The following is a 72,089-nucleotide window of genomic DNA, read 5'->3' as shown; positions in this document are numbered from 1 at the left end:
TATTCTTACAAGGTCAGTCGGCAATTTGTATCTTCTAATTGTGTTTACCAGCTCACCACATTGCGAACGTGAACTACTTCTGTCAACTGCTGCGAAGCTAGAAGATGAAGTAAACGCGAATAAGAATTTAACAATTGTAACAGAAGCTATTCCGTTTCATTTTGAATATATATGGTCCGATGAATTATTTAGAAATCTGAGAAGAAACTGTAAAACTGTCTACACATTCAAAAGATGTGCATTTTTTAATCCATCAAAGTTCATGAACTGCCCAAAGATAAATCTCACAGTAGAGGAATATCACTCAGTCGTAAATAAAAGTCATCTTGCGAATTTACAAGCTGTAAGAAGTAACCAGTATTTTGAAGTCTGTCTCGGTGACTATAACACTTTCAGCCATGCAAAACAATCTAATGGTAAACCCACGAGAGTCTCCGGCTGTTTCATTTTTCCATGTGTAATATTTATATTGTTGTTTGTATCAATGCTGACGTAAAATGTAAATTCAGTTTCTAAGAAAACAAATCTGTAAAATGATCCCTTGGAAGCAAGTATTGTAACCAAGCAGAAAGATAGCAGACTCGGTTTGACTGAGTCTGTTTATGAGAGGTAATGAAAAAAATATGGCCAGTTGAGGGCTTAGTTCTATCTTTATGGCAATATCAAAAGCTTCAAATACGCTAAAGAAACCGGTGGACCGATTTCTAAATATTGTTACAGCAATGTTCCCTCCTTGTCTTTCCAGCCAGTTCTTTAAAGTTATTTTGAATTATTCATGAACATGGCCACTATGGGGTGGAGATAGTTCTCTGTATGATTATTTTGAAAAAAAGTTCACTTTCAGAAATCTTAACATTAATTTAAGATAATTTCTTTCAAATATTTCTTGGATGACCTTCCACCAAATTCTTTGAGATTATTCAATTTTGTCAAAAAGATGACCAGAGGGAACAGGACATGTTTTCTCATAAGCGACTGAAGTGTTAACTTCATTCCTTCATTCAATCTTCTCTTCATTAACGTATTGTTTAATTACAAATTCTTACGTATGTATTTTATGCAATCCATGAAAGATATTTCTTTTGGCATGTAACACTAAGAGGGACATTTTATAACTGTTCCGATATTTTCTTTTATGGCAAAGTCCGACCTAGGCCGATACTCATACTGAAAATTAAAGAGGCCAGATATCGGCCTAATATATAATACTTGCACGATAAGCTCTTTTTAAGCGCGGACGAAGTGGGCCACGGTAACGTTGTCTGACAACGAAACCAGGCTTCTCGAGTCTGAGCGCCAGAGCATCCAAGTAATCTGATGACATTGGGATAAGATTCAGGTGAATGGGTCTTTCTCACGGATTGCAATGATATACACACCTCTCAGTAGCCTGGGAAGCCGTTGATAATATTTGTGCTTTGTCAGAAGAAATCATACCTAATATTTATGCATTAAACATATCATTTAATTTGCGCTAATTAGTGTTAATTGGCATTCATCGAGTTTCTGATATTATCAATTTGCAGGTAGAAAAAAAAGTTAGAAATTGTCAGACTGGATTCCCAGGCTAACCTCTCAATTCAGCTATATACACATTTTCTTGGTGAGATTGTTGACCTTTGTAGCATTGTCCCAACTTGTCGCAACATAACTGAGCCAGTTCTGAAAAAACTAAGATGACTTTTATACAAAACTATGGTGTGTCAAACGTTGCTAAATTATATATGTATGTTATTATTATTGTATGTTTTTATTGTTATTCAATGTCTTGTCATTCATATTCTAAAAGTCATTATTGTTATTCTATATTTCGTTATTCTTATTGTATCTTTGATATTGTTATTCAATGTCGTGTCATTCAAAGTATTACTATTGTTATTGTATATGTCGTTATTCTTATTGTATGTATATATTATATATATATTGGTATGTATGGTTGCATAACGTTTGTATGTTTTTTTTCGGCGAATGCCGTATTAAGAACGTGATTTCAGTTTGCAAATCAGACTACTCGATAACGCATTATAGATAATTTATCAAAATGAACAATTTATGCAACACTCAGCCTGACTGGACAAGAATGTCTATTTGTTTCACTCTGCTGATTATGCTACGCTGGGTGAAATGTAGACAAAGCATTTATGCTAAATGACGCTGTTCACAGTTTTAAAGCTAAGTTTCGCTCATTATAATTAGCAAGAATATTGATATATCTAAAAAATGATAAGTAAGTTTCATAAATATGATAAAAACCTGTTCAAATACCAACATATATCAATTTACAGAAAGAGCTGAATACGGTATGCGTATCACATGAATAAGGGTGTGATTAGAGTCTTCTATGTAGAGAAGTGCCTTCCAGACCGCTGCTGTAATTATTTGCCGTAGAATAAACGAAACAAAATTGCACATCTAGGAAACCTTTGTGACCATTTTAAGAGAACCATTTAAACTGTTGTTAAGTGTGGTGTTTGGTTTTGCTATTTGCAAAATGTTAGATAGATGATAGAATGACACGATTTGTAAACCTCATATACTTCTTGTCTTACTACAATTAGCCGACAATCTTTTTTAAAGATTGTTCTTGTTTGTTGTTTTATCATATATTTTGTATTGTCATATTTGTATATTTGTTTAATTATTCAAGAAAACATGAAATAAATTTGTCAATCTCGCAATATCGTGTCGTTAGATAAAATACATTTAATATCTTTTTAAATTGGTTCAGTAAAGTAATTTTAACAGTAGAAGTTTTCCACACAGGGCATTTTAACAAGTTTAATTCTTTACTTTATCATAAGTAAATATTTATCATAAGTAAATATCAGATTTAGAAAATATACGTGACAAAATATTTTCAATGAGGGTTTTCACTTTTTCTATTTTTAATCAGATTTCGGCGTGACAGAGATAAAGATAAGATTTGCTAGAAATTATTCAAAGTTAGTAAGATAGCACACGACAACAACAATACAAGTTTATACTATTCATAGTGTCGTTGTATAATTTTGTCAGATGTTATGCTATGTAGTCTTGTTACTTTCAATTGGTCACATTATATAGAGCTGCCTTGTCTAAATACTAGTACTACCAACTGCCAATTTAAATAAATTATCACCGTCAGAATTTCGTTTGTTTTCATTTGGTTGGGTTTAACGTCACCCATATTAAGTTGTCAGTATTGTCATGGTAGCAGTGGAAGGTGCCCCTCGGGGGAATTATTTTATCACGGGCGGGCACCTGGACAGAACCACGGACATTCCGTTAGCTATCTGGATAGCTCCCATACATTGAACAAAATTTTCGAAAAAGGTTATTTTCCAGTAAGCTGGTCTGAAGGTTTTGTAAATCCATTACATAAAAAGGGCAGCATTAATGACGTAAATAACTATAGAGGCATAACATTACTAAGTGTATTGGGTAAACTTTTCACCCGCATTCTAAATAATAGATTGTCTCATTGGGCTGAAATATATGGTGTATATGTAGAAGCGCAAGCAGGGTTTAGACCGAATATGGGAACTACTGATAATATTTTTGTATTGCATGGCCTTATTACTCACATGCTTAACCAAGGCCGACAATTTTTCTGTGCATTCATTGATTTTACTAAAGCTTTTGACTACATTGTGCGTGATAATTTATGGTTTAAGATGATAAAATTAGGTGTACGTGGCAAAATTTTGAATATAATACGATCTATGTACTCAACAGTGAAAGCAAAAGTAAAATATTGTAACAAATTAAGTGATGAATATGAATGTATACTTGGTGTAAAACAAGGTGAATGCTTATCTCCCTTTCTCTTTTCAATGTTTCTAAATGACTTAGAAGATCAATATGTTAAAAGTGAAATTGAAGGCATTGATGTTAATATGTTTAAAATGTTTTTAATTATGTATGCCGATGATATTGTTATTTTTGCATATAGCAGAGATGAATTGCAAATTGGTTTAAATGTTCTATCAGATTATTGTGATAGATGGAAGCTTACCGTGAATACGTCTAAAACTAAAATCATGATATTTAGAAAAGGGGGAAGATTACCTAGAGATATGAATTTTTATTATAAAGAGCAGATTATTGATATTGTTACTAAATTTACATATTTGGGTATCGTTTTTACTACAGGCGGATCATTTGCAGAAGCACAAAATACAATTGCAGGCCAGGCAATGAAAGCCATATTTATAATGAACAAATATCTTTATAGATTTGTAAATATTTCTACATCTCATAGGTTGGATCTTTTTGATAAGCTAATAAGTCCTATTCTTAACTACAGCAGTGAAGTTTGGGGTTTTGTACATGGCAATGCAATTGAAAGAGTTCACATGCAATTTTGCAAACGCATATTATGTGTTAAGAAAACTACTCAAACGGATTTCATATATGGTGAACTCGGTAGATTATCTTTCCAGACAATGCGTTATTATAACATCATAAAATACTGGGTAAAAATATTGCATACAAATGAGAACAAATTGTTAACAAAGTGTATAATTTATTGAAAAATGATTGTGAAAATTACCCAAATAAAACAAACTGGTGTTCACTAGTAAAAATCTTTTATGTACGTTAGGTTTTTATGATGCATGGTTTATGCAAAGTGTTGGTAACACTAACCTGTTCTTATGTCACGTAAAACAAAGATTAAAAGATCAATTTGTACAAAATTGGTCAAGTAGGTTAGACAATTCAAGCAGAGCTATATTCTACAGACATATTGCTATTTTTAAGTTTCAACCATATCTCAATTGTATAAACATCAAACGTTTTTTGTAAAGATTTTACTAAGTTAAGAGTTTCTTCTCACAGATTGCATATTGAAACTGGCAGATGGACTAAGCCAAACAGTACACCTCTTAATGAAAGGAAATGTTTTTCTTGTGATGTTTTAGAAGATGAATACCATTTTGTATTGGAATGTAAAGTATATAATAATCTAAGAAAACGTTTTATTCCCATGTATTACTGGAAAAGACCAAATATGCCAAAATTTATTGAACTGTTAAATTCTGAAAATGTTTGCATAATACGAAAGTTAGGGAATTTTGTGAACAAAGCTTTTGCTTTAAGAAAAGAAAGGTTATACCCAGTTGCTGTCAACGAAAATAATGTTAATGTTTCTTAATATTAGATACTCTCTTTTATTACAGACGTATGTATTTCGTTACTGTAGTATGTATAGATAAATACATGATTTAATTAATTTAGTAAATGAACATAAATGCTATATGTACGCCTAGACACGGTATACTGTACGCTTTAAACTAATATTCTAACCTCTCATTTATAGTCATTTTAACTGGTATTTTCTTAAGGCAAACTGCCATAAGAATCCTAGTTTAATTCTTTCTTTTTTTGCAGTGTATTTTGTTTAACGTAATAGTACCATGATAAAACTATAATTTACATTTAATTTGATATGTTGAGCTTGTGTTTCGTTTCGACAAGGTCAACTTTCATATTGTGTATATATAGTATACATATGATGTGTATATGATTGAAAATGTGTATATATGTGTTTGTATAAGCATACAGGATATAACATATCTATTGATCGAATGCTACCGGTACTACATTTACCCACATAGTATAAAACAATAATATAACATATGTATTAGTCAAAGCTATTACATGTATCCACTATTTACAAAACAAATATATATGTAAAATGACGAGATTCTGTAACATGTGTAATATTCAAAATGTGACACTAGTAAGTTCTGTTAAGCACTAATTCATATTACTTTAATGAAATCATTATTTTTGTATCATCATGTGTTCTTAAATGATTGATATGTTTGCAGTTGATATGCAATTTATTGTATACCTTCTCCGATGAACCATATCATTGTATACATTTGTTAAACACTGTCCTGCCATGTATTATGTTTTGTTCTTCCTCATGGGCATTTTTGCCTTATGGAACTTTGAAAAATAAAACTATCTAGACATTGAAAGAATTCTAGGCCCCAAGTAAAGTTTCAAATCTACAGTGGTGAGGAGTAAGTGATTTGAAGCCAGCTACCTTAAACACTCGGTCATGGAGCCTCTGCCTACAGCCCAACGACAGGATTAAATGACTGATATATTGACAACTTCTTGAATAATTCTACAACCTGAACATACAGTCCAAATATCCACTGCCTTCCAAAGAGCTTATATATATTTCGTTGCAAAATCAACAGAATTAACGGTGTGGATCAAAGCATCTAACTTCCTAATCTTGAAAGAATTAAGTGGATCAGTTTTAGGTACACGTTATAGTATACAAAAAAAAAAAATGTTAAAATATAAAATTCTCTCAGTAACAGTGAGTAAGTGACTGCGGTAATCTGATTTTATATCTGATTTTAAAATCTAAATAGAAGTCATGGCTTCATCCGTTTCTTATACATGTATTCTTAAAATAAGAGATCATTTTTATACGGATAAGGCGGGCGTAAATTTGTTTAAAACGCATTCAAATATTGGAGCTCATGGTCAAACATGACTTTTACAGAAAATATGATTGTATAGTAAGATATTCCAACGCGCAAATATAGCCTTCTCACAAATATACATTTGCTCTTGTTTGTATAATCTGGATTTAAATGCACAAATCTGGACGGTATTCAAATTCTGTAGAGTTTAATGTACATAAAGACTTGTGAAAACATTGTAACCAATTTTAAAATGCCTCGATTTCTGTCAGCTATGCAAAGAAGGAGGCTAAGCGTTGTATATACTGTGATAAACAACAGTTGACACGTGATCGGTGAGAGAACATTATATCGTCTATCATGACGTCAGATAACTACATCACGTTCAGCTGTTAGTTTGTTATCTTCAATGCATTGTAAATAAGGTACCAGCAACTCACTTTCCGGTTTAGCTCGACCTTTCGAAGAGAAAAAATAGCTATTGCACTTGCCCTGGCATCACTGTTGCCGTCGGTTAAAGTCTATGGTAAAGTCAAATGTCCTGGTTACTATAGAGGCTGTTGACTTGAAACTTAAAGTGGCTGTTCATTGTCAAAGTCTAAGCCAGATGGACAATCCCCATAACTCTGATTTGTACTTTGGCAGAGTTAAGTTTCCTTTAAACTTTTAAACTTAGAATTTGTTTTGTTTTTGATAAAGTCAACTTATTTTTATCGCTGTTACCAAAGCTTCTGAAAATTAAGTAATTAAGTTGTTGTTTACTATCCCATAATTATTATTTTTTTTTTTTTTTTTAAAGGCAGGTTTCTAGGTTACTATCAAATATAGATTTTGAATTGAAACTTAGATAGTTATTTACTATCTAAGTCTTCATTTCCATAATTCTGTATGAATTTTGATAGAGGTATGCACCTTTTAACTTGGATTGTATTGGTTAATGTTCTTAATAGAATCTATTATATATGTTATTATCAATTACTTTGGAGGTGAGACTATAATAATTATTTAATGTCAAAGGTCAAAGTCTACACCAGGATAGACATTATCCCTTTCAATGGCAATGGTTCAGTTCAGAGTCAAGCACGGAGAGAAGTCGAGTGTGCTGTCTTATCGGAAGTTGTAGTGTGCTTCATTGCAATTTTAGGTCATATTTTTATTACTTTTTTTTTTTTTTTTTTTTTTTTTTTTAGAAGTGATTAGCAACAACATCTTGGTTTTATCGTTATCGTAATTATATGTACAGTACATGTAAATGTTAGACATAGTGTTATATAACAAAGTCTCTTATAATTCTAATGTTTTGAATGACTGTGTACTGTTGTTTTTAATGTTCTGATTATTTTATGTGCATGTTTTGTTTGTACACAGATGAGACTATAATAAAGAATATATATATATATATATATATATACGATTCATTACTACAAAGATAGATAAAGTTTCAGCATAGTTTTTTCCTCAGTTAAACACAAAATGAATTCAATCAGAGAGACAGCGATTGAGAATATTATGACCGCAATTATGACGTCAAATTGCCACGTGACGTCATGTAAAATACTATTCAGATAAATAAAATTTAGCATTATTTTTAGGAGCATGTCAGAATGAAACATTTCAATGCCTTCCTATGGTTTATAACTTGATTTACCGCGATTTATTTTATGTTTTCCAGTGAATTATAGAGTTTTCTCAGTGAAATAAAAGTGATAATCCACAGTTTTGAAACAGTAGATTATCATTTTTATTTTTCACTGTTTTTGCCGAACTAGTTCCGGTCCTCCGTCGCGATTGAAGTCAAATTGTATACCGAGCGTTATGAATACCGGGGACCATAATGACGATGACGTCGTTAAAATGACGTCATTTGTGTTGGTCAGAGACCACCAATTCAAAAAAGTACAGGGAACTTACTGGGAATGAGGTAAGTGTATACCTGGGAATAAGGTAACATCTGTGCGTTCTGATTGGTCAGTCATGTAAGCAAACCCAGGAAGTGATTATTTTTTCAAAATTGATATTTTTTCACTGCATTTACTCTATTTTATTATACATTTTGACAAAATTTGCTACATTTTATGTGTATTGAAAAAAAGTTTTAACAAACGATTTTCTCCCGCCATGTCAATGATGTAAACAGGGGGTCATCTCATTCACACGAAAATTACTTAAATAAAGTATCACTATTCATATGTTTTTCGTCCGATATTTTGGTAGAACTAAGATAGTTCTTGAAAAACTTGTAATTAGATATAAATGTTTCGATGTATGGAAGGCCGTACACGCCATAATGTTACAATGTAAGTCTATGGGAAAATAATTGGTGGTTTCTAACCTATAATAGAGCTAAAACATGACTTTCGTCGGAAGTCATCACAGGTAATGTAAATGGCCACAAATCTGTTGTAAATGATGTAGAAAGACGTTTTCGTGCAAAAAATAAGCATGAAATTTGATTTTTTTTTTAATTTGGCCTCTTTTTTTTAACAGGTTTGCCCATTTTTATCTGAGCTTTTTGGACAAAAAGGATCATTTTTATCTCTGTAATGTTAGTGAATGATCAAAATTATTAGACCTTATTTCTATTTTTTACGGAATGAGTCGTATTTCAGCTTCCAAGTCAAATCAGAAGCAGACAACTGAAATTTTCACGAAAAATTGCAATCTGACGACGACAGGGACTGAGTCTGGGCATATAAATCAACAGGGGGTGGCCTCAGTAAACTGTCCATATCTTTCTTAAAACTGAACATTTCTTGATGAAACTTTGTAAGACATTTGGTATTGGATCATGTTTCACAATATCACTGTAAAATTGGAAAATGTGACACGAAACATTCATCTATAGGTCAGAGACCACCAATTCAAAAAAGTACAGGGAACTTACTGGGAATGAGGTAAGTGTATACCTGGGAATAAGGTAACATCTGTGCGTTCTGATGTAAGTCATGTAAACAAACCCAGGAAGTGATCATTTTTTCAAAATTGATATTTTTTCACTGCATTTACTGTATTTTATTATACATTTTGACAAAATTTGCTACATTTTATGTGTATTGAAAAAAAGTTTTATCAAACGATTTTTTCTCCCGCCATGTCAATGATGTAAACAGGGGGTCATCTTATTCACACGAAAATTACTTAAATAAAGTATCACTATTCGTATGTTTTTCGTCCGATATTTTGGTAGAACTAAGATAGTTCTTGAAAAACTTGTAATTAGATATACATGTTTCGATGTATGGAAGGCCGTACACGCCATAATGTTACAATGTAAGTCTATGGGAAAACAATTGGTGGTCTCTAACCTGTTATGCTTTCTGTTGATCTTTCCCGCGATTTTCGACATTTTATAAATTACGCAACAAAAGTAGAGTTTTACACATGAAATAAAAAGAAAATTTGTTTGTGTCAGTGAAATATCAATTTTATTTCACAAGTTAGCATCAAAAACTGATATTTTCACGAGTGGCTACTACGCCACTCGTGAAAATATCAGTTTTTGATGCTAACTTGTGAAATTAGATATACATGTTTCGATGTATGGAAGGCCGTACACGCCATAATGTTACAATGTAAGTCTATGGGAAAAGAATTGGTGGTCTCTAACCTGTTATGCTTTCTGTTGATCTTTCCCGCGATTTTCGACATTTTATAAATTACGCAACAAAAGTAGAGTTTTACACATGAAATAAAAAGAAAATTTGTTTGTGTCAGTGAAATATCAATTTTATTTCACAAGTTAGCATCAAAAACTGATTTCACGAGTGGCTACTACGCCACTCGTGAAAATATCAGTTTTTGATGCTAACTTGTGAAATCATGAAAATTGATATTTCACTGAAACAAACAAATATCCTCTATTTATCGTTTAGATGCTTAAATAATGAATATTCAATTCCTACGCCCTGAACCTAGGACTGTGGTGTATCCGACAATAAACTGCATGAGGGCCTTGTTTACTTTGATAATATATATAACATTTTCTCATCATTTGATTACAGTATCTCTTCTTTCGAAAATATAAAGTTAATGGAAAAAAATACTTTCACACTTTAAAGAAAGAACGCCCACGCCACATTTATCCTATATATCACACAGACAGACGAACGGGTGTCGTTTATTCAATTGCGTTATGATTACATTCTATCGAAAGAAGTTCTTTTTTATGATCATTGATGCCGAATAAACATCTAATAAGGAGGCTTTACTTATTCATTTCCTATATTTTGAAAGCTTACTTGAAAAATGTACTGTGAGTACCTTTTCCCCGGCGGAACGGCCGTCAAATAAGAAAAGGTATCATATTCATTTGAACAATCGATCAAACTAAAAGAAAACAGCTTATATCTGATTCTTCAAGCTTTCTATATATAATCAACAGATAATAATGAAATGGGGTAAAACGGTCGCTATAACAAAATAGAAAAAAAAATGGAAACTCCACAGGTTGCCTAACACGACAAAAATGAAAGATTGCAGGCTCAGTTTAACTGAGCATGTTCATGTGATGTAGTAGAAAAAAAAATGCGCCCTCTAGCATTTCATAATTTGTTACTCATGTGCTACACTGTAATTTCTCAGTGTTTGCTTGTATGAGTGAATTTGTATTCATTTGAAACTGAAGTCAATATCGTTCCTAATTCAAGGAAGATATAGAGTGAAGCCAATTGAAACAAGAACTGTTTGTAAAAGACGCATGCTTTACGATCCCTCTAATATGATTAATCCCTCCAATCTATAACTTTTTTCCACCAAGCAAGAAAAGTGTAAAAGACATACCATTTTGGTATTACGCAATTATACAGTCTCAGTATGCGACTGACATTATCTAACATAATCATATATGAGAAACAACAAAACTTGAAATTCTTGCATTACAAATATAATCAGCAATGATACAGGCCTAACTAAACTAAAGGAACCAGCTGGGAGCCACCTGGTCTAGTCGCGTAATGGCTTCCAGGTATTTGAACACTAATCTTTCACTTGGCATGGCATCAGAGGTCTAAATTAAAGCTAGTTTCTATTTGAATTTCATTCTGGATGCATTTTTGACATTTTGGTAGGACAAATGGAAGAGCAGGTTGTATCTGGTGAAGTGAAGCTCAATTTTAGTATGAGTAGTACGTCTAGGTCACAGCAGTGTGAATTTGATGTCAGTTTACAGTAAGCAAATGTGACCAGAGAAATCTCTCTTAGAAGATAAATGACCCCTACTTTTCTCTTCATTTTATATCAGTTTTATCATAACTCTTTAAAATGAGGTAAGGATTTGTTCTCCGAAATGGGTCTAGCTATGTTTGGTAGCTCTTTAAAAAGATGTCATTTTTATATAGAATATATAGGGAAATCCATTTACCTGTTTGTGACCTACAATTGTCAAAAAGCACTGCGCATGCGCTGGCGGATATCCCCTTCCATATTTTAGATAATATTATATCTAACCAGTGGGTGGACATATTTTGCATTTTGCTGCTTTCAGGTTATTGAAGGTACAGTGCCAGTTTATAGTGACGGAAAATTCGTAGCCGTGCATGAAAATGTAATTCCTGTTCAAAACGAACTCTTAACGGGATGTTTATTGATTTGGACATATACATAAATTTATACTGTAATTTAAGATTTTTATATGCCACTTCTAAAACCTCCCATTGCAAAAATATTTTTGGTTTAAGCAACATTTTGTTGTTTGATGTTGAATACACGACATTTTTGTTGATTGATTGTTCTATCCAATATAAAGATTGGCAATTAGAAATATATGAAATGATATTTATATATATAATACTAAATGTAATGTGGTTCTCACTGATACTAGTGAAAGCAACAAAAATATTATGCATTTCTCTAGACTAAAAGTCTTTTCCTACATTTTTAATTCCTGATATTGAAGATCAGTTAATTACTGTCGCCTGGGGTAGCAGACATATAAAACGTTTTGATGACACCAGTCTGCAGCCGTTGTATGGCATGTTTCCAGATACCATAAAAAAAAAGACAATTACGTATTCCTTATTTCCATTAAAAATGTTTGATTTCGACGAGGAACATTTAATTTATCTATGCCCCTTTTTAACTTCGAAATTTTTGGTTATATTTTTTTTTTTTATTTAAAGTGAAATATCTTTGTTACTGTCATTTTTTTACTTAAAACGTAACTTGAATAGTTATTCATTATCAAAGTCTATACAAGGAGAAAAAATCTTCATAACTTTGATTTGAAAGTTCACACAGTTACGCCCGTTTTTAACTTCGATTTTTTGTTAAAGTTTTTGATAAAGTCAAATACCTCTCATACTGTGAAAGTTTATTACTTGAAACTTAAAATAGTAATTTACTACTACAACAGGAGAAACAATTCCCATTACTCTGATTTAATTTTGATATAGTTATGCCCCTTTTAAATTTAGATTTTTTTGTTAATGTGTTTTTACATTTTTACTGGCAAATATCTAATTCAGAGTCAAGCACTGAGAAAAGTCGAGCGTACTGTCTTATGGACAGCTCAACAACATGACAAAACTCTGTCCTCCTTATTTGTTTAATCATCTTCCTTTATTTGATATCTGTCCATATTCGTGTCGATTCGAACTCATGAATGAAATTTAAAACCAAACTGACGCTTATGATAAGTTTCACGTAATACTGGTTCAAGTGAAAATGTGCGACGCACACGAACCTTTACCCTACTTTTTGAGTTATCACCTTTTAGTAAGTTTTACTGTCCAGGGCATTTCACTACAACTGATGTAGGGAATTTACGCAGATAGTATACAATGACAGAGGACACTGAGATGAAGTGCAGCGTACAAGGACATAACTTTTACCACACTTATTTTTAAAGTTATCCCCTATATTAATTTCTTTTGTATAGTGCATAAGTATCTAAATATACAGACTATATATAAGTTATATATACCTTAAAATGATTTGATTATTTTTATACGCCTGTTTTGAAAAAAAAAAAAAAACAAAAAAAAAACCAGACGTATAATGGAATGGTATTATCCGTCCATCTGTCCGTCTTCCAACATTGTAATTGGTGTAGCTTTCAAATTTGACATTTCGACTAAGCACCACTTTGGAAGGATCCTGTATGTTTTTGTTTTCAGTGGATCAAAGGTCAATCACATATTGACCTGGAGACTAAAAAAGAATTTTCACCACATCGAGACAGTGTGCAGAGTGCAAGTTTTGGATGGCTGGTTTCAAGGTCAAGATCACAATTAAAGGTCAAAGTTCATATTCATGATATGCACAAGTCAGTTAAGTACAAATGATAGAAAGAACCTAAATAAAATTGCAGATTACTTTGAGGACTAAGGTACAACGCTCCATCTCTTTTGAAATGTCAAAATTATACACCCTGCAATGCACTTTCATTTGATTTCTTTAGTTACTCAAACAAAATACTTCTTAAAAAAGGAAGGAAAGATATTTCATAAAAACCATATTTATGGGATTGAGAATTAAAGAGGAAAAATTTAATGAAATTGATTTGTAATTTTGAAACTTATGTCATTTTGATAATTTACAGCAAATCCCCGTTATTTATGTTATAATCCGGTCTAGTAATGAATATGTTGGTGAAATAAATGCAATGAAACGTTGGTATATTTGTGACACGCTTGAGGATACCCGCCCCCCCACCCACCCCCCTCCCCTTCCCGCGCCGACACACACACACCCTCTACCATCGGGCCAGCATTTTATAAAATGTCAGCTACGCCTCTGATTTTGACTCCCTTTTGTGATGGTTGCGTGTTCTTGCCATTTCCTAAGCTTTTGTTAGTTATCCATTCATCTTTGAGGTTCCAAATAATATACCTATGTCTAATTCCCCGTGAGAAGTTCATTTTTCCTCCTTTCATCTGCATTTTCATAGAAGTTAGAAGTTTCTGCAATGATGCACGCATGAGACGTTTTTTACTTTTTGGTCAAAAATGCTGTACCAACATTGCACACACCTTCGATAATTTCAAATGTTTAGCAAGAATTTCATTAACATTTCCCGATGAAATACCAATATATATCTGTATATACCGAGTGTTCTGCTACAGTTGCTGCCGCAACAGCTATATTACGAAAGGGTGCTGACGTTTTAGGGTTTCCTACACGAGGTAGATCTTGGACTCTACAGTCTTCCTTATTAAATATCCTACACCCGCAGTGGATTTGGGTTGGAAAGAATAAAACCAATTGTGTTGAAATTCACAATGTACGTGGCTTTTGCAACCCAGAAGAAGTCCATGAAAAATTACCTGTAACAAATTCTACGGAAGCGAGTTAGTCTCAAACTTTTCTGCTAAGTTTTGACAACATCAAAATGCCGCGCCATGATAAAACCAACATAGTGGCTATGCGACCAGCACGGATCCAGACCAGCCTGCACATCCGCGCAGTCTGGTCGGAATCCATGCTGTCCGCTTTCAAAGTCCATTGCAATTAGAGAAACAACATGAATCCTTACCAGACTGCGCGGATGCGCAGGCTGGTCTTGATCCATGCTGGTCGCAAAGCCACTATGTTGGTTTTCTCATGGCGCGGCTCAAATGTTTTTTCTAGTTACTTGTCTCGAAGGAGGCTCGAGTCTATTGTAGCAGTGATAAAGGTGTTAACACCAAACTAACCATCATTTTTATATTTTCTGGTCTTTGGGGATCATTCAATAGCTGTGTAATAGAGTTGCGCTTAAGCCGTTGCTAAAAAACAAACCAAGTCTGCTATTATTCTGCCTTGTTGCATCCTATGCTTCCAAAAGACCTTTTTTCCATTGTAAGTTGTATGAGACACATGATTCGGCTAGAATGTTTTGCAAAATAAGAGCTATAAACATGTAGATTTAAACAACATTATCCAATCTGCCAATATTAATGAAACAAGAATAACAAAAGCGACCTGTTAAATGGACCGCAACGTAAACTTCAGCTTGGTGAAAATCTGCTTTCAGACGCTGTGTTACCTGATATAGCATGGCCATGGTTTGAAACTAACATGTCAGTAAAACATTTAGGTTAAAGATATAGTTTGAACACTTGCAGGTCCATAATGCTTTATTTTTTTTTTAATTTTAAAAACAGATGAATCAGCTTTCCAAACAGATGTTACGCGTAATTACATGGTTAGAATAGCACTACTTTTAATATTGCACATGAACTGTTATAGTTAGAACGATAAAGGGAGGTAATAAGAAACAATACATTCAATAAAACGTTCTAGTATATTCAGCAATATTCAAACCTTTGACAAATGTTAAGGAGAGTAATTATCAGAAATAGGATTTAACAAGAAATTAATCTATTTTATGTTCATAATGGAAATGTGGCAGCCACATTTAAAGGACGTATGCTAGAATTTGGGACGAAATATTTACCATTAACAGAATTTCTTTAAACTTTGGATATTGAAGGACAACAATCTAAGGAAAAAAATGCAATAAAAATCATACGTCACCGGTATTGAAAAAAATATGACGTTTTCAAGGGCAGATAACTCTTTCTCAATACCGGTGACCTATGATTTTTGTTGCATAAAGTTTGAAGAAATTCAATTTTATTTTTGGGAAATATCCACCCATCTCATATACAAGGAATTCTAACATACGTCTTTAAACAATGGCCTTATGAGATTTTAAGCGAAGTGGTGGTAAACAAGATTAGGTAATTCTAAATTTACTGTTACTTTTTGACCTTTGTTCAAAAGTCCCTACATGCTGCTAATTACTGGTAAAATACAGCCATGGTATAAGATGACAGACGGACATTTTAGGCCATTCCTTGAATTACTGTGTTTTCACAACTTCGTCTGCAAACTTGCTCAGTCAATCTCTTTTCAGTATACAGATACATTACTTTCTTACCCTGTAGAAACAATTAAAATGTGATCTAAACTCCACTTTATACATTGAATATTGTGCATACTGCTACATTCATTCAATAAAATGTTAACATTCAGTAAAATGTTGAGACATTAAACACATTGACTTGGCTTAATATATTGTCAAGTCGTAACCAGATATCTGTCTTTCTAATTTTTTTGTCATGCAAATCGCGTATAATTGCAATCATGGAAAAAAGAATACTAATCAACAATGATAACCGAATCCCGCGCAAAAGCGAGAACGCGTCCGTTTCACGTTAATTGATAAAATAACGTCCTGAACATTAGTTTACAAGTACATTGGTATTGTTATCAAATATTTATTTCATTTTAACTATACAGTAAGATGGCAAAATAGGTTAGTCGGGTAAAATGCAGGTATCAATTGTTTTGTATGGGTTTTAATTTTTTAATTATCATGAGGATGTTTTCAGATATTTTTGGAGGTAGGGTGGAGGTCATGTCCGTTTTCAGTTAATTCTCGTATTTTTCCTTTCTTTATTTGACGGTTTGTACTAGCATACTGATATTATATATCTTTCTTTATCATGTTTCTATCTATATGTTTAGTACAAACATTTAACTAAGTTCATCTTTGATATGATATTGAACTTTTCACATCTGCCATATTGGCTTTGAACAGATGTTTCTCTGTCGTTGTGTCATAGACTCTAAAGTAATGATATATATTAATAGCAGATTTGAACCATTTTGCTTATAGAAGTACATGACAGTGGTCAAAATTAGGAACCATATTCTTGTCAAACATCGTATTAAAAAAAACTGAATCTTAAAGAGACTTGTATCTAGCTATTTCTTGCCCTCTGTATTGTGCTTATTAGTTTTTTTAAATAACGAAAGTATAACAAGAACATTTGGAAGAAAAAGAAATTAATTTTGCTTTACGATGAGAAAAAGATATTCTGGTCTTCTAAATTTTGAAAAAGAATATTCTGAGTTTAATAGAAAAAATAACATAAAGAAGATTTTGGCTCCAAGATAATTCCCAGCTACCGACCTCAAAAGTTCAACTGGTCAAATGGTCGGCCCAGCATATCGTGGGCTGAGCGCGAAACTATTGTAACTGTATATAAATAAAGAACAAGATACAATAGTTTCGCGCTCAGCCCTCGACATGTTCCTAGTGTATCCCGTTTCTCCTAGGCAAAAACAACAACAAACAAACGAACATGCTTCTCGCGTTCATTTTATATTAAAACGCGTTTTGGTTATAATAATAATTGTTTCCCCATGTCCGAGACCCCTGATCAAAGTTATATTTCAATATTTCACCTAAAACATTACTTTTTAAATTCAATTTAGTAGTCTATTTTTTTTTAATTAAACTCGTCAAATCTATTTTTGTTGCCCGGTAAAATTTGTTTAAATGTAGAAAAATTCGTTTGAACTAGCAAACAAGGTTTGCAAAACTGAATCATTGTAATTCATTCTCCATATATTTTCTCATATTTCACCAGGGCGGTATCACACCAGGATATAATTTGATTTTACATCATATCAGACATCCGGATGCACCCTCGCTGTACAGCTTGAAAAGAGGCAAAAAAATATAAAGCGGTTTTATTCTGCACCCTCGTCAAATTACAACGTTTTATTATCACTCCCATTTTATATTCAAAACCGGTAAAGTAGATAAGGCTGTAGTAAAGAGAGTATTCGTAATTACATGGTTAGTCAATAGTTCAGCAAAGCTACACCCGAAGTTCTAGATTAGAAATTGAGGAAATAAAATTTAAGATTTATTTTCCGGTATGTCTGTTGAAAAGAAGGGCGTGTGGGGGTGGGGGTGGAGTGGGAGGAGGGAGAGGAATGGAGGTTGTGTGGCGGTAATGGCGGAATCCTAATTAAGGCACAAGAAACTATAAAAGTGATTGCGTGTTTGGTGGTGGTAGTGATGGTGTGTGTATGTGTGAGTGTGGTGGGGGGGTGGGGGGGGGGGTGGAGGGAATATTTATGGTTTGTGTGTTGTGGGGGAAGTGAGTAATATGAATTGTTGCACTAATCACAATCCATGTATATTCTATAAAAACGTTTGAACAAGCTTTGTGACCTTGACACTTGTACAACGGACGGACTAAGTTCAGTTCGTCTTACTGCAACCTACATATATGCAAATTTTTGATTATGTTATGACCTTGACCTTTGACACATTGATCTGATTCATGCGCTCTGCACATCATCTACCTACCAAAATACCAAAATGCTAAGATAAAATTCAATAATTTAAACTTGTATTAATTTATGCCGTGGACACGAAAAATGACGGACAAATTTGACGTTTCAGCTTTGATTTTGACCTTGACCTTTTACCTACCTACTCGTTTTATACGCTGTGCACATTGTCTTGTCGCTACCTACCTATATTCCAAGATTAAAGTCAATACCTTGAATATTTATTAAGTTATGCTTCGGACACGAAATATGAGGGATAAATTTGACCTTTCTGACATTGGCATTCAACTTTCCGATCTGCACACAATCTCATCGCTATCTACCTAAATACGCAAGTTTAAAGGCAATATTTTGAAAGTTTTTTTTAGCTATGTTCCAGATACGAAATATGATGGAAAACGGACGGTCAAGCACACAACATGCCATCACATAGTACGTCCGTTTTCCAAAACGGGCTTTTAGAAGGTACTGTTGTCAATATTGCACACAGATTTTCATGGTTGAAGAGATGTAATAAAAAGCAATGTATCTAATCATACCTTTTGCAAGGTAAATTAGTAATCAAGTCTTTGACTAATATAGGAGAAAACAATTATCGAAAACAGGATTTTACAAGAATTGATGCTTCATGTTCATAACCAAAATGTGGCTGCCACTTTATGTACAAAGTCATTATAACCATTTAAGGCTCTGTCTGCTATCGAAAGCAATATGTCTACTGAACTGAAGTTATAAATATGTGCTTCGTATCATTCCTGTGCTTGATAACATGTACCATTTAGGGAAACTTCCTTATCGTACCTCCTGTACAGGAAACTGGATACTAAATATGGTAATTTGATTTGGGAAGCAATATCACCATTTTTTTTGTTTCTTTCAGAGGGCACGCTTTGTAGACAAGATAACACGGTGTTTTGAAATTAACAGAGCATTTACTAGTAACATACTAGTAATTAGAGAATTTTTTGACAAGTCAGCACCACACTTTAACATGATAACATGTTTAGTTAACGTAAGACACTATTTGGACAAGTTAATATCATACTGTGACATAACAATATTACGTAATTTTAATAATAAAACACTGTTTTGACAAGATAACACCACACTTTGACAAGATAACATAGCTTTTTAACATGATAATAGCAAGCACGGTAGACAAGATCGCACGGTACTTTGACATGATAACATAGCTTTTTAACATAATAAGACACTGTTTTGACAACAAACACTACAATTTGACACGTTGACATGCCTAGTTAACATAGTACTAAGGCACTAACTGGATAAGTAAACATCACACTGACATGAAAAAATATTTTTTTAACTTAATAAGACGCTGTTTCGACAAGTTAGCACCACATTTTGACAAGATAACATGGTTATTATTATTATTATACCAGATTTATATAGCGCCCTTTTCATGATCAATTTCACGTTCAAAAGCGCTTTACATAGTTCAAATGCAGCCACACAGGGCGCATAATCCATCCCCTACTAGTACAGACACAGAGCGATCTGACCAGAGGGACAGAGTGAGACAAAGCCCCCACGACAGATAGATCAGAACTCAGATACAGGCTTGTCCGGCTAACTTAGCCTAGCTCGTTGCGAATAGACAGCCTGGTTCTTTAACGTGCCCAGTGTATAGCACTGATACACGCAAGGATTGCCTGGGTTCCTGACCAGTACACCTCTAGTTGGGTGGGAAACACTGAAAAGCGTTTCGGAAAAATTCCCGAGTAGCTGCCGGGGATCGAACCCCCGGCCTCAGGATTGGAAGGCCAGTGTGCAAACCACTGAGCTATCCGTCCACCTGGTTAGTTGATATAATAAGACACTGTTCCGATAAATTAACACCACACTTTGACAGACACGATAACATATTTTTTAACATAATTACAGTGATAACATGAAATGTCCCAACATAAAACAGCTGTGGCGTTCTATAATCCAATGCGTCCCAACAGCAACCGGGCTACATTTTTCCAGTCTGGCCTTCCAAATTTGTTTCTTTGTTTTTGTCCATAAAGACTAAGCTAATCAGATTTTAAGAAATATATCCTTTATATGCAACGCTTCAAAAACATTCAAGGAAGGTCATTTACTTTAGGTAGACTGGATTGATCATTATCTTGCCGACCTGTTGATTTGACATCGGGTTGCAGGTAAAACTGCAAATTGCAATTGACGTTCTCAAATTTTACTTCTTTCTTCGAAATTTGTATATAAGCTTCGACGAACGCCGGGACTCTCACAAACGGTTGCAAATAGACACGGAAAGGACATTTATAATTGTAACTCTGTTGAGGAGAAATGGAACGTTTTCCTAGCTTTGCGATAGCGTTACTGGCGTATCTTGTTGTTGAAATTACTGGTGGGTGGTTTTGAGTTTTACAAAATTCGAAAAATTAGAAACAAACTGTTCATTTTTTAATTATTAAAATAGTTTCCATATATATTCATAATTCAGAAAAAAATAATAGTAACTACAACTTCTAGTTTGTTAAAAAAAATAAAAAAAAAAATAATGATAATACACTAAATGTTCTTAAATGTTTGCATTTTTATTTTACTTGTGGACTGAAAAGAAATCAGATTGACAATTGAACATTAATGAAATCATTAAATAGCATTCCGTTAGCATATGAAACGGTCTCCATGATCTACATCTTAAGCATTGTTTGATGATTCTGTGCCATTCATTTCTTTAAAACAATATCGTATGTTATACAAAGTCATGCTTGATACATACGTTTAGTAAAATATCTGAAAAGAAGCTTTTTTTTTTCAATGCAACAATATAATATTTCCCAGGTAAAGAGATCTTAACTCTATATGCAGGTGTTAAGTACTTTAAGTTGTCTAATATGGAAAAGAATTCATTAAAAATTATAGTTTCTAATTACAAAACCTATGTTCACTGACTACATGTATTGTTATCTATCCATTATTTGTTTTTTATTTCTTTTGAAAATATTAAAAAAATTCTAGATAGCTAAAATGTTCATCAGTAAGTCAAAGTCTTTGTTAAATCGTCATTTTTTGTACCAATATTGATTATTGTATTCCCGACAGGAGATCCCATCGTCTTAAGGTAAACAGACACAAAATAAGAAATGGCGCGAAAAAAAAAAGAATGTTAGACGCATGATTGCGGATTCAATTAGTTCTCAGTTCTTTTTTGCTGTCTACAGCTAATTTCCTTATTTTCACTAGAAAAGAAAAACAACAACAACAACAACAACAACAAACCAAAAACAGCAGGACATATCTATGCTTGACATGCCCCTCCCCCATCCCCCAAGAAAACAAACAAACAAACCAAAAAAAAAAAAAAAAAAAAAAAAAAAAAAAAAAAAAAAAGAAAAAGAAAAAAACAAAGAGAAAAATACAGGAATAAAACATAAGCACACCTAACAATTCGCGACATACTTTAATGCCAGGTATACATATTGTTCATTTTTTTCACCAAATGTAGGATACACATTAAATATGTCGTTATAATTATGTCAATCTTTTTAAACAGGTAATTGTACTGTTACCTACAGAGAACCAGATATAAGGCCGTGTCCTGAAGATACAAATGATAATGGTGGGGACTGCTGGCGAGGATCGTACGGAAGAGGAGTAGGCCGGGTTCCAGACAGAGCGCCTTGTCCATCGGGACTAAGGGACGACGGCACAAGTTGCTGGAGTGATGCACATATCTATGGCAAAGGTTGTTGTTGTACTCTTTGGGGATGCTGTGACAATTGCAAAGCCGGATACCATGACGACGGCTGCACCTGTCGGAAAGCTGATGTCGGTATCAAACTGACATTGTTCCAAAGGTATCGTTGTAAGAGTGGTGAGGAAATGAACGGCCATTTGTGCTACCCTAAATGCAAAGCGGGATATTACGCATCCGGATGTTGCATCTGCGTTCCTCATGGGAAGCAAGGCATTGAAATACAGGCCAAAGATAGAAAATATTGCAAAGACGGATCACCACTGGTCAATGGACAATGTAAAGTTGAAGAATGCTCATATAAATAAATACAAGCGAAAGGAATGCATTATGCAATATGATCAGTAAAAAAGTAAAAACAATTTGAATTTTATATGGTAATCATCAATATTTCTGTTCTATTTACAATGAAGGACAGCTTGAAAACTTGTAAGCACTGAATGTTAATAAATATGCTCATTTTTAATTTTCATCATGCAATTTTATCTATAATCAAAGAGGGTCCATCTGTGATAAATACATGTACCATAGAACCAACTGGTTGTTGATTATTTACATATGTTTTGCTTTATATCTGATTTGTTTTCCTCTTTTTCATGTAGCTCTAAATGTAGATCTAAGCTATGAGCTGTATATATAAATATTAAAAGTTACTCCTAGACAAGTATATAATTAATAAAAAGAAAAAAAAAAAAAAACAGCATCCAATGGGTTTCCTCTTTATATATTTTTGTCTACGTATCGGTTTCATATCATAATCACCGGGGCAGACATACAATTTTTTTATATGTCTGCCCTGATGATTATGATATGAAACCGGTAGGTAGACAAATATATATATATATATAATCCGTGTTGTAGACCAACAGTACCTTACATATCCAAAATGTCTTTAGGTTAGCAATGTGGCTGATGTACGGATTATATATATCCGTGCGTGTGTACGTGTTACCTAAGATAGAGATTTTGTCAACTTGTTTATATATATATATATATATCTCTCTCTCTCTCTCTCTCTCTCTCTCTCTCTCCGTATAATTGGTGAAATGATACGGATAATGTAGTAGGGAATTAATATTGAAGGAAAATAGCGTGTTTGTGTGGCATATATTAATAGCGTAACATTACAACTTAAATATATGTTTTCTTTTGAAGGTATCAGTGTCGCGGAATGTTTACAGTTGTGAAATTGATGTCACCTGTTTTTTACTTTTATTATACTTATCATAACAGTTAACCAATATTCAAATTTATTATTTGCGGGCTTCCCTTAAAACTAGTTTTAGCCTTTCTTGTATAGAATCTGAACGGTATGGGAAAAAGGCATTTGCGAAGTTTCCATCAGTGGGTGTGATTTCACCAATAAAATATTATGATATTACACCGTTTGTTAAAAAAAAGAAAGAAAAGAAAAGAAAAGACTTTATGGTGGGGGGGGGGGGGGGGTGAGTGTGCTGACCTTAGTTCTTTTGTTCAGTATCTATTTTCTATTGTATCTTGTAGTCACTAGCTGTTCTAAGCATTCTATATACTTAAAATATAGATAAAAATCTGTTTCAATTAATCAGAGAATATATATCAAATAAATGTTAGAAAAGTTTCTTTTGTTCACTATTCATATCCATGCACGTGTTAGATGTTAGAATTCCCTATCATTGTTTAACTAAAGACTGCTTTTGAAAAAAGCAACACATGCTTCTTTTAACCCTTAGCCTGCTTGCGGCAAGTGATTTTGCCTTTGCGACCAGTGCAGACCATGATCTTCCTGCACGGCTGATCATCGTCTGCACAGGTCGCTATTCAGTCAATACACGCTAAATGATACAACTTCGCTAAATGATACAACTGACGTTAAATGATACAAAACTGACGCTAAATGATACAACCAACGCGCTAAATGATACAAAACCGAGGCTCGCTAAAAGATACAAAACTAACGCTAAATGATACAACATTATAGGCTCGCTAAAAGATACAAACCGTTGACGCTAAAAGATACGACGGTTCCGTCTGTACCGCCTGACTGCACTGTAACGCCGCATAACAGCATCGCCGCATAAACGTGTTTTTTTCGTTTATGCGGTGATTTTCAACGCATAAACAGGACTTTCTTATGTGGAAAAAAGGCACACTTTTGCCGCATAAAAAACCAATTAAAGACGATTTCGGGAGTTTCGTGTTTTTTTTTCATATAGACAAAGAAGGAAAATTGCAAACTGTTCCATAGACTTTTTTTTAAACTTGGTATGATTATAGAAAATCACATCAGGAAGAAATTTATGAGAAAAAAATCGGGGGTCACCGTCCTACTTTTTGAGTTATCTGCCCTTGAATCTGAGATTTTTGCTTTTTTATGTCATTTTCAAGGGTAGATAACTCAAAATCAAGCCTACTGATACTTCATAAAATTTCAAATTCTTGTTTGTTATCTCAATTTCAGACATTCTGCAAAGTTTTAAATAATTCTTTCAAATAGAATTATTGCTATACTTCAATGAGTAAGCATATTGCTTTTTCCTTGAAAAAAGGGAGATAATTTGAAAAAAAAAATCTATTTGTTCGCGTAAGAGACTATTGAAAGATATCTGTCTGATGAAAGTTCTGTAAAGTTGGTACAATGACACGGAATAAAGTAAGAACCATTTATTTCAAATAACAATTGGTATGACTAGACGCAAATTTAAGTTATCTGCCCTTGAAAATGACCTAAAATAGTAAATATCTCAGATTCAAGGGCAGATTACTCAAAAAGTAGGACGGTGACCCCCGATTTTTTCTCATAAATTTCTTCCTGAGGTAATTTTCTATAATCATGCCAAGTTTAAGAAAATTCTATTGAACAGTTTGTAATTTTCCTTCTTTGTCTATATGAAAAAAACATGAAACTCCCGAAATCGTCTTTAAAACACATACTAGTACAATAGTGGTTGATAAAGTTTCATCAAGATCGGACTTAGTTTTTTGTGTCCACTTAACCAAGCTTTGAACTAGACTTTTCGAGACGTAAATTCTGACAAGGATTTAGTAAGATAGGTTTAAATGTGAACCAAACCAATTGATCTTTCTGCGAAAACGTTTGAAATGACGTTTGGCACAAATAAAGGCGGGAATATATGTTACGACAACGCACATCACCGTCATTTGGGACAATCAGAAAATTGAATCGTCGTATGACGTAACATATATTCTCGCCTTTTTGTCAGACTGACGGGCATGTACCCTTGACAATGCACACTTTCAACGTCATTTCAAACGTTTCTAGAAAAGTCAATTGTTAACGACGGACAAACAAATCCAACAATCCTCACAGCTCCACATGTGCTCTTTGTGCTCAGATAAGCTAAGAATGATGTTTTGTCAAGAACCACTGGTAATTGTGCGATTGTGAAATTTATTCACGTCTAGGTCATCAGCGTATATCTCTGGTTACCAGGGCAACGGAAGGAAAACTTTTGAAGATTATATTGTTTCCAAAAATTTCAACACAACATTAGTTTTGGGCACTTGAACAAGAGGACTCAGATGACTGATATAGGGTCATCATGGACGTCTTTCTTTCATTGATTGTGTTTTATGCACTAGTCATTTGTAACCAAGAAAATGTAGATGTGAACACTCCAAGGGGAGTAATAATTTATTTTCAACTTTCAATTTTGGCTCAACTTTAAAATATTACCTTAAATTTGACCAATTTGCCTGCCTACTTTTCCATATTTTTTTCAAAATGACAGTAATATACTACGCCCTAATCTTAATCATCATCATAATCAACAACATCATCACAACCACGATCATCATCACCACAATCACAACCACCACCACCACCATCATCATCATCCCCACAACCATCATCATCATAATTATCATCATCATCATCATTCCCGTATTTTTTCAAAATGACAGTAATATGCTACGCCGTAATCTTAATCATCATCATAATCAACAACATCATCACAACCACCACCATCATCTCCACAGTCACAACCACCACCATCATCTCCACAATCACAGCCACCACCATCATCATCATCCCCACCATCATCATCATTACCAACGCCAGCATCATCATAATTATCATCATCATCATCATCATCAACGTCATCACCATCGTTTTTGTTGAAATATTAGAACTCTATTTTTTAGCTTTATAATAAATGGTTAAGTTAATCCTCTTTATGTGGCAAAAAGGCACAGTTGCGCCCCATATAAGCAATTTCTGCTTTATGCGTTGAGCGTCGCCGCATAAACGTTTATGCGTTGAAAATCACCGAATAAACGAAAAAAAAAACAACACGTTTATGCGTTGAAAATCACCGCATAAACGAAAAAAACACGTTTATGCGGCGATGCTGCTATGCGGCGTTACACTGCACTAAGGCGCCTCTAGAACAACCTTTAGATAAATGTTCAAGTATCTCTAAATGGTTCCGTTTTTACCGCTTGACTGCAGTAAGGCGCCTCTAGAACAACCCTAAGATAGATGTTCAAGTGTCTCCAAACGATTCCGTTTGTACCGCTTGACTGCACTAAGGCGCCTCTAGAATATCCTTTAGATAGAGGTTCAAGTATCTCCAAATGTTTCCGTTTTTACCGCTAGACTGCAGTAAGGCGCCTCTAGAACAACCCTATGATAGATGTTCAAGTATGGGAGCATCCATCGGTGTTCCCGATTACCTTGTCTAGTCGAGTTTTCTTGTCCCTCTGACAAAATAAATTAACTAGTTTGTTGTAAGATTGTCACAAAGGTTTATGTATTACCAGGTCACAGTTTTAAATAAATAGAATCTAAGTGTTTCGTTCTTATTCCTTCGTTAAACAGAGGCAAAATGTAAAGAATTAGTGCACGTGCCGATTGCTTTATAAAACCTTATATACCTTTACTATTGTTTTTTTTTCGTTGTTGTAATTTGAAATCAACAGCTATATTTACATACATCAGTGGTATTTGCCCTGAAGTTCGCTTTTAACAATTAATTTCTTAATTTAATGTATTTCTAAGATCTGACAACTGTATTATATTTTTATATAAGTCATAGCAGACATATATATTAACATATGCAAGATTTCGGCATAAATGTATTTGATTATTTTATTCAGTGGAATAATTATTTAAGCAAAAAGAAAGCTTTAAAACAAACAAAAATCTTTATAGACTGAGGAATCAAACGCAGAAACTGCTTTTCGTTTCCCTACCCTTTTTATTTGGCAGCTACATGTTTCTTTCTCTTTCACGCAATGTTTGAGGACTACCGCATAGAGGCTACTTAACTGCGTGGCTTCCTGATTCTGGCGGGTTAGCTTCTTTTCGTCAGCAGTGCAATTATTCCCGACGGTATCGTAGGAATTCATAAAAGGTCTAAAGAATAAGAAGTGTAAGCGTACAAGGAAGATTATATGAGCCGCGTCATGAGATAGCCAACACAGTGCGTTTGCGACCAGCATGGATCCATCCGTGTAGTCTGGTCAGGATCCATGCTGTTCGCTAATCGTTTCTCTAACTGCAATAGGCTTTGAAAGCGAACAGCATGGATCCTGACCAGACTGCGCGGATGCGCAGACTGGTCTGGATCCATGCTGGTCGCAAACGCACTATGTTGGTTTTCTCATGGTGCGGCTCATTTATATTATAATGCTTATTTTATCATAAATGTCGGTGTACTTTTGCATCTGTGTTTACATGAAGTAGGGCATGCTTTACTCAAGGACGGACCGCGATCAATTACATTGTCATATATAAAGAATTGAAACATTTAGCATAAAAACGATGCTGTGAGCAAATCTGGTTAAAAATAATTAATTTAACGATCTTATTAGCCTTTAGAAAGACTATAACATACTCATTCACATCAGAAACCTACCCTCGAACCAGCTTTTATAAATATTGATGAAACAGGCATGTTAATAAAATATCGTTTTTACCATTTTTTTTTCGGTTGCAGATACATTGTATATGATATTGCCATAAATATTATCCCCGTTCTTGTCACATTATTAATAATTACAGATTAAGGACCATTAATTTGCTTTTTTTATTGCGTAATGGCTAGAAGGCATTATTAATTAAAAAATAACTGGAAGGTCTTGTGTATAATATATATATATATAGCACGTGCTGTAACGGACAGTCAGAAATCAACACGATCGTTCCAACAATACAAAGGTAAGTGTTAATTGTTTACTTTTTCACGTAAATAGGCACGTAATAAAGTTGTTGTTTAAAACTTGTGTTCAGAATAAAATAAAATATGCCATATACACTGAATGCTAATTAGGATGAACTTTTCAATATTGGAGCATTTTTTTAGTTACTTACTGTTAGTGTTTGTTAAATGTATGTTTGGTACATGGAAGCCGGAATGACATCAGACTAATTATTGGGAACTGCTTGGCTGCTCTGTATTGGCATTCAGAAAATATTCCTTTCTTTCCCCAAGTTAAAACGATAATTTCAATTTTTATGCAGTTTCGCAGCTGTTTTTATTTATAATTTATAAAAGTACTGAATATGAAGACCTACCTAAACCATACGGGGGCCTTTCAGTAAAACATGCAAATGCATAAATACATCTTAAAATATATAACACATAGTTAACTATATTGTACGACGTTGTGGAAGTCGTAGAGAAAGAATTTACGTAAATGTAACGGTACTGAACGACACCTATACATAAAAAAACATGTATAATATAGATGGTACGGTACGTTCAAAAAATCTTTCATCGAGTGAACATCAGATGCAATATTTTTGCGCAGTAGAAAAGACAGTTCTAACAATTTCTTTATAAGTTTTTTAAGTTTTTTAATCTTCACACCTTTTTTAACAATGCATGTTACCTGACGCGCACAAAATGTCTAGATTCCAAGAAAGACTGGATAGGCGAACAGATAAATAACGATAAATTTAAATTGCATCACATTGAATATATAATCGCAGCATTTCTCGGAACTTGTTTCGAACTTATCGTATGAAGCGAAAGAAGTCAGAAATCTTTCAGCTGTTTTCACATGCCGCGCATACCGTTTTCATTTATTTAAGAAATAATAGGGACCTATATCTCATTTAGTGATTTGTCGCTGAATATATCATTGTTTGGAGTTCAGATGCGAAGGAATTATATCACGAGGGCGCAGCCCGAGTGATATAATAATACGCATCTGAACGACAAGCCATGTTTTATTCAAGAGCAAATCACTAAATGAGATATATTATTTCAATTCTAACACGTTACCAAGGACTTTAAAGTACATTCTTGACGGCATTCATTAAATATTTGCCAGTTTTCAATCGGTTTCTTTTCCAGCGCCCCGCTATGCCGTTAGACGATATGACGTAATATTTACATTTGCCATATTCTTTTCCATTAAAAATTATGACGTTCATTTCGTATGAACAGCAAAAGGAAAGGCGCGAAAGTTACGTCACCGCTGCTTAGTTATAACGGGCCGCCGCTTTGATGACGTCCGCGTATAGTCAGGGAGAACGTTCCTTAGATGACGTCGCAGCTGTTCCGTCTGGAGAACAGAATGGCCGGGAAGTTGATTTTAATGTGAAATGCAACAAAATGTGTGAAACTTATAATTCAGTCTTGTTTACAAATGGAAAGGAAATATAATGTAAATATAAGAAATGAAACTTGTTTTTCGATGTTCATGCGAAATGAATGACAGAATAAGATCGGCAAATTAAACATGGATTTGCCGATCCTATTCTGTCGTGCATTTCTCATGAACACCGAAAAACAAATTTCATTTCTTAAATAAGTGTGACGTCAGAACAGTGAATTGTTGTATAATAATTCACTGTTTTCAGCCTTCTTTGTTAAATAGGAAAATGAATCGGATCTTGTTAGAATTCTTTCTTTTTATAGAATTATTGCTTATGATAACGTAAACGCGATGATTAATAAGCGCAAATGACCTAAAATTCATTAAGGTGACGGTTAGGGTAAGTAATAACAAACATGTGATTCCGTCATACTTGTATTTTAGTTGAAACACAATTATTTGATTTTATCCTTGTAAATTATTATTTCAAGAAGAGTGGCTGCACGTTTATGATAAAATCAGATCATCATATTTGTAAATATTAGCTATTGAGGTAAAATAACATTTACTGGTATGACATTTTTCTTTATCACTGTACAAGTTATATTTACGCTTGCGAAAAAAGCACTGTATTTTAGATATCTTATACTTACACCAACATACGAAATGATTAGATTGTTTTACTTCAGACACAGTGAGCAGAAAAACGATGGGGAAACTTTTATTTGCAGTAGTTGTTCTGGCTGTCGTTGTGGCAGCTTCGTACGGTAATATATTTTATTACAAAACTGCACTGTCTTTAGTCATGAGTTACAGTAAGCTAATAGAATGGAATTGTTTATATGAGCCGCACCATGAGAAAACCAACATAGTGACTTTGCGACCAGCATGGATACAGACCAGCCTGCGCAGCCGGGCGCAGTCTGGTCAGGATCCTTGCTGTTCGCAAACAGTTTCTCTAATGCAATAGGCTTTGAAACCGAAAAGCATGGATCCTGACCAGACTGCGCTGATGCGCAGGCTGGTCTGGATCCATGCTGGTCGCAAATGCACTATGATTCATATTATTGAAATTTACGACACTGAATAATCATTATCTTGTAGTATATAGTGAACATTTTATTGAATTTATGTAATTCAAAACATCTCCCGGTTTGTTTCATGAAGCGTATTATTTGCTGTGGAGTCATGTACTTTCGCGGGCATGTTAATCCATGGATTTGGCTTCGCGGAGATCTGGCCACGTGTTCACAAAACATGTTCATTTTCAGCTGAGCTTGATAATGATACTTTATTTGTCATTTATATCCAAATAGCATATTTAATACAGCTAAATTTTAAGTTTATAACTATTTTCAGTATTGATGGTCAGTCTCAGCTGGAATTTAGCCTCGAAGATTTCGTAAAATTGATATTAAAATTTCAAACTCAAACTCGGCTGAGATTGAAAAATGTTTTGTGAACACGGGTCCAGAATTCGTTGGTTTCAAATTTTGAGCGTAGAATGAAAAGAAATTTCATTTGTTTGTTTGGATATAATAACATATTGTGTGTTAAAGTGTCTTCGTTCCTGTAAGAGGTTAGATAGATATACAATATAGATAGAATAATAGTAACTGCATTTTCTGGTTTGTCAAAAATAGTACACTAAATGCTCTTAAATGTTTGCATTTATTGTATGGACTCTGACTGAAAAGAAATCTTAGCTCGATATATTCATTGCTTAAAAAGAATTAAATAGCATTCTGTTAGCACATGAAGCGGTCTCCATAATCCACACCTTAAACATTGTTTGTTGATTCTTTGCCATTCATTTCTTTAAAAAGTCATAATATATTGAGCCGCACCATGAGAAAACCAACAAGTGCGTTTGCGACCAGCATGGATCCAGGCCAGACTGAGCATTCGCGCAGTCTGGTCAGGATCCGTGCTGTTTGCTAACGATTTCTCTAATTGCAATAGGCTTTGAAAGCGAACAGCATGGATCCTGACCAGACTGCGCAGGCTGGTCTGGATCCATGCTGGTCGCGAATGCAATATGCTGGTTTTCTCATGGTGCGGCTCATATGATATACAAGCTTGATACATACGTTTAGGAAAATATTTTTTTAAATGAAACTATTTAATATTTCTCAGGTAAAATATGTTCACTCTATAATGCGGGAGGTTATTACTTTAAATTGTCTTATATGGAAAAGGATACATTAAAATTTTAGTTTTTGTATTTTTGTAATAAGTACAAAAGTCGCCAACATCCTGTTTCTAATAACAAAACCTATATTTACTGACTACATGTATTGTTATTTATCCATTATTTAGTTTTTTTTTTTTTTTTTTTTTAATTCTTTTGAAAATAGTAGAAAGTTCTATATAGCTAAAATGTTTTCATCATCAGTCTTATTTTGACAAATTCATTGTTAAGTCGTCATATCTTGTACCAATATTAATCCTTATATACCGGACAGGAGTTTCCAACGTTTTAATCTTTAGCATGCTAGATAAATTGTCGTCTGCTGGAAATGTCGTCTGCTAAAATTGTAAAGTTCATTCAATTTGCTCCAAAATTGGAAGAAATATTGTCAGAGTAGCAAACAGCTTGGAACCTGATCAGACGCCGATTTAATCGGCGTCTGATCTGGTTCCAAGCTGTTTGCAAAGGCTGTTAAATTCGCCTGCAGCAGGCTAAGGGTTAAGGTATACAAGCACTAAATAGGAAAATGGCTCAAAAGAAGAATGGCAGTAGCATGATGACGGGTACAAATACTTCTCAGCTCCCCCACCCCCCGCCCCCTTATTTTCTTTACAATTTGTTTGCTGAAATAACAAGACAGATCTATGCTTGACATGAAGGAATCCTTTTCATGATGAAATGATAGTTTCATAGAATTTGTCATGGATTCTGAGGACACCATTACTACCATTTGGGTTCTCATTTTTAGCTGATTTTGCAGTTTGTGTCTTTCACTGACAATATTTTCCTTGCATTAGACATGAAAACCACTTTTCTTTTGATTTTTATTCAGCACTGACAATATTTTTCAAGAATGTGTAAGTTACAGACATTTGAAATGGGTCCTAATGTGTGCTGCAGCAATTGGAAATTTGTCAATTTTATATATATGTAGAGTAAAGAATGCCAGCTGTTTATTGTGTGCATGCTTTAAGGTACAATAGTACTAAATAGATAAACAAGCAGCACTTCCGGGCGGAAAGAAAAGATCCTCATTTTTTTCCCCAGTTAAAGTGGTATTTTCATGTTTTATGTAAGCCAATAACTGTTTATATTTCATTGTGGACCTATACGTGACATCTTGATAGTATTTTCAAGATTTTTTTTTTCATTTATAGAAATGTAAAAAAAAGTTTTCACTTTTTGTTAGTGTACATTTTTTCTAAATGCACATTCAGAGTCTAGATATTATCCATTTATAACTATCAGAGTAGAAAGTTTGTATATTTAATGGTATTTATGTGTTATTTACTTGCAAATTTGAGTAAATAAATTAGAAGCATAGGGCAAAAATAAGTTCCAACTAGGAGAAATGGTTAAAAGTTATGTCGCGACAAGTATTTTTGAGAATTGCCACGCGTTACTAAAAATGCCATTAAACCTTATAACATGATTTTATCAAGCTAAAACTTGGTATGTTTCATGCAAATAAGCTACTCTTACTGTAAAAATGAAAGTGACACTATTGCAGAAAGCCACTTTTTTCTTATAACACCGGTGCTGGAAGTCCATCTTCATACGTCCCCGGGAATTGGGTTTTACGTAGCCTATTTTATTTCACCAAATTTAGGATACACATTAAAAATGTCGTTTTCATACACTTATATTCAAACTTTTTAAACAGGTCAGTGCACTGTGAGCTACAGAAAACCCGATATAAAACCCTGTCCTGAAGATACAAATGATGATGGTAAGGACTGCTGGCGAGGATCTTACGGAAGAGGAGTAGGCCGGCTTCCAGACAAAGCACCTTGTCCATCGGGACAAAGGGACGATGGCACAAGTTGCTGGAGTGATGCACACATCTATGTCAAAGGTTGTTGCTGTACTATTTGGGGATGCTGTGACAATTGCAAAGCCGGATACAATGACGACGGCTGCACCTGTCGAAAAACTGATGTCGGTATCAAACTGACATTGTTCCAAAGGTATCGTTGTAAGAGTGGCGAGGAAATGTACGGCCATTTGTGCTACCCTAAATGTAAAAAGGGATATAACGCAACCGGATGTTGCATCTGTGTTCCTCGTGGGAAGATAGGCGTTGAAATATGGGCCAAAGATCGAAAATATTGCAAAGACGGATCACCACTGGTCAATGGACAATGTAAAGTTAAAAAATGCACATAAGGCCTAAAAATGTTTGTTTCCGGTATCCCGACATACCCTGATTTTTTTCGCCCGATCCTAAATGTTTTTATTACCTTGGATATTTATTTTTCAATTTTTCAACAAAAAGTTGCAAAGCTGCACTTTGTATGCTTTAAACATGATCAGTGATGTTAGAAATCAACTTACTGATGCTCTCAATGCATAACCCTCTTATTTGTATTCATCTTTTTAAACAAAAATAATTTTCGAAAAGTCCCCCTAACCCCTCCCCCCACCCCCGAAACACACACACACACACACACACACACACACACATATACAAAAAATACCGGAAACAACCTACGTTTTTTAGGCGTAAGAACTCTCTCTTGAAACACATTAAAGCGAAATCGACACAGTTTAAAACGATATTGGACAAAAATCATGCCGACTTTTTATTAAATGAAATGAATTATTACAATCATCATTAAACAAAATATAAATAATTACAAGCGAAAGAAATGCAATATGCTCCGTAAAAAATAAAAAAAAAAACAATTTAAATTTTACATGGTTATTAGCAACATTTCTGTTCTATTTACAAGGAAGGAATCAATATGATTATATTTTGATATTGATCACGGAAATTTATCTTCCCATAGTAGAATACCATAAAGTTAACTGGCTGTCTAGTACTTACATTTGTTGCTATATATCTCTTTTGTTTTGGTCATTTTTTTCACGTAATTCGAAATGTAGATCTAAGCTATGAGCTATATATATCTATTATATACCTATAAAACTTTTGTCAAAACTACACATGATTTTCACAAATAAATATGAACAGGCAGAAAAAAACGTATTGTACCTTTTATATTGCATGTTGCCGGACTGCTCCATTTTGTTATTCATGACCTGTCAAAGTTCTATAAATAGCGTACACAAAAACTTCACTCATTCCTATTTCAAAATCGGCAAACATTTTAGATTATATTCAAAACAACAAACAAAAAAGGCGGAGGTAAATAATAAAAGGGTCATTATAATAGTAGTTAGGTTTGGGGTTTGTTTTCCGCTATCGTGGATTTTGCAAGGTCGGATCACAATCTGCGCTTACGCGCCTCGTGAGATCCGATCTGCCAAAACCCACTCGAGCCGAATACAGCATCCCGGATCGAGCAACCCTATTATATTTCCACGCAGTACATAATCCATATTGTTCGCCAACAATACCTATCCAAAATGTCTTTAGCTGAGCAATACGGCTCATGTACGGATTATGTAATTATATATCCGTGCGTTTGTGCGTGCGTGCGTTAGACCTTTACTAAGGTAGAGATTTGTCAACTTCTTTATATAATAATACAACAGCACATCAAGATACATTTGGTAACTTTGCAAAGGTGTGATAATACAAAAGGGATGAACCACAAGTTTTACGAACATTAGAAATCGGCCCGTCCCTGGCTGTCAAATTAATGTTAGATTAAACTAAATGGCGGATTTTTGTTTGGACTAGTAAAGAAAAAAATGCCCAACAAAATATAATTTTCAGATATAAATTTACATAATTTTATATAGTAGAATAGTTAAGATAAGAAGTAATTTAAATAGAAAAAAGGGATAAAACAATAAAAAAAAAATCATACACAGTCAAGTGTAAAATGAATAACCGCAACCCACTCGTTCCTGCTGCCGCATCCCCACACCCAGTCCAACTCAGAGTTTTCTAATCAGATATATATAAAATAAGTCAAACGTTCAAGGGGCAGCGCTAGAGAAACGATGTGTATTTTTCATATAAGTTTGTACTTCTAAAAACAAATATTTGTTCTCCTCATCAGTTATTGAATCAATTCCGTGAAGTAATTCGTGAGTACTTTTTAAGTGGATGGAATATTCGAGTATTAATAAATAACAATCGATGAGCATTGGCATAATGGCTACATTTAAAAAGAAATATGTTCCGCATCTTCAATACCATGTCCACAAGAGCAATCAGGGTAGTCTCGTAAATGGTTACAAAAAGATCATTATTTAAGTTGCTACATCCTTTTCTAATACGTGTTTGAATTTACATTATAGAATCGTTCTCCTATTAGATAAAAAGACGGAACAATTTACTCTTCAGTTTATTTTTAAAAGATGTGAGCGTGTTAACATTGCGTGTCGGAAGGTCAAGGTTATTCCATAAGTATACTGAATCGGGTATAGAGTTCTGATCTTGACTAAATTTCGAGACGTCTAGGCAATGTAACAATGTTAGTGTTATTTCTAAGTTCATAGTTTTTAGAATTATGAACTGTTGGTGGAAAAATGTCTGTAAGGTAATCCGAAAGAAGTCCGTTGTTTCCTTTATATGCTAATATTAATTTCTGCATAATTTTACGATCTGCAAGAGAAACCCAGTCAATTGCAGTGAGTAAATTTTGAATGGAAGCGGGACGAGTCAAAGCAGTAACAATGCTGCTTCATATTGAAGATTTTCTATAGTGTCCTTTTCATATTGGGTACAGCCGCCCATACAACTGACGCATACTCAAGCAGAGGTCTTAGATACGATATATAAATGTTGTTAAGAGTAGATCTAATAACTTAATTTTTAACATTCTCATAGAGCCGAGTACTTTTGAAGCTGAGGAAGTGATATTGTTTATATGGGTGTGCCAAGGCCCATCATGACTTATTGTAAGACCCAGATGTTTGTGATCGTCAGCGAAGTTTAAAGGGCTATTATCAAAGGTTAACGAAGGTTGGGCTGTATCTCTAAAAGGGAAAAACAGGACTTCAGTTTTAGAAGGATTGAATTTTACATGCCACTGCTACATAGGCCGATCCTTGAGGTTCGCCAGCAGTTAATGACCTACTACTAGTATTTGAAAGCGATTGTCCGCTACAAATACTTTCTGTGATCTATCTAATCTGCTATCTAATTTACCAAGTTTCCTGAAATACCATACTGCTTCAGTTTAGATATGGCCTTTATGCCAATCTCGGTCGAAAGCTTTCGATCTGTCACAGAAAACCATACAAGTTGCTTTTTTTCTCGCCAAGAGGTGTACATATCTGGTTATATATATATAGTCCCAACAACCAACCGTCAGATACATACATAAAAGTCAACAAGACAAGTTCTGAAGGGAATAATTATTGTAATACTCTGAAATATGCGTCAGTTCATCATAATCATAGCGGTTATTGTTGCAGGTAACATATATACTTGTTTCTTTGTAGCTTATAGAAGTATCTCAAGGTTTATGGCTGAAATTGTTTGATAGTCATAAACTGATTCAGTATGATTATGACAGATAGTAGTGTTGTTTGTTTGGGTAATTCCTTTGCGTGGTTTCCTAATTAGTATAGTAATTGCATATCAGTTTCTGTAGGCCACGTCTTGGTTTGTGATGTCTCGTAAACTAGAGATAAATTATTGCATATCAGTTTCTGTATTGTTGGTGTATGTGGTTTCACAAACTGGCTAGTATAGATATTGCATGTACTACGTTTCTGTATTCTTGGTTTTTGTGTAGTTTCACTTTTAAAAATGAAATATGTTTTGTCAGAGTTCATACGAAATGAACAACAGAATAGAATCGGCAATTTGAACTTGAATCAGCTTCCCGGCCATTCTGTTCACCAGACGGAACAACTGCGACGTCATCTAAGGAACGTTCTCCTCGGCTATACAAGGACGTCGTCAAAACAGCAGCCCATTATCACTAGGCAGCGTTGTCGTAACTTTAGTGCCTTTCATTTTACTACAAAATGAACGTCAAAATCTTCACTGAAAAATAGTTGGGCGAATACAAATATAAACTTTTTACGTATTTAGTAATTGCATATCAGTTTCTTCATTCTTGGTCTGTGAGATTTCACAAACTAGCAAGGTATTTTTTATTGCATATCAGTTTATTTATTCTTCGTGTGTGTGGTTTCACAAACTAGCTATGTATAGTTATTGCATATCAGTTCCTGTATTCTTTGTTTATGTGGTTTCACAACTTTACTGGCAAGGTATTTTTATTGCATGTCATTTTCTGTATTCTTCGTTTGTGTGATTTCACAAACTAACTCGATATAGTTACTGCATATCTGTTTCTATATTTTTCGTTTGTGCGCTTTCACAAACTGGCTAGATATAGTTATAGAGAATATTAGGTTACTGTCGGATAAATTTAAATTTATTAGGCGAGTAGAAGAAAATATATTAGGCGAGGCTGCTGCCGAGCCTTATATATTTTCGTAGACGAGCCTAATAAATTTAAATTTTTCAGACAGTAATCTAATATTCTATTTATCCTACGTGCTCATAATATTGGGGAAACAAGTCGTTGGAAAGAGCAACAGCGTGCAGACTTGACGTCATATATAACGTTTGCAAGTGCAATAAAATTTGCGGATAAAATTGAAAAATTGCAATAACTATTTTGTTTCTGGATAAAAGCTTTTGATATTACCACTTATTTTCTTAGTTAGAACATTTCCAATACAATGATAACGGTTTCAATGAAAAATTCGGAAAAAAATATGTTTTCAAAATTTCCGGCTGAAGTGCCGTAAAAGTGAAAAATGGCAATACCTTTTTTTGTTTCTGGATAAAAACCTATAATTTGACCACTCATTTTCTAAATTCAAACATTTCCAATACAATGGTGTCGGTTTCAATTTAAAATTTTGATAAAATATGTGATTTCAAAATTTCCCGCAAAAATGATATTTTGACACTGACTGAATAAAGCAAGGTTTATTAGGCAGGCCGATTTTGTGCTATATCTTGTATAAGGGTAGGATAAATTGCATATCAGTTTCAGTATTATTCGTTTGTGTGGTTTCACAAACTGGCAAGGTATCTTTATTGCATATCAGTTTCTGTATTCTTCGTTTGTGTGGTTTCACAAACTGGCAGGGTATCTTTATTGCATATCAGTTTCTGTATTCTTCGTTTGTGTGGTTTCACAAACTGGCAAGGTATTTTTATTGCATATCAGTTTCTGTATTCTTCGTTTGTGTGGTTTCACAAACTGGCAAGGTATTTTTATTGCATATCAGTTTCTGTATTCTTTGTTTGTGTGGTTTCACAAATTGGCAATGTATTTCTTTTATTGCATATCAGTTTCTGTATTCCTCGTTTGCGTGGTTTCACAAACTGTCTAAATATAGTTATTGCATATCAGTTTCTGTATTCTTCATTTGTGTGGTTTCACAAACTGGCTAGGTATAATTAGATATCTATATTACATATCATTTCTTTTTGTATTCTTCGTTTGTGTGGTTTCACAAACTGGCTAGGTATAGTTATTGCATATCATATTTTGTGTTCTTCGTTTGTGTGGTTTCGCAAACTGGCAAGGTATATTTATTGCATATCTGTTTATGTATTAAAGGTTTATTTGGTTTCACAACCTGGCTACGTATTATTAAGAAACACATTTCTTTATCGAATTTTCATGCGATTTGAACGACAAAGTAGGATCGGCAAATCAATTAATCGCGCCAGCGATTCATATCTAATTTGCCGATGTTATTCTGTCGTTTACTTCGCATGGACTATAAAAAATTAAATTCATATCTTATATTAACATTATATTTCCTTTCCATTTTTAAACAAGATTTTATGATAAACTGCGCGTATTGTGTTGTATTTAACATTATAATCCGCTTTCCGGTCATTCTGTTCACTAGACAGAACAACTATGACGTCTTCTAAGGAATGTTCTCCCCAGCCACATTGGGACATCCTCAAAACAGCGTTATCGACACTTTTGCGCCTTTCCTGTTAAGGTTCTTGCAACATGAACGTCATTTTCAGTAGAACGAATGGGGAGAATGTAAATATACCAGCATATCATTTTCATGATTTCATAAACTGGCTCGAAACTGTTATGGCTGAAAATGTTGGCGATTACTTGTTGCAACACAGCAATTGGGTCGGTAAAGTTATTGCAGATAAGGTTGTGTATTGCATGTTGGGTCGGTATATTTACTGCATATAAGGTTGTGTATAGTCATTGCATATAAGGTTATGTATAGTTATTGCATATAAGGATGTGTATTGCTTGTTGCAGCACAATAATTGAGTCGGTATAGTCATTGCATATAAGGCTGTGTAGGCCTATAGTTATTGCATATAAGGTTGTGTACTGCTTATTGCAGCACAATAATTAGGTCGGTATAGTTATTGTATATAAGGTTGTGTATAGTTATCGTCATACATCCGCGAAGAAACAGTTCTATCGCATTTGATCTAAATTTTACAATAAAAGACGTACTCCGGTGGTTATACGTTGTACGAACGCCTTCATGAAATTATTACACTCGATGTTTAACCGCCCATGGTGTATAAATAGTGTTAAAACACAGTTTTACCATAAATTATTTCTTAAATAAACTTTATTTAAAGTGAAATAACTCCATGGTAGATATAAAACCATCGCAAATAAGGATTATCAGTGAATTAATTTTCCAATCGTATTGTTTCTAATGTAAACTGAAAACCGGCCTAATTAAAATCGAGATTCACTTTCCGCGTATATACCGTCTGTGTAGAGGGGCTTGCTAAAAAGGAAATTCGTTCACGGGATATACGGTTTTATATATTGTGCATGTTAGCTAATGAAAATCCGAAAAAAAAATTGCAGTGGTATAAATATGTATCAATCAAAACCAATGGAACTTTTACCTTATAGACTCAATGGTTTTTTAAAACCCCGGTCATCAGGAGAAACGAAGCACACAATGGGACAAAATATATATCATGTACAGGTTGCCAATGAAGTTGTAAACTGTTTGTTCCAGCATATCGTTTGCATGGTTGATAGACTACTAGCGGCTATGAATATTTATTCTAGTACATGTATTGTAATTAATAGCCTTACTTTTTCAGGTCTTGTTTATGCAGAGAAGTGCACCGATACACAAACATGCATCCAAAATAAAATAACAAACTGTACGCAAGGTTCTCATGTTGTCTGCTATCCCAGCATTCAAATATGCGCATGTATATTCTTCCCAGTAGATGTTGGTAAGTAAAAACCTCTGATCCTCCCATTGTATGTATATTTCCCAGCACATGTGGATAAGCATAACCTCTGATCCTCCTAGCATATGTATACCTCCCAGTAGATATGGGTAAGGATAAATCAGTGATCCTCCTAGCATATGTATACTTCCCAGTAGATATGGGTAAGGATAAATCAGTGATCCTCCTAGCACATGTATACCTCTCAGTAGATATGGGTAAGGATAAATCAGTGATCCTCCTAGCATATGTATACCTCTCAGTAGATATGGGTAAGGATAAATCAGTGATCCTCCTAGCATATGTATACCTCTCAGTAGATATGGGTAAGGATAAATCAGTGATCCTCCTAGCATATGTATACTTCCCAGTAGATATGGGTAAGGATAAATCAGTGATCCTCCTAGCATATGTGTACCTCTCAGTAGATATGGGTAAGGATAAATCAGTGATCCTCCTAGCATATGTGTACCTCTCAGTAGATATGGGTAAGGATAAATCAGTGATTCTCCTAGCATATGTGTACCTCTCAGTAGATATGGGTAAGGATAAATCAGTGATCCTCCTAGCATATGTATACTTCCCAGTTGATATGGGTAAGGATAAATCAGTGATCCTCCTAACATATGTATACCTCCCAGTTGATATGGGTAAGGATAAATCAGTGATCCTCCTAGCATATGTATACTTCCCAGTAGATATGGGGAAGGATAAATCAGTGATCCTCCTAGCATATGTATACTTCCCAGTAGATGTGGTTAAGTATAAACCAGTGATCTTCCCAATACTGAATGATTGAATGTATATTCTTCCCAGTAGATGTGGGTAAGTATAAACCAGTGATCTGCCCAACACTGTATGTTCTTTCCAGTAGATGTGGGTAAGCATAAACCTCTGAACCTGCCAACATTTAAACACTGGAATAGCAAACGTTAAATCTCGCGTCTCAATGAACGTTTTCCATAGGTAACGTCCGTTAGAATGCTCGCACCGCATACGTCGTAACAGAGCGTAGCGACGTGGAAATGTCACTAGCGGATTGGAAGTAAACCTGGTTACAGTCCATTCTAATGACTGATGTGCAACATGTAATATCGTTAACTTTTTAACACTTGATGACGTACTGATGATGAGTTTTACTAAGTGCTCTAGATAAAAATCAAATTATTGCTGAATATTTTGCATAGCTTATACTTTGGATTTAATATACTTACTAGTTTTTTCTTCAATAAACTTCGTTTAAAGTTTCAGTGCATAGCTAATTTTTGTGAGATATTGTTGTTTGACATCTATGAACGATAAGTTGTGTTTATTTACATTTGGCAAGAAAGCAATTACAGCAAATCGACAACGTAAGCTCATGTGAGCTTTTGAATCGACCATTCATAGTGTCCATGTATTATTGTGTCAGATATCATTTTATGTACTCTTTTTGTTAGTTTCAGTCCTATGATATAGATGTGCATTGTCTAAATACTACGGTGTTTCTACTAAAAAAAATATGCTGAAAGAGGTAATGTTCTTTTCCGAGTCCAGACATCAACCGTTATTCTTCGTAAATAATACAATTTTTGAATTCCATTTTTGTTTAACTGACACAAAAAACGAGCCATGTTGGAATTATCAAATAATCTTTTATTTTAATTCTAAGTAAACGTGTAATGCTAATGCGGCCATTTAACGTCATAGAGTAGAAAAACACCACCAAACACGAAAAACTATTACAATTTTAATATACCGACGTTTCGCCGAAAGGCTTCATCAGGGTAAAACATAAATTGGACGTAACGTCAGCGTGAAAAATAGCGTCAATGCGCTTAACAACGTTACATACTTTTTTTGCTATTTAACGTATTAATCGACGTCATAACATTCTCTCACCGGTCCGTGTGTCATCCATTGATTATTGCAGAATATGCAATGCTTGACTTCATACTTTGCTTATTTGAAAGAAAAATTGAGCAACATTTGGAAAACATAAACTTGAAACTTTAAGATTAAAAGAAAATGTATGGATATGTCTTTCACATATATATTCTATATGTTAACTTATTTTTATCATATTTCAATGAGTACATAAAAGTGAATATATTAAAGGCAGTATTGTGGTCTATCGCATGTTTAGCATGGTTTATAGTTCAGATACTTGTATATTCAATTTCTAATGAACCGTTGTAAATAAATCAATAAACCGCTCGAAAACTGATTACTAGTACTTGATAAATATTTAAACAATGAATATACATAAACGACCTTTAAAATATTTGTACTTGTAACTTTTTATGATTTGAATGCACACAAAGCACGTATTGAAAATGTATATCTAGGTTTTATAGAAGGAGTAAATGCACTGAAAGTATACATATATATTTCAGGTGTGCCATGAACAGACCTGGCCGAGTGAACGACATGTACGGCAGGGAATGAACCTCACTGTATATTTGTATATTTCAGGTGTGCCATGTACAGACCAGGCCGAGTGTACGACATGTAAGGCAGGAAATGAACCTCACTGTATTGACCGCATTTGCCATTGTACAAGAGTGAACTGATTTTGATACATTAAAATGTTTGAATTTACCATTAACAGTTATGTTTGAATCAATTACGATACCGTTTGTTGCCAGGATGTTCTTATGTTTTATATATGATGTTTACATTTTTTATTTAATGGAAGGAAAACTTTGCTTGAATATTTACGGCGCGAAATTTCACGTAGTCGACGTCACGGCGGAAATGACGTCAGTAAATGTGCAAAATAACAACTATTTACATTTCATCAAATCTTCTTTTTAGTAATAAAATACTGAAATAAACGTTCTACATCGATCCCAAATTGAGCGGGTTTCGGGCCACAAAAGTGGCCCTCTGGCAAATTTGGTACATTAGTCGGGCCACAAAAGTGGCCCTCTGGCAGTCTTAGGGCTACTCACTAGATTATCTTTTTAATATTTTTTTTTATTAATTTCTCGTATAAATTCTGACTGATCTTTCTTAGCTCTAATTATCTGGTAGTTTGAGAAGAGAAGGGACATATTTATACAAAATACAAAATTTGAACAAAACTCAAGGTCTGAACACAGACTAATGAATATGTGAAAGGGCGGATGGAGGAATGTAGATACTTTAACATGGTTCCAAAGATAGATTGTTTGCCTTAAAATCCTAGGTGCCGACGGGACCTATATAATGCATGAAGGTGCACCTAGTGTCTTTCTCCACTATCATAATCAGACAAGATTAACTAACGTCTTAATTGTACCGGTGTGTCAGCTCATATATCTCTCCAAATAGGACATAAATATAATGCAGAACGTGAATCGGTTGCGGTAGAAAAAAAAGTTGACATGTTGCTGGTATTATTAGGTTATTTAACATTGTTCTGTACAATACGAGATATATTTGGACGAGTACCCAGCTGAGAAAACCATATTGGACGAGCCGCTAGGCGAGTTCAATATGGTTTTCTCAGCTGGGTACAAGTCCAAGTATATCTCGTATTGTACAGTACAATGTTAAATAACCTTTTTATTCTATATCTATTTTATCTTACTATAATAATAGTTTAAATTAAAAATGCCTTTTCTAGTTTTTCCCAGCTTGGTATGAGTGCAAATATATATTATACAGAACAATGTTAGACCTTAAATAACCTTTTTATTCTATATCTATTTTATCTTACTATAATAGTAGTTTAAATTAAAAATGTTTCACTGAATATTGTATTCCTGCCTTTTCTAGTTTTTCCCAGCTTGGTATGAGTGCAAATATATATTATACAGAATAATGTTAGACCTTAAATAACCTTTCTTTTCTATATTTATTTCACTTCATACGTAATATACGTAATTCATTGATTGTTGTTTTTTTCTGCGTATCATCATTAAAAAAATGTATATGGTGCAACCTCCCTACAACAGTCATTTGGCGATTTGGGTGGTAATAATACTTGGCTGAGTTATTATGCCCATAAACATTGTCAGCAAGTTTGGTGAAGATCGGATGAAAACTGTTCGACTTCAAAGAGCGGACAAGGCTAAATTTCCCGTTTTTCGAGTAATTCAAGGACTATAATCAAAGAGTGTCTGGTACAATTTGGCTGGTTATCGAAAATGGCCGAGATGTAATGCCCACAAACATTGTCAGCAAGTTTGGTGAATTATAGAGCAGACATGTTTTGGATGCTGACCCCCCGTCCGCTGCCATTCATAATCTTCTCCATCTTGTTTCTTAACCGTTAAATCAAAACTGCTGAGGTAGCTATTCAGGCAGTTAGGGCTGATACCAATTTCTAGGTTTCGTCCGGAACGGCTTCTTTTAGCGACTTTTCAAATATTCCAACATCTGATGATCCTTTTTACTGTATTTTTAAGTTTTTGATTATTAACAAACGTTTTAATATCTAAGTCAGATAGCATTGTTATCCCTTGAATCGTTTTTGTGTTTTGTAAACAAAAAAAAAACTCAAATTAAATCCAATTTCAAGACGCATAATCAAACTCTGTACATAGAGCGCCTACTTATCCGCTTTACATTCGGAACATTTTCACGCGTTTCGGGCTTTATCGTATGATTAACATGGGACTGTTGAACCGTCCAAATACAGAAAATACAGGATTTTTTTGTACGCGCGTGCGTCCAAATACAGAAAATACAGGATTTTTGTACGCACGTGCATCCAAATACCGTAATATATTTTACGGTCACGTGTTTCAAATGAACGTTCGCAATTGGATAGATAAAATAGGTATAGAATAATACTGGATAGCTGCCACATCTGCAGAAAATTCCATATTGGTGATATACATTTAACTTAAATTTCTTGTCGAAATAGGCGCAAAACTTCAATTTTTGAACATCCCTCGTACGAGAATCATACTCTTTAGTGTGTTCATTAAACAAAACTAAAAAAAAAACAAAAAAACCCGGGCAATATTCATATTCTGCGTTCCATTTTGTATTATTATCATTATTATCTGATAGACGAATTTACGCAAGAATGGCAAACTGTGTTAATAGTATGGAAGTATAAACTCTGTATAAAAGTGTTAAAGAATCATTAGAACTGGAACCATATATAGATAATATTGTGTCTCGCAATCTGCGTATTGCACTTACAAAACTTCGAGTGTCTGCTTATAGTCTGAGACTGAAGATATGGACGAGATAGAATAGATAGAAATTTAAGGTTTTGTCCAATATGTAACAGCAATGATATAGAAGTTGAATTTTATTTGTATTTAAATGTTTCCCGTATGAACAAGTGAGGCGTTAATACATCAAACGCTAATATAGATCTAGAACAAGTATGTTTAAATTCACCCAGCTGTTATCCACCAAAAATAAATCAGAACTATATATGTTAGCTAAATTCATCCAGGAAGCACTTGAAATATGCACATTTAGACTGTAATATAATTTATTTTATTTATAATTATATGTGTGTCATTTGTAAATATAACTTCTGTTCTAAAGCAACATTGTACATGTTTAAGACTATTCCAGTACTTGAATTTGCCAAAGCAGACTGAGGTCATGCAGTGAGCAACAGGTTTGGTTATAATAAAGTTTATTGTTTTTGTGCTATTAGGCTACTATTTATAAAACACTAGAGTGAATGTGTGATATGCCAGATCATAAGACATATTGTGAGTTTTGGGCAGATCAAGTATAGCACTTGTGTAATATTCGTTTCTGTTCAATATACGGATAAAAAGTGTAGATATTAAACTTATTGTATAATGAAGGTGATGCTGGTAGAAATAATTATTAGCTTTAGACTGTATATATTTAATTGTAAACTGATATCGACAAACATCAAATTGTTGTTAAATATGTATATCCATACGAAAATATTTTCCATTCATACATTTGGACACATCTGTATTCTTTGTTATCAAATGAATATTAAATGTTATAGCTTGTCACTAGAAACTGTAATTGTTTTTGTGAGAAATAAAATCTATGCTGTTCTGTTCTGTAATATTACCACAGTTTCGTCACATATTACATAACAATATTTGTCATTAGCACCTTGTCTGCGTATCGGATACGCTTTGCGTCAGTGATAGTTAATGCTGAATAGAATTAGTAGCCACAGATGGAAAATTAATGAAAAAGTGCCGAAACTTATTAGCAGCTAAATATAATATAGACATCAAAACGATATTGATGAGACAATAATGTTTTTTTTTTGTCTCCATATTGTCGTAATAAAGCACGTGTTTTTACATGTGTCCCAGTTTCATGCAATACCAATTAGTGAAACCCACACCTTTCTATTGAATAGAGGGTATACATTCAGCAGCTGATCATACTCTATCATGTCTTACTGTATTTACTGCATAATGGAGCACCTAATGGAAACAGTTGTTTGAATATTACTATTTTACGGCATCGTAAATAAATTCTAATATGCATGTAACAGCATGTGAAAAGGTACTTTAAAAGTTAACACTTGACCTTGTGGATTATACTTAAGATTTTGTCACATATATACTTAGAATTTCAAAATCACTGACTCATGCAGTAATATAAATTACTCCTTCTGTGCCTAACTACAATAAAAATACGTATAGAATTGGTGCTGTAAGACCTGTAAGACTATCGACTGCTCGCCGAAATATTGATAAATAAAAAATATTCTTACTGAATGTTTTTATTTTTGTTGGGGTTAAGGTCGCCCCTACACAATTATAGGTCATATGGCGACTTTCCAGCTTTGGTGGTGGAGGAAGACCCCAGATGCCCCTGTGTGCATTATTGGCACCTGGGTAGAACTACCGATTATCCGTAAGCCAGCTGGATGGCTTCCTCACATGAAGAATTCAACGCCCCGAGTTAGGCTCGAACCCATATCGGTAAGGGGCAAGTGATTTGAAGTCAGCGACCTTAATCACCCGGCCACGGAGGCCCCTATGAACGTTTTTATTGTGTATATATATAATATTCTGTAAAGCTCCACCAAAGAAAGACAGAAAAATTGAAAAACTGTTAAACACGGCGCTAAAAAAACATCAAACAAACAAACAAATTAAAGTCCTTGTCTAATTTGCTAGTTCAGTATAATTACTTCTAAAGACTTGAAGAACTTGAACACAGAAATGTTATTTACTTGTACACTCTAATTTATACAAAGGTGAAACACGTTAGGTTGCAATATCTAAATAGATCCAGTAAATTAAATTCAAAGACTACTTCTGTACCATTTCAAAGGCACTGACCTCCAGATTGGGCTAAAAATAATCTTTCTTTCAAATTGAAGTTTGGTCATATTATGAACATTAGAATATCAGTTTTTGTTTCTAAAATATTTCAAAAATACTAAATAAAATAAAAAGATGATCGCGTCGGGAATCGAACCCTGGTCCGCCGCGGCAATAAAGACAATTTTTCCGTCGTCGTAACCAATAGCGTTATAGTGACTTATGACTTCTAAATACAAATATTTATAATCGAGACGTAAAGCGTTACAAACGCTCGTAAAAAGTAGTAAAAACTGCAAATTCTCATGTGTTTCCGTAACATATAGTTTGTCAGTAATTAAGTTTTAAAGCCTTCTTAAGAAAAATAGCATTTATTTCCAGATGTCTAAAAAATATTTTTTGTTGTTGTTGTCGAACGATCTGGAGGCCAGTTCCGTTAAAATGTAAAAATCTTTTTCATACTGAAAAGACATAGTGAATGTCTAGTCAAACGCTTATAAAGCCATTGCTAGAATTAGAAAAACAAAAGAAATAAAATTGAAAGTTCTTATATATAAAAAGGTTCTTGTGAGTATCTGATGCAATCTTAGGTTGTTTAATAAACGTGTTTTGATAATTAAGACAGTAAAGGGCCTTTCAACTTTTTTTTAAAAATCATGTATCCTAATATAAATGTATGCAATTCAGTTATAAATCATCTTGACGCCTGAAAATATAACAGCAGGTTAATGATTAAATGATTTATTATACATTGTTTATTTTTCATTTTTGCAGCGCCACCTGCAGGGCCCCATCGAATGGAAGTTGATAAACCTAACGAAAACCGTTTAGCACGTTTATATTGATTATAGATCTATATAACACTCAGTAGATTTCAGTTTCTTCCTGCATTATGTTTGCAAAGTTGCCATACGTTTTGTTTGATGATGATATATGAATTATTGTAACACGACCCACATATTTATACGGATACAGTTAGGTCTAGGATTAATTTAATGAGGTCTTAATTCAGAACGTTACAATTTTCACAAACTCTCGTTGTTCACGCGTAAAATGTACTTGTACCAGCTAAACCTGACGTTTTAAATGCAAACATTTCAGCATATCGATTATCATCACGATTTTCTGACGGACTGCTTTTAGATGGCGCTGAATTCTATGCGCAAGGATTTTCTACTAGTGGGATATATATACATGTGTCTTGACATTTCATGCCCAATGATATTTGAAACTTCTTAATTACTGGGACCGGAAGTGAACAAATCAGGCATGTAGACATTTTTCAGACTGATACATAAACTATAAATCATGGTTGTATTTTCGATACGCGTCATTATTTTCATTTGTGTTTTCTACAATGCTTACTCCGATATCGCCGACTACGTGAAAGATGTCTGTGGAGGAGCGAATACATGTTCTATAAGAAGTAACAATTCTCTTCCAAGTGATTCATGTTGCCGACCCTGTGAATGTGATGACATTTGCCTTGAAAAGCGGACATGTTGTAGCGATAGGGACATGATCGCAGACATACCTGGACATGCAATCAGGCAAGCCTGTTTACCTTCGATTAAATATGCGAAAACTGCGCGATACAGATCGGCACGATACAGATCAAGTACTCAAAGTTTCTATGTGCGTGCTACATGTCCTGAAAGTTATTCGGATCAACAAACCAGAAATAAATGTGAAATTGATGAGCCTGAATCTTTGGAGGATATACCTTTCGTTTCTTCAGACAACGGTAAAATTGTGTACAAAAACAGACACTGTGCAGCTTGTCATGGTGAAGTTGATGTAATTGCCTGGAAAATTTTAATTGATTGGTTTTGCATTAAAGAAGCGTTTTTGGATAATCATAATGCATCCTTCTTGGCAGATAAATTGATGAAGTCTTGTTCCCTTCCGTTCATACGACCAAACATAACGCAGTGGAAATATACAGTTTGTCACGAGGAAGAAGACTTGATATCCAGTTGTCCAGATGTCAACACACAGGATCGATATCCGGATAATACCACCAAGGAACTACAGGAAATGTGTGCTAACGACAAAAGTAAGTACAAGTACAAGAAATTCTTCACTTATTATTTAATGCCGCATTAAACAGAACGGAACAGAATTTTAACTTGACGGGTATCCATTGGTTTCTAAAGTATAGTGCTGGTTCTTATACAAGATACGAATATAATATGGCCGCATATCTAAAGACATGAACACACCAAATAACTGGCCTGCTTTGGCAAATTTCCATATAGCTCTACAGAGCAAAAGAAAAACTGAGAACTATTTGAATCCGCCATTATGCCATTTTTTCGCGCCTTTTCCTATTTAGTGTCTGTATACCTTAAGGGACAATCTGTTTGCATTATTTTGCGACGCAAAATAAACAAATAAGTTTATTTAGTTTATTTACATCTCATCAACACAATACAAATAGATAGTACATAAAACATATATAAAATACATGTGTTGCCACTCATAAATTTGAGTTACAAGAGATGGTTCACTTCTAATTTTAACCCAAATATTCTAACATACTGTATGAAGGCATAGATACCCAGATCCCAGTTACAGTATAAAGATATTAAAGTATAACAAGAGCTGTCCGTAAGACAGCAGACTCGACTTATCTCAGTGCTTGACACTGAATTAGAGCTTTGTCAGTAAAAAGTGCATAAAATCTTTTAATCAAAAAATGTTAAAAGGGACATTACTCTGTCAAAATTCAAATCAGAGTTATGGGATTTGTTTCCATTTTAAGTTTCAAGTCAATACGTTGATAGTAACAAAGATATTTGATGTTATCAAAGAGTTTAACCAAAAAAATTTAAGTTAAAAAGGGGCATAACTCTGTCAAAATTCCAATCAGAGTTATGGGGATTGTTTCTTCTGGTGTAGACTTTGATAGTTAATAACTAATTTAAGTTTCAAGTCAATAGCCTAGATAGTAACAGAGACATTTGATTTTATCAAAAACTTTAACCAACGGCGACGCCGACGCCGATGCTGGGGCGAGTGCAATTGCTAGATACATTTCCTTCGGAAAGTCGAGCTAAAAAGTATAGTTATATCCAAAGTGAGTGGAAATTAAATTGACTAATATGTCTCTAAAAATTTAGTGTCTACAAAGTATACTGGTAGCCGGAAATATCAAACGAGTATTATTTATCTCTGATATTGGGATACTGTTACTAAACCTTCATACAACTTGTATCTCTGATATTGGGGTACTGTTACTAAACCTTCATACAAATTGTATCTCTGATATTGGGACACTGTTACTAAACCTTCATACAACTTGTATCTCTGATATTGGGACACTGTTACTAAACCTTCATACAAATTGTATCTCTGATATTGGGATACTGTTACTAAACCTTCATACAACTTGTATCTCTGATATTGGGATACTGTTACTAAACCTTCATACAACTTGTATCTCTGATATTGGGATACTGTTACTCAACCTTCATACAACTTGTATCATAAATGTTTCATCAAATACAATGTACAGTCGAATACCGTTACCTCGATATCCAAGGGACTGTAAATATAGCATCGACGTATCCGAAGTTCGACGTAACGATATCGACTATCTGGGACAATTGTGTACTTGTGTCGGACGTCTTTATTGTCACTATATCCAATGCTTTTTTTAGCTTTGAAAGGGGAAAGAAATAATATAACGTAAATACGATTTTAATTTTATTGACAAATAAACATCTTAATTAAATAGTACATACTTATATTTAAGTTTTAATTTTTTCAAAATATACGTGTAAACATAAGCATTTTATTCCTTCCATAAACAAGTTTGAATGCAGCTGTAATGTTCCTAGTTGAGTAGTCATTTTGACTTGCTTCGCCTGTGTAATACGCATATTGTTACTCAATCCTAAATGGCATATACAGAAAAATATTTCATCCAAATTAGCTGTTATATTGGAAAACAAGTTGCCCGCTTGCACGCTGTTTTATAGGACTAATTATTGGGAATTAAATGCAAACTTCCTAACATTTGAATTGGATCGAAGATTAAATAACAAACACACTGACTTGATTATGATAAATACATCGCCGGACAACAATAGGTAGCTTTTCACAACTTACAAATAACATGGATATTTTTTGACACGCTGTGATATCGAGGAAACCAGGTGTAAAAACATTACATGTAAGTTGACGGGACTGAAAAAATCTCATCGAGCTAAACAAAATATCGAGCTAATCATATCGAGGTAATGATAAATAATTACATTAGAATATATAGGGACAAATCGGGACCGACTAAAAATACATCGTGATAACCGGAGTATCGAGCTAACCGATATCGAGGTAACGATATTCAACTATATAATGTTTTCATATCAAATACTTCAAAAGGTCCAACTACAACATACATATGTCTCAATTTATTTACAAGAAATTACTTAAAAAGTAAGCTGTGTCAGTTAATCATAACACCATTTACATTAGTGTCTAAAGATTTAATAAAAAAAATGATAAAATTTGAAAAATAGGGTGAAAGGTGCACTATATACGCTCTAGTATGAAATGATCTGAAATATCATGTATCACCACCAATCAGATTGGTAGAGAACAGATTAACAGACATCTCTTACATTATCATAAAAGATAGTGTACTATTAAAACAATAATTGTACACATCTACGTAGTACTAAAAGATTTATGAAGCTTAAAATACATGTTTAGTAAATTAACCACTTGAAGTTTTAGCAGTTAGCTTAGCAAAGTTAACATTGGAGAGTACAAACATACATTTTTGTTCATCATTAAAATTTTCAAAATCTGCATTAATATCCTTAGCTTGATCAAATAACACATTTCGAAGTGGTTCATGAATTAATACATGTTTCTCCGTTTCTTCTGTAGCGGTTCTCGTACTGGGTGGCCTCGGTAGCTCAATTGGTAGAGCGTTGGCACGGTAAGCCAAAGGTCCGAGGTTCAAGTCCTGGTCCAGGATGCACATTTTTCCTGAGACTGTTACATTAAGGGGCTCGTCCGGGATGCTCACCCTTGGAACTCATGCGGGCGAAGTAGTTTGGCTGGGGTGTGCATCTGAATTCGGTTAACAGTCTGCGGCAGACATTGGCCAGGAGTGCCAATGTCTCGCAATAAGAGGGAAGGTGTGTAGCGGTTCTCGTATCGGGTGGCCTCGGTAGCTCAATTGGTATAGCGTTGGCACGGTAAGCCAAAGGTCCGAGGTTCGAGTCCTGGTCGAGGCTGCACATTTTTCCTGAGACTGTTACACTACACTTAATTTACAAATTGGACATATTCTATCATGTACAGCTCTGTTTTCATATCTCCCTTTTTCACTTCGTCGTAGACCTATTTTCCACAAGATATCCATACATTAGCTTTTAGAAAACGTAAAGAAAAAGGGGTGTTGAACAGAATACAGTGAAATGCAAGTCAACTGAAATCAAGTATCCTCATCTTGCCGCATTTCAGAAAGCGGTCCACAGAATAAACACCCTACTTTCGTTTTCAAGTAAACAACTCGAAAGCAGGCGAATATAATCATGAAGAATGTCTTGTTTTATGTAAAATACATTCCACGAGTGAAATAACGCCATTTTGTCCCCGGTTTACGTGCAAATGCGCGAAAATGGAAAAATTAGGATTTATTTATCAGCGACTTTTTCGACTACACCACGGAAGCACATTTTGACCGAATAACTGCTATATAACCTAATTTTCATTTATTTATTTATGCTTTAAAAATAAATTTTTACGAAGTAAGATGAGGAAATATATTGTCTGATGGATGTTCTTTGAGTTACATGATAAATAGAAGCACAGACTACAGTATTTTGATATCGACGGTATCACGGGCTCGGCGGATATGGGTGGTATGGGTTCGGTAAACCACGCCCCCTTTCAGCCTTATAGCACTAATGTCAAAAGACAGTAGCCTACTAATTTCTATCTTCCTTTCTCAAAATATAAATAGTTTACATTCTTGATAATTATTTACAAATATAATTATTTTCATTTCATAGGTGCGCTGACAGTCTATATGGAAAACAAAGTGTATGCTAATGTGTATTGCTACCTATGTAACACAGACTCCCGGCCAACATGTGACTTGAATATCCCGTACCAGAAATTCCTACCGAATATTTTCTTCTTATTGAACACAACACCAATTACAGATAAGCAACATGAAGTTTTAAAGGAAGGAGCGTGTGGTCACTCGGAATTTTATGATATATTATTTGTAAGTAAATATGATGATTCAAAGATTGCCTTTAGATGGTTTTATTTACTTCTTTTTTATTTTAATCTTACTAATGTTTAATAACGCCTGATTTATTTTATTGAAATATAATGACATTTATCTCCGGAGACGTAATTATGGGAATAAAAGCTCAATTAAGCTGTGACGTCATCTAAGGAACGTTCTCCTTGGCTATACGCGGACGTCGTCGAAACAACGGGACGTTATTACATAGCAGCGGCGCCTTTCCTTCTGCTGTTCAGAAAAAATGAGCGTCATAATTAAGAAACAATATATGAGCCGTGCCATAAGAAAACCAACATAGTGGGTTGGCGACCAGCATGGATCCAGATCAGCCTGCGCAGTCCGCGCAGTCTGGTCAGGATCCATGCTGTTCGCTAACAGTTTCTCTAATTGCTATAGGCTGTGAAAGCGAACAGCATGGATCCTGACCAGACTGCGCGGATGCGCAGGCTGGTCTGGATCCATGCTGGTCGCAAAGCCACTATGTTGGTTTTCTCATGGCACGGCTCATATAACAAAAGAGTATTTTAACACTATTTATGCACGATGGGCGGTTATACGTCGGGCGTAATAATTTCACGAGGGCGCAACCCGAGTGAAATTATTTGTACGACGTATTACCGCCCGAGTGTATCAATAGTGTTAAAACACGGTTTTGCTATAAATTATTTCGATTCTAATATGCCTTTAATTAATATCTAAAACAGTAGATAAAACATTGTAGCGCTCTTTCTTTGTCGCAACAAAAATATTGACGGCACTGCACGTTAACGTGGCGTCATTCTAGCGTAAGAGTGTTTTAACAGAAAAAAGCATATTAGAATTTTCAATGAAAAAGAATAGGATGAATGTAAATATAGCTATTAAAAGCTTTTTTTTTTTTTACATAGATTTCGTGACGTCACGGCACGATACACGCGAAGTTGCGCGGGTAAACTGGATAAAATTTGCTTAAAACCATTTAAAATACATAAAATAAAAAGAAAATTTGTTTGTTTTCAATGTAAGATCGAAAAATATGTCACGCATGAACACCATATATTGCATTATAGTGTTTACTCGGTGAAATACATATTCATCTTACACTGAAACAAAAATATATCCTTTATAAATCAATAGCAGTTTGTTTTACTTATATGTTTTCACCTGTATGTGAAAAAAACCTTTCCAGCTACTATTTTAAGACATACACATGTTACATATTTTGTATATTTTTGCGTTCAGCTACTACGAGACGCATACATGAATTGTACGCCATTTGACTTGCATTTACTTATACACAATTGTTTAAATATATTTCAGGAGACATGCAGAAGAATACGTTGTCCGCTGTTTGAAATGCCGTCACAAGGTACATGCGTTTCTCTGACAAAGTCCAGCAAATTTAATTATGGTTTCAACTTTGTACTTGTCCCGGAGGCGAATCCAATGCTGCCAACCGACACTGATATAAGTCATATTGCTGAGGCTTTATCAAAATTGTTAACCCACAAATTAGGACTTGAAAGTTGTTCGATATGTAGTGTTTCAGTCTGGAGCAAATCACACAATATTCTTACAAGGTCAGTCGGCAATCTGTATCTTCTAATTGTGTTTACCACCTCACCACATTGCCGACGTGAACTACTTCTGTCAACTGCTGCGAAGTTAGAGGATGAAGTAAACGCAAACAAGAATTTAGCAATTGCAACAGAAGCTATTCCGTTTCATTTTGAATATATATGGTCCGATGAATTATTTAGAAATTTTAGAAGAAACTGTAAAACTGTCTACACATTCAAAAGATGTGCATTTTTTAATCCATCAAAGTTCATGAACTGCCCAAAGATAAATCTCACAGTAGAGGAATATCACTCAGTCGTAAATGAAAGTCATCTTGCGAATTTACAAGCTGTAAGAAGTAACCAGTATTTTGAAGTCTGTCTCGGAGACTATAACACTTTCAGCCATGCAAAACAATCTAATGGTAAACCCACGAGAGTCTCGGGCTGTTTCATTTTTCCATGTGTAATATTTATATGGCTGTTTGTATCAATGCTGACGTAAAATGTAAGTTCAGTTTCTAAGAAAACAAAATCTGTAATATGATCCCTTGGAAGCAAGTATTGTAACCAAGCAGAAAGATAGCAGACTCGGTTTGACTGAGTCTGTTCATGAGAGGTAATGAAAAAAATATGGCCAGTTGAGGGCTTAGTTCTATTTTTATGGCAATATCAAAAGCTTCAAATACGCTAAAGAAACCGGTGGACCGATTTCTAAATATTGTTACAGCAATGTTCCCTGCTTGACTTTCCAGCTAGTTCTTTAAAGTTATTTTGAATTATTTATGAACATGGCCGCTATGGGGTGGAGCTAGTTCTCTGTATGACTATTTTGAAAAAAGTCCACTCTTAGAAATCTTAACATTATTTTAAGATAATTAATTTCTTTCAAATATTTCTTGGATGACCTTCCACCAAATTCTTTGAGATTATTCAATTTTGTTAAAAAGATGGCCAGAAGGAACAGGACATGTTTTCTTATAAGCGGCTGAAGTGTTACCTTCATTCCTTCATTCAATCTTCTCTTCATTAAAGTATTGTCTAATTACAAAGTCTTACGTATGTATTTTATGCAATCCATGAAAGATATTTTTTTGGCATGTAACAATAAAAGGGACATTTTATAACTGCTCCGATATTTCCTTTTATGGCAAAGTCTGACCTAGGCCGATACTGAAAATTAAAGAGGCCAGATATCGGCCTAATATATAATTGTGTTTCGTTTCGTCAAGCTCAACATAGCATGGACATTAAACATAGGATAATTGTCTGCGTTGCAATATATTTTTATCAATTATTCAAACTGTCTTGCATTCTTCTTGTTGTTTTTGTATAATAAGCTGTATACGCTTTAAACATAAATTGCACCGGTAAAAATGATAAATAATTTTTTGTATGTCTATATTGGTATATATGTCTATACTGTCTATATGGTTATTTATGTATAAATGTTTGTAACTCTAATGTTGTAATATTAGAATGTGCTATTTATGTAGAAAACTGAATGTTTACTAGAGCTATCACTAAATGTGATGAATGTACCCCCCGCATGCACTGACACAGTACATTGCAATTTGACGCACACAAGATTGCATAATTATGTGGACTGTATGTATATAGACTGTATGTATACAGTATAGTAACAAAAAACAAAGTCCCATAACTATGCAGAATATTTATCTAAAAGAACGTAACATGCACCATGCACAACTAGGGTTGGTATTGATCACTTGTGTGACGTTTCATTAAATTGTGTGCAAGGGTTCGGAAGATTAGACGCGCACAAGATTGCATATGCAGACTGTATGTAACAAAGTCCCATAACTCTGCAATTTTTGTTGTTGAAAGAACCTAACATGCCCCATGCACAACTACTGTTGTTACTGATCACTTGTGTGAAGTTTCATTAAATTGTGTCAAGGGGATGAGGAGAGATGTTGCGCACAAGATTGTGTCTATGTATATAGTATAGTAACAAAAAACAAAGTCCCGTAACTCTGCAATTTTTTTTCCTGAAAGAACCTAACATGCCCCATGCACAACTACTGTTGTTACTGATCACTTGTGTGAAGTTTCATTAAATTGTGTCAAGGGGATGAGGAGAGATGGTGCGCACAAGATTGTGTCTACGGACAGACGGACGGACAGACAGACAGAAAACCTGAAACCAGTATACCCCCCTTACAACTTTGTTGTCGGGGGTACAACAACCTTCTCCGTTTAAATAATTGTCTCGCCATTTCCATGTTTGTTAACCTCATGGGCCAGTTGGCCTAAAGGAAAATTTGAAATAAACTTATCACTTATAATACTTGCACGATAAGCTCTTTTTAAAAGCGGACGAAGTGGTCCACGGTCACGCTGTCTGACCACGAAACCAGGTATCTCGAGTCTGAGATCATCCAAGTAAACTGATGACCTTGGGATAAGATTCAGGTGAATGGGTCTTCCTCGCGAATTGCAATGATGTACACACCTCTCTCAGTTCTGCTATACACACAGTTTTCTTGGTGCGATTGTTGACCTTTGAAGCATTGTCCCAACTTGTCGCAATATGATTGAGCCAGTTCTGAAAAAAGCAAGATGACTTTTATACAAAACACGTTAATGTTAAATATATGACATATGGTCATGCATTTTGACATATCAAGGGATGAGTAACTGTATATAGATAAATAACAAGATACAATAGTTTCGCACTCAACCCACGAACATTCCAATATGTAGTTTCTTTTCGCTGGTAATATCAATTAGTGTATGCGTTTGTTTGTGGTATGTTCTGTTCGCTTTTGGTGTATATATCAAGTTTTACTTTTTAGCCTTAACAAGACATTTTAAACTTAACAAAATATGGAACTAGTTTAACGAGATAAGGTATTTCTCTATTGAAACTGATGTATTGTCCAAACCTGTAAGCACCCCGTTTATTGAACTGGAATCATATAGAAGATGAATATCAAGTTAAGTTTGAGTCTGAACTGTGTTAAGAAGAGTCATATACCAAATGACCGTTTGAAACGCCCAAATATGCAGGAAGGTGTGTACTTGTTTAACAATGATAATGGGAACATATAAAGAATTAGAAACAATCATATTGATATAAAATGATGATGCCTTAGTTGGTCTTATACATATAACATTCGTACATTCATGTACTCACTCGGTCAGTTACTCAGCATTCGTACATTCATGTGCTCACTCGGTCAGTTACTCAGCATTCGTACATTCATGTGCTCACTCGGTCAGTTACTCAGCATTCGTACAGTCATGTACTCACTCGGTCAGTTAATCAACATTCGTACAGTCATGTACTCACTCGGTCAGTTACTCAGCATTCGTACATTCATGTACTCACTCGGTCAGATTCATGTGCTCACTCGGTCAGTTACTCAGCATTCGTACAGTCATGTACTCACTCGGTCAGTTAATCAACATTCGTACAGTCATGTACTCACTCGGTCAGTACTCAACATTCGTACAGTCATGTACTCACTCGGTCAGTTACTCAGCATTCGTACAGTCATGTACTCACTCGGTCAGTTACTCAACATTCGTACAGTCATGTACTCACTCGGTCAGTACTCAACATTCGTACAGTCATGTACTCACTCGGTCAGTTACTCAACATTCGTAAAGTCATGTACTCACTCGGTCAGTACTCAACATTCGTACAGTCATGTACTCACTCGGTCAGTTACTCAACATTCGTACAGTCATGTAGTCACTCGGTCAGTTACTCAACATTTGTGCATTCTCGACTCACTCAACATCCGTACATGTATTCATGTAGTCTCTCGGTCAGTTACTCAACATTCGTATATTCATGTAGTCACTCGGTCACTGTCAACTTTTATGTAATGAGACAAATAAGTAAACTATTGAGATATGAATTTCATCGGCATAAAAACCACGAAGTTTGGTTCATTATATAAAAATGTATGTCGTTTTTGTATATACATAATCGCTTCACTTTGTCCTTGTTGCGAACGTTTTGGTATGTATGGTTACATAACGTTTGTATGTTTTTTTTGTTATATCATATATTTTGTATTGTCATATTTGTATATTTGTTTAATTATTCAAGAAAACATGAAATAAATTTGTCAGTCTCGCAATATCGTGTCGTTAGATAAAATACATTTAATATCTTTTTAAATTGGTTCAGTAAAGTAATTTTAACAGTAGAAGTTGTCCACACAAGGCATGTTAACAAGTTTAAGTCTTTACTTTATCATAAGTGAATATCAGATTTAGAAATTATACGTGACAGAATATTTTCAATGAGGTTTTTCACTTTTTCTTTTTTAATCAGATTTCGGCGTGACAGAGATAAAGATAAGATAAGATTTGCTAGAAATCATTCAAAGTTAGTAAGATAGCACACGACAACAACTTTATAAGTTTATACTATTCATAGTGTCGATGTATAATCTTGTCAGATGTTATGCTATGTAGTCTTGTTACTTTCAATTGGTCACATTATATAGAGCTGCCTTGTCTAAATACTAGTACTACCAACTGCCAATTTAAATAAATTATCACCGTTAGAATTTCGTTTGTTTTCATTTGGTTGGGTTTAACGTCACATATGTCGAGTTGTCAGTATTGTCATGGTAGCAGAAGAAGGTGCCCCTCAGGGGAATTATTTTATCACGGGCGGGCACCTGGACAGAACCACGGACATTCCGTTAGCTATCTGGATAGCTCCCATACATTGAAAAAAATCTAGGCCCCAAGTAAAGTTTCGAATCTACAGTGGTGAGGAGTAAGTGATTTGAAGTCAGCTACCTTAAACACTCGGTCATGGAGCCTCTGCCTACAGCCCAACGACAGTATTAAATGACTGATATATTGACAACTTCTTGAATAATTCTACAAGCTGAACATATAGTCCAAATATCCACTGCCTTCCAGACAGCTTATATATATTTCGTTGCAAAATCAACAGAACATCCTTGCAGTCATTAAGGTTTAGCAGTATATCACAAAACAACAGATTTTTTTAGCGAATGAACAGCATCTTGACACACAACTTATCTGTCCAATACATGTTTTACTGCTCTGTCCCACGAAGTTGGATACTTAAAATATTCTAAATGAGTTGTCCCCTTTAAATAAGAATGTCATTTGTAAAGAAATAGATGCAAACAATTGTCAAAACGATATTTTACCCCTTTATATAAAGTTTAAACACTCGCACGATGTTGCAAATGCATCAAAAACGAAGACATGTAACAGCTTTTTAAAAATGGTGAGTTTTTAAAGGCGCTGGACTGTCCAGAAGTGTGGCCCCTTCATGTAGTCCCTTTCCGGAATTCAAAACATATATGAATAAATTGACAATGGTTTTGTACAATAATATAAATGTTTTATATGCTGTTATAGTTTCATGAAAAAACATGCTTTCTTTCTATGATTTGATATCGTTCGAACTTTTTTCTCCGAAACATGGACCTATACCTTAACGGTGTTGAACAAACCATCCAACTTCCTAAACTTGAAAGAATTAAGTGGATCAGTTTTTGAGTACATGTTATATTATACAAAAAAAATGTTAAAATATAAAATTCTCTCAGTAACACTGAGTAAGTGACTGCGGTAATCTGATTTTATGTCTGATTTTAAAATCTAAATAGAAGTCATGGCTTTATCCGTTTCTTATACATGTATTCTTAAAATTGGGGATCATTTATATACGGATAAGGCGGGCGTAAATTTGTTTAAAACGCATTCAAATATAGGAGCTCATGGTCAAACATGACTTTTACAGAAAATATGATTGTATAGTAAGGTACTCCAATGCGCAAATATGGCCTTCTGACAAATATACATTTGCTCTTGTTTGTATAATCTGGATTTAATGCACAAATCAGGACGGTATTCAAATTCTGTAGAGTTTAATGTGCACAAAGACTTGTGAAAATATTGTAAACCATTTTAAAATGCCTCGATATTTCTGTCAGCTATGCAAAGAAGAAGGCTAAGCGTTGTATATACTGTGGTAAAAAACAGTTGACACGTGATCGGTGAGAGGACATTATATCGTCTATCATGACGTCAGATAACTACATCACGTACGATTCATTACTACAAAGATAGATAAAGTTTCAGCATAGTTTTTTCGTCAGTTAAACACAAAATGAATTCAACCAGAGAGACAGCGATTGAGAATATTATGACCGCAATTATGACGTCAAATTGCCATGTGACGTCTTGTAAAATACTATTCAGATAAATAAAGTTTAGCATTATTTTAGAGCATGTCAGAATGAAACATTTCAATGCCTTCCTATGGTTTATAACTTGATTTACCGCGATTTATCGTTTAGATGCTTAAATAATGAATATTCAATTCCTACGCCCTGAACTTAGGACTGTGGTGTATCCGACAATAAACTGCATGAGGGCCTTGTTTACTTTGATAATATATATAACATTTTCTCATCATTTGATTACAATATCTCTTCTTTCGAAAATATAAAGTTAATGGAAAAAATACTTTCACACTTTAAAGAAAGAACGCCCACGCCACATTTATCCTATATATCACACTGACAGACGAACGGGTGTCGTTTATTCAATTGCGTTATGATTACATTCTATCGAAAGAAGTGTTTTCTTTTATAATCATTGATGCCGAATAAACATCTAATAAGGAGGCTTTCCTTATTCATTTCCTATATTTTGAAAGCTTACTTGAAAAATGTACTGTGAGTACCTTTTCCCCGGCGGAACGGCCGTCAAATAAGAAAAGGTATCATATTCATTTGAACAATTGATCAAACTACACTTTAAAAGAAAATTCAGCTTATATCTGATTCTTCAAGCTTTCTATATATAATCAACAGATAATAATGAAATGGGGTAAAACGGTCGCTATAACAAAATAGAAAAAAATGGAAACTCCACAGGTTGCCTAACACGACAAAAATGAAAGACTGTAGGCTCAGTTTAATTGAGCATGTTCATGTGCTGTAGTAGAAAGGAAATGCGCCCTCTAGCAAGTCTCTTGACATCATGCGCCATTTCATAATGTGTTACTCATGTGCTACACTGTAATTTCTGTGTTTGCTTGTATGTACGGTGGCACAGAGGTGACATCCGCAACACTGTATTTAAATTGTGGCCACAACTTAGTAAATCGTGGCCACAATTTAGTAACTTGTGGCCACAACTTAGTAAACTTGTGGCCACAACTTAGTAAATCGTGGCCTCAACTTAGTAAATTGTGGCCACAAGTTAGTAAATTGTGGCCACAACTTAGTAAATCGTGGCCTCAACTTAGTAACTTGTGGCCTCAACTTATTAAATTGTGGCCACAACTTAGTGACCATGACTTATTAGCCAATCGAAACGATAAAAAGATGGATAGACGGACGGACGGATGAATAGATTGGATGGTACCTACGTACCTACCTACTAATTTATTTGTTTGTACTTCCGTCCGTCTATCTTCCCTTCCTGTATCACACTTTGCAGTGACGTTTTTGTACGTTCATTTCGTATGGTTTCTGATTTCTGCCATTTTGCGTTATCTCCCCGCGAAAACACGATGATTAGCGCTGCTTAAACGTAGTGTTCTCGAACCACGCCCCGACATTCCAGTTACTAAATCTCACCCCGCGATCTTGATAATTATCATGTTTCCGCTCCTCGCCCCCGCCATAAAGCGAGTTATCACCCCGAGCCCCTGCCATTACCGGCGAGCGAAAACACGAGAATTAGCAAGTTAAAATGTCGAAAACGCAGGCCGAAACCCCACAAGGGCGATTTAGTAACTGGTATGTCCGTGGCGCGGTGCAAAAACACGATAATTAGCACTGCTTAAACGTTTAATAACGAGTTTTCGCCTGGTGACCGCGCCCAGCGAAAACAAATTAACAAGTTAAAATGGTGGGTGTTCGGGGTGATAACTCGCTATTTAGTGGGGGCAAGGAACAGAAACATGATGTTTAACAAGATCGCGGGGTGAAATTTGGTAACTGGATGTCGGGGCGCGGTTCGGAAATTTTATGTTTAAGCAACGCTAATTATCGTGTTTTCGCTCCCCACCCCTGACATACCAGCTACTAATTCTCACCCCGTGGCCCCGGTAATTATCGTGCTTTCGCTCCGCTTCCCCACTCAATAGAGACTTTTCAGCCTGCGTCCCCGCATTTAAATCGTTAGATCTCGTGTTTTCGCTCAAAAAGGGTCGCCGGGAGATAACGCAAAATGGCAGAAATCAGCAACCATACGAAATGGACGCATAAAATGTCTACGTCACTGCAAAGGGTAAGACAGGAATGGAAGATAGATAGACGACCGGGAATGCTGACAAATAAATAAGTAGGTAGGTACGTAGGTATCATCCAATCTATTCATCTGCCCGTTTGTCTATCCATCTATTTATAGTTTGGTTTGGCTGATATAAGTCGTTGTCACGAGTTATTATATTGTGGCCACAATTTACTAAATTAAGGCAACAATTTATTAAGTTGTGGCCACAAGTTACTAAATTGTGGCCACAATTTACTAAGTTGTGACCACAAGTTACTAAATTGTGGCCACGATTAACTAAGTTGTGGTCACAACTTAGTAACTTGTGGCCACAATTTACTAAGATGTGGCCACAAGTTACTAAATTGAGGCCACGATTTACTAAGTTGTGGCCACAATTTACTAACTTATGGCCACAAGTTACTAAATTGTGGCCACGATTTACTAAGTTGTGGCCACAATATGAATAAAGTGTTGCGAATGTCACCTCTGTGCCACCGTATGTATGAGTGAATTTGTATTCGTTTGAAACTGAAGTCAATATCGTTCTTAAGTCAAGGAAGATATAGAGTGAAGCCAATTGAAACAAGAACTGTTTGTAAAAGACGCATGCTTTACGACCCCTCTAATATGATTAATCCCTCCAAGCTATAACTTTTTTCCACCAAGCAAGAAAAGTGTAAAAGACATACCATTTTGTTATTACGCAATTATACAGTCTCAGTATGCGGTTGTCGTTAAGTATCAGACATTATCTAACATAATCATATATGAGAAACAACAAAACTTGAAATTCTTGCATTACAAATATAATCAGCAATGATACAGGCCTAACTAAACTAAAGGAACCAGCGTAATGGCTGCCAGGTATTTGAACACTAATTTTTCACTTGGCATGGCATCAGAGGTCTAAATTAAAGCTAGTTTCTGTTTGAATTTCATTGTGGATGTATTTTTGACATTTTGGTAGGAAAAATGGGAGAGCAGGCTGTATTTGGTGAAGTGAAGCTCAATTTTAGTATGAGTAGTACTTCCAGGTCACAGCAGTGTGATTTTGATGTCAGTTTACAGTAAGCAAATGTGACCAGAGAAATCTCTCTTAGTAGATACATGACCTCTACTTTTCTCTTCATTTTATATCAGTTTTATCATAACTCTTTAAAATGAGGTAAGGATTTGTTCTCTGAAATGGGTCTAGCTATGTTTGGTAGCTCTTTAAAAAATGTCAGTTTTATATAGAATATATAGGGAAAACTATTTACCTGTTTGTGACCTACAATTGTCAAATAGCACTGCGCATGCGCTGGCGGATATCCCCTTCCATATTTTAGATAACGTTATATTTAACCAGGGGGTGGACGTATTTTGCATTTTGCTGCTTTCAGGCGAGAAAAATGCTGATTGCAGTTCAAAATGGCGTCATTTGTTTACTTTTTGACCTAACAGAGGACACATTTTGCAGTGGTAAGTGTGTTTATTATATATCCTTAGGACGGCCAGCACATAAATATGCAATCTCGCCAGGCATATGTATGTTTTTGACAACACAGAAAATGACGTCACTCGACCTTCAGCTATATCCGGAAGTAAATAAAATGAAAGTAGAAATGCTAAACTTGAAAACGAAAGCCGCATTTTGATTCGTAGATAGTCAGGGGTCACGCGCAGGGCTCACCCCGTCTAAATGTATGCGCGTGGACTTCTTCTTTTTTTTTTTTTTTTTTTTTTTGCTATTGGGGAGCCAATTTCCAGCACTTTATTACGAATTGAAATTACCTGGGCTTTAGTACAGCATGTCAGCTTTTAATCTATGAAAAAATATTTGAGCTCTGGATAAACAGAAATCCCACAGGGGTCCGTAACGGACCAAGGGTACATTGATAATTTTGGAACTTCATCAAATCGCTCAAAATGTCATTTTTGATGTTGTCTGAGAGTGTCAGTATATGCCTCAGATGTAAGATATAACCGTATTTGAGAGCTGCAGACCTAGACATTTCAGAAATATTTTCAAAATAAGTTTCGTGTAATAAATGTTGTTTCTACGGAAGCTAATACGTTTTAGTACGTTAAGGCTACGGAAAGGAAATGAATTTTCAAACAATAACGCCCAGTTGGGGGTCATATAATTTATCTTCACTCGGCTTTTGGTCTTACATGTTTATCTTTGTTATTTAAAAAGTTATTGAAGGTAAAGTGCCAGTTTATAGTCACGAAATATTCGTAGCCGTGCATGAAAATGTAATTCCTGTACAAAACGAACTCTTAACGGGATGTTTATTGATTTGGACATATACATATATTTATACTGTAATTTAAGATTTTTATATGGTATAAGCAACATTTTGTTGTTTGATGTTGAATACACAACAGTTTTGTTGCTTGATTGTTCTATCCAATATAAAGATTGGCAATTAGAAATATCTAAAGTGATATATGTATATAATACTAAATGTAATGTGGTTCTCGCCGATACTAGTGAAAGCAACAAAAATATTATGCATTTCTCTAGTCTTTTCCTACATTTCTAATTTCTGATATTGAAGATCAGTTAATTACTGTCGCCTGGGGGGGGGGGGGGGGGGGGGGGGGGGGGGGGCGGAGCACACATATAAAACGTTTTGATGACACCAATCTGCAGCCGTTGTATGGCATGTTTCCAGGTACCATATGAAATAAAAAAGACAATTACGTATTCCTTATTTCCATCAAAAAAGTTTGATTTCGACGAGGAACATTTAGTTTAGCTATGCCCCTTTTTAACTTCGAATTATTTGGTTATATCTTTTATTTAAAGTGAAATATCATTGTTACTATTTTTTTTTTACTTAAAACGTAAAATAGTTATTCATTATCAAAGTCTATACAAGAAGAAACAATCTTCATAGCTCTGATTTGAAATTTCACACAGTTACGCCCGTTTTTAACTTCAATTTTTTGTTAAAGTTTATGATAAAGTCAAATACCTCTCATACTCTGGAAGTTTTTTATTTGAAACTTAAAATAGTAATTTACTACTACAACAGGAGAAACAATTCCCATTACTCTGATTTAATTTTGATATAGTTATGTCCCTTTTAAATTTAGATTTATTTGTTAATGTTTTTTAACCTTTTTACTAGCAAATATCTAATTCAGAGTCAAGCACTGAGAAAAGTCGAGCGTACTGTCTTATGGACAGCTCAACAACATGACATAACTCTCTCCTCCTTATTTGTTTAATCATCTTCCTTTATTTGATATCTGTCCATATTCGTGTTGACTCGAGCTCATGAATGAAATTTAAAACCAAACTGGCATTTATGATAAGTTTCACGTAATACTGGTTCAAGTGAAAATGTGCGACGCACACGAACCTTTAGCCTACTTTTTGAGTTATGTCCTTTTAGTAAGTTTTACTGTCCAGGGCATTTCACTACAACTGATGTAGGGAATTTACGCAGGTAGTATACAATGACAGAGGACACTGAGATGAAGTGCAGCGTACAAGGACATAATTTTACCACACTTATTTTTAAAGTTATCCCCTTATATTAATTTCTTTTATATTGTGCATAAGTATCTAAATATACAGACTATATATAAGTTATATATACCTTAAAATCATTTGATTATTTTTTATACGCCAGTTTTGAAAAAAAAAAAACGGGACATATAATGGAATGGTATGGTCCGTTCATCTCTCCGTCTTTCAACATTGTAATTGGTGTAGCTTTCAAATTTGACATTTCGACTAAGCACCACTTTGGAAGGATCCTGTATGTTTTTGTTTTCAGCGGATCAAAGGTCAATCACATATTGACCTGGAGACTAAAAAAGAATTTTCACCACCTCGAGACAGTGTGCAGAGTGCAAGTTTTGGATGGCTGGTTTCAAGGTCAAGGACACAATTAAAGGTCAAAGTTCATATTCATGATATGCACAAGTCAGTTAAGTACAAATGATAGAAAGAACCTAAATAAAATTGCAGATTACTTTGAGGACTAAGGTACAACGCTCCATCTCTTTTGAAATGTCAAAATTATACACCCTGCAATGCACTTTCATTTGAATTCTTTAGTTACTCAAACAAAATACTTCTTAAAAAAGGAAGGAAAGTTATTTCATAAAAACCATATTTATGGGATTGAGAATTAAAGAGGAAAAATTTAATGAAATTGATTTGTAATTTTGAAACTTATGTCATTTTGATAATTTACAGCAAATCCCCGTTATTTATGTTATAATCCGGTCTAGTAATGAATATGTTGGTGAAATAAATGCAATGAAACGTTGGTATATTTGTGACACGCTTGACTTTCAATCCACAGGTCCAGGGTTCAAATACCAGTCAAGCACTTGACATTCATGAGATGTTCTTTAGAGTAGACCACATAGGCTTGACGTGTGCATTGGTTCTTCCAGTGAAATAGTGCTACGTGTGTATTGATGCTGTACACTAAGCACATTAATGATTCAAACAGAGCTAAGTTCAATAAGCCAGAAATGCCTGTTTCTAAACGACTTCTCTCTTTCTATTACTGGGGCTCTGGTCAGATCGCTCTGTGACTGTACTGAAAGAAGATGAATTTGGCATCCAGAGTGGCTGCCTCTGTATGTAAACTTGTTCATAATGGACGGGTGCTGAGTAAATCTACTAATCTAATAATAAAAATAATATAATAACAATAAAAAATAATGAGAAGAAGGACGGAGAAGAATGCAATGTTGCATGTTGGCTGCATAGTAAGATCTAAAATGATTGAACGCATCAGTGTCATTTACAGGCAAATAATTGTCCTTAGGTAGGACCAAAAGACTTGTGTGGGTTTCGCACAAAAAAAAAAAACGCGAGTTAAACACGAAGAAAGTATATGTTTGATTATACCAGTATGAAGATATGTTATTAATGCACAAATAATGAATAATATTTGCGATATAATTATAGAATGCAATTAAACAGCTGTTCCATTTGAAAACTTTAATAGACTGACATTTTTATGTTGTTAATTGTACATATATTGTAGGAAAACTGTGTTTCAATTACGATGCTACATGTAAATATATATTTTTTATTTTTTTTTATTTCTAATATTTCTATTTCTATTTATATCTATATTTCTAATTGCAAATCTTTATATTCGATTGAAAACTTCAAGAAGACATCATGGTAGAACAATCAAACAACAAAAATGTCGTGTATACAACATCAAGCAACAAAATGTTGCTTGTACAAAACATTTTTGCAATGGGAGGTTTTAGAGGGAGCAGATAAAAAATTTAAATTACAGTATAAATTTATGTATATGTCTAAATCAAGTAACATCCCGTAAAGAGTTCGTTTTGTAGAGGAATTACATTTTCATGCATGGCTACGATTGTTTCGTCACAATAAACTGGCACGACCATGACCTCATATGACACCAGTACTGGATTTTCCAGGAAGCGGACTCGTGAGTGGTTCAAATAAGCTTAAAGATCACAGTCGAGCTAAAATAAATAAGTATAAACTAAACTACATGTATATTAGTGCCGTTGCATATTATAATGTGAAATAACTATTTTATTCTATGTATGTTTCAACATGATTTTCACATACATGAGCATCTATTAGTATATTGGTGCCGTTCACTACTGAACTATGTCAAGCGGCGAGGATATATATTTGAGCCGTGCCATGAGAAAACCAACATAGTGGGTTTGCGACCAGCATGGATCCAGACCAGCCTGCGCATCCGCGCAGTCTGGTCAGGATCCATGCTGTTCGCTAACAGTTTCTCCAATTCCAATAGGCTTTAAAAGCGAACAGCATGGAGCCTGACCAGACTGCGCGGATGCGCAGGCTGGTCTGGATCCATACTGGTCGCAAACCCACTATGTTGGTTTTCTCATGGCACGGCTCATTTTACCCTTAATCATGTTTTTTCTTTTTATATTACATCAGTGTTCTTTATATGCATCTAGACTAAGTGGTAACAAACTTGACTGTCAATCCAGAGGTCCGAGGTTTGAATCCCGGACCAGGCGCTTGAGTGTCTCCCACGTAACTGAGAGGTCAGAACCTAACCTAACCTACCCTAACATAACATAACATAACATAATATAATACATTTATAGCCTCATACATTTGTATAATACAATGAAATAATAATATACACTGGGAAGGTAAAGCTAGGCTAAGGTATCCGGACAGGCGTGTATCGATGATATACACCAGGAAGGTAAGTTAGGCTAAGGTATCCGGACAAGCGTGTATCGGTGATATACACCAGGAAGGTAACGCTAGGCTAAGGTATCCGAACAGGCGTGTATCGGTGATATACACCAGGAAGGTAAAGCTAAGCAAAGGTATCCGGACAGGCGTGTATCGGTGATATACACCAGGAAGGTAAAGCTAGGCAAAGGTATCCAGACAGGCGTGTATCGGTGATATATACCAGGAAGGTAAAGCTAGGCTAAAGTATCCGGACAGGCGTGTATCGGTGATATACACCAGGAAGGTAAAGCTAGGCTAAGGTATCCGGACAGGCGTGTATCGATGATATACACCAGGAAGGTAAGCTAGGCTAAGGTATCCGGACAGGCGCGTATCGGTGATATACACTGGGAAGGTAAAGCTAGGCTAAGGTATCCGGACAGGCGCGTATCGGTGATATACATCAGGAAGGTAAAGCTAGGCTAAGGTATCCGGACAGGCGTGTATCGGTGATATACACCAGGAAGGTAAAGCTAGGCTAAGTATCCGGACAGGCGTGTATCGGTGATATACACCAGGAAGGTAAAGCTAAGCAAAGGTATCCGGACAGGCGTGTATCGGTGATATACACCAGGAAGGTAAAGCTAGGCAAAGGTATCCAAACAGGCGTGTATCGGTGATATACACCAGGAAGGTAAAGCTAGGCTAAAGTATCCGGACAGGCGTGTATCGGTGATATACACCAGGAAGGTAAAGCTAGGCTAAGGTATCCGGACAGGTGTGTATCGGTGATATACACCAGGAAGGTAAGCTAGGCTAAGGTATCCGGACAGGCGTGTATCGGTGATATACACCAGGAAGGTAAAGCTAGGCTAAGGTATCCAGACAGGCGTGTATCGTTGATATACATCAGGAAGTTAAAGCTAGGCTAAGGTATCCGGACAGGCGTGTATCGGTGATATACACCAGGAAGGTAAAGCTAGGCTAAGTATCCGGACAGGCGTGTATCGGTGATATACACCAGGAAGGTAAAGCTAGGCCAAGGTATCCGGACAGGCGTGTATCTGAAGAACTCCTCTTTCTCTTTGTTCTGGGGGCTTTTTCTCGCTCTATCCCTTTTGTCAAATCGCTTTATGTCTGTATCAGTAGAGGACGACTTTTGCTCCTGAACGTGTTAATCATAAAAAGCTGGTAATATAATAATATATGATATATTCTAACATGGCTCGAATTGATTTCCAGTTAAACAAAGAAGAAAATCAAACGCAATATATCCTGCGATAAACAACGGTTGACGCACGGACCGGTAAGAAAGCATTATGACGTCAATTTTGACGTCATGTAGCCGCCTGACGTCCGATACATTACTCCTCGCGTAAATGAATTCCAGCATAATATTTATTGAAATATATCAACGTGCATGTCAGAATGAAAACAATCAAGGCCTTCTTGTGATTTATCGTCTAATTTACCACGGTTCATCGTTCAGATGCTTCAGTATTTAACCACTCGGGCTAACGCCCTCGT

General features: G+C 34.8%; 3 protein-coding genes across 3 annotated transcripts; all 3 read left to right on the top strand.

Moving 5' to 3' along the window:
• Nucleotides 1-20,739: 20,739 nt before the first annotated feature.
• LOC123550089 (uncharacterized) lies at nt 20,740-22,544 on the top strand. Its single transcript, XM_045338532.2, has 2 exons — nt 20,740-20,877; nt 22,030-22,544. The coding sequence occupies exons 1-2, from the start codon at nt 20,817-20,819 to the stop codon at nt 22,536-22,538; spliced, it is 570 nt and encodes a 189-aa protein (XP_045194467.2). The 5' UTR covers nt 20,740-20,816; the 3' UTR covers nt 22,539-22,544.
• A 5,817-nt stretch (nt 22,545-28,361) lies between these two features.
• On the top strand, nt 28,362-34,559 carry LOC128558138 (uncharacterized). The gene is made up of 3 exons (XM_053546996.1): nt 28,362-28,390; nt 30,465-30,542; nt 33,630-34,559. The coding sequence occupies exons 2-3, from the start codon at nt 30,485-30,487 to the stop codon at nt 34,130-34,132; spliced, it is 561 nt and encodes a 186-aa protein (XP_053402971.1). The 5' UTR covers nt 28,362-28,390; nt 30,465-30,484; the 3' UTR covers nt 34,133-34,559.
• Nucleotides 34,560-40,788: 6,229 nt separating this feature from the next.
• On the top strand, nt 40,789-43,694 carry LOC123550090 (uncharacterized). Its single transcript, XM_053546995.1, has 2 exons — nt 40,789-41,114; nt 43,566-43,694. Exons 1-2 carry the CDS (start codon nt 40,829-40,831, stop codon nt 43,661-43,663), a joined length of 384 nt encoding a protein of 127 aa, XP_053402970.1. The 5' UTR covers nt 40,789-40,828; the 3' UTR covers nt 43,664-43,694.
• The last annotated feature ends 28,395 nt before the right edge of the window (nt 43,695-72,089 follow it).

The sequence above is a fragment of the Mercenaria mercenaria genome, chromosome 6 (assembly GCF_021730395.1).
Source record: "Mercenaria mercenaria strain notata chromosome 6, MADL_Memer_1, whole genome shotgun sequence".
Lineage (NCBI taxonomy): Eukaryota > Metazoa > Mollusca > Bivalvia > Venerida > Veneridae > Mercenaria > Mercenaria mercenaria.
The sequence above is the reverse complement of the archived record's forward strand: the minus strand, read 5'-3'. Positions and strand labels throughout refer to the sequence as shown.

Coding starts and splice junctions, on each gene's coding strand:
- LOC128558138 (XM_053546996.1), top strand. CDS start 30,485: ATGGGGAAACTTTTATTTGCAGTAGTTGTTCTGGCTGTCGTTGTGGCA. Junction 30,543..33,629: donor CGTTGTGGCAGCTTCGTACG/GTAATATATTTT, acceptor CTTTTTAAACAG/GTCAGTGCACTGTGAGCTAC.
- LOC123550089 (XM_045338532.2), top strand. CDS start 20,817: ATGGAACGTTTTCCTAGCTTTGCGATAGCGTTACTGGCGTATCTTGTT. Junction 20,878..22,029: donor TCTTGTTGTTGAAATTACTG/GTGGGTGGTTTT, acceptor CTTTTTAAACAG/GTAATTGTACTGTTACCTAC.
- LOC123550090 (XM_053546995.1), top strand. CDS start 40,829: ATGGGACAAAATATATATCATGTACAGGTTGCCAATGAAGTTGTAAAC. Junction 41,115..43,565: donor ATTCTTCCCAGTAGATGTTG/GTAAGTAAAAAC, acceptor TGTATATTTCAG/GTGTGCCATGTACAGACCAG.